The sequence below is a fragment of the Cavia porcellus genome, unplaced genomic scaffold (genome assembly GCF_034190915.1).
Source record: "Cavia porcellus strain 051 isolate PalLab524CR breed Dunkin Hartley unplaced genomic scaffold, mCavPor4.1 scaffold_25, whole genome shotgun sequence".
Taxonomy (NCBI): Eukaryota; Metazoa; Chordata; class Mammalia; order Rodentia; family Caviidae; genus Cavia; species Cavia porcellus.
The window spans coordinates 38,314,415-38,375,362 of record NW_026947508.1 but is presented as its reverse complement, the minus strand read 5'-3'; the positions used below and the strand labels follow the sequence as shown (position 1 = coordinate 38,375,362).

At 43.6% G+C, this 60,948-nt stretch overlaps 1 long non-coding RNA gene and 2 pseudogenes across 1 annotated transcript; 2 read left to right on the top strand and 1 right to left on the bottom strand.

The window, feature by feature from the left end:
• Positions 1-20,372: 20,372 nt before the first annotated feature.
• Positions 20,373-34,873, top strand: LOC134472839 (uncharacterized). The gene is made up of 4 exons (XR_010042815.1): positions 20,373-20,506; positions 31,391-31,501; positions 31,921-32,011; positions 33,586-34,873. It is a non-coding gene; the product is annotated as an uncharacterized LOC134472839 (long non-coding RNA).
• LOC134472852 (ADP-ribosylation factor-like protein 4A) lies at positions 24,416-26,626 on the top strand (annotated as a pseudogene).
• An 18,586-nt stretch (positions 34,874-53,459) lies between the features above and the next one.
• On the bottom strand, positions 53,460-59,504 carry LOC134472803 (small ubiquitin-related modifier 2-like; annotated as a pseudogene).
• Between the last annotated feature and the right edge of the window lie 1,444 nt (positions 59,505-60,948).

Below are 60,948 nucleotides of genomic sequence, written 5' to 3'. Positions count from 1 at the left end.
CAGGTGTGCACCACCACGCCCGGCTTATATGGATACTTTAAGACAGAATGTTATACTTAATAAACATATGCAGTTTTATCTGTCATTTAAAAATTTTTTTTAAAAAAATGTTCTTTTAAATACTGCATCACTTATTCTTTCTTTTCCTTTTTTCTCCTTTTGAAGCTCTGACTTTCTCACTGATAGTTTTCTATCTGAAGCATTTTTTTTACACATCCTGCAAAGCAGGTCCATCAGCAAAATTTTTCCAACTTTTGTAGTTCTGAGAGTCTGTTTCTTCTCTTTTGAAGGAAGATTTGCAGAATATAAATACTAGATTGGTGAATTTTTTCTCTTAATACTTTAACTATTTTGCTTTACTCTCTTCTTGCTTTCAAGAAGCTGAACAGGTCATCTTTGCTCCTGGATGGGAGTTTTTTTTTCTCCTCTGTTTTCGTTCAAGATTTTTTTTTTTTTTGCACCAAGGATCAAACTCATGACCTTGCGCTTGCCACGCAGGCGCTTATACCGCTGAGCTATATCCCCAGCCCTCAAGACTTTATTTTTCCTTCATGATTTTTTATTCTATACTCCTTTCCTCCAGCATCTACCTTCTTATCTTGATTTTATGCAGTTTGACTATGATATGCCTGTGGATATGGTTTTTTTCTTTTTGAAATTTATCTTGCGTAGTGTTCTTCAAGCCTCCTGATTCTGTGGCTTGGTATCTGACATTAATTTGGTGAAATTCTCTTGTATAGCTTCATATATTTCTTTCTTCTTTAGGTATTACCATTATGTATATGGTATACCTTTTGTATTTGGCCCACAATTCCTGGATATTCTTTCTCATCTTTTCAGACTTTTTTCTCCTTACATTTCTAAGTTTCTACCGACACGTCCTCAAGGTTAGAGGTTATTTCTCTAGCCATGTCCAGTCTACAATTCAGCTTAGCGAAGTCACTCTTTTTTTTTTGTACCGGGGATCGAACTCACGACCTTGTGCTTGCTAGGCAGGTGCTTATGAGCTAAATCCCTAGCCCTCTTCTTTTTATTCACAGCATTGTAACCTCGTTTCTTTCTTGGAATTTGCATCTCTCTGCTTACACTGCCCATTTGTTCTTGCATGGTGTCCATGTTCCCATTAGTGCCCTTCGTGTATTAGACACAGAGGTTTTAAATGTCCACTCTGCCATTTTCAATATTCTGTCACAGTTGACTCTGGTTCTGATGCTTGCTTTGTTTCTCCAAACTAATTTTTGCCTTTAGTATGCCTTGTAATTTTTTTCCTTGAAAGCTATGCATGATGCACTTCGCCAAAGGAATTCCAGTAAAATGGGATTTTATCAACGTAGTGAAGAGGTGCTGCAGAGGGGAGTGTTTCATAGTCCTGTTATTAGGTCTCAGACCTTTGGTGAACTGGAACCTCTGTCTTTACTAGTGCTTCTTAGTATTCTTCTCCTATTAGGTTGTGGCTAGACGATGGTGAAGGGGGCTGAGTTGGGATTTCTTTCCTTCTGATGGAAGTTGAGAGAAGGTAGGAATTGGATAGTTTCCTTTCCCCAGGTCAATTTGGTCCTGATCAAATAGTCTCCCTTAGGAGCTGGTTTTAAGAACAGAATACTCTTACATATTTAAAAATGATCAGCCTTCACATTCTCCTGCTGGAAGTACGAAGGGATAATTCTCTGTTATTCATTTTAAGAACCTTTTGGAGACCCTAAACATAAAACTCATAAACATGTGCCCCCCATCCCCTACCCCTCTGTATTGGATCTTCCTGGAGTTTTAAATTCTCAGATTTTCCAACACTGGGTCTCCAGCAGTTTTTAAATTACAGTTTCTTTACCATGGCACTAGTTCTTGTGAAACTTTCTGCTTGTGAGTTTCTACTCCAGTTGGTTATGATTCTCCATATGTACCTATCTCTGTAGATTTTAGGGTAGAAGTTTGCCTTGTGACATCATTTCTCTGATTACTGTAAGAAGAGATGTTGATTTTTTCCATTTGTTCAACTTTTTATTTGTTTTTTGGATAAAATGACAGCTTCCAAACCCTTGACATACTTGAGGGAAAATCAGAAATCCCACTACAATGATTTGTTCACTCATGTGGAAGTAAAACTTTTAAAATATCTCATTTACTCCTAATATCAACCTAGAGTAAAGCCATTACATCATTCTGTAGATGTGATTCTTGTGGTTCAGCAAGAATTAGGTGGTCACACAGATAGAAAGTAGGGATTTAAACTTGTGTCTGTCTGTTTACAAAGCCTGTGTGTTTCCCACTTAACATGCTGCCCTGCAGAGCTAAAGAGATTCAGGATAGGCTTTAGTCCCAGAGGCAGATAGGAACTAGAAAGAGTCAGGAGCCCAGACCAAAATGTAGGAAGAAACCCAGAGGCTAACAAGGTTTTTAGGACTCATTCTTGGCAGGCCATCAACTGTGGGGGACCACAAATTCACAATGGCTAATTTTATGTATTTCCCTATGGGATAAAAGGAAGAATTGGGATTATTGGTACCACCCATCTGAGATTTCCCATTGACTCTGCTAAGCATAAAATCATCTATGCCGGGGGCTGGGGATTTAGCTCAGCGGCATAAGCGCCTGCCTTGCAAGCAGGCAGTCGTGAGTTCGATCCCTGGTACCGATAAAAACGAAAAAGACAAAAAAAAAAAAAAAAAAATCATCTATGCCCCCCAAAAAATATCATCTATGCCTTCTTGAGTCATCTCAGGATTATACAGGCTCAAGATACTTCTAAGCATAAGGTTATCTACACCCTATTGAGTGAATTTTGGGATGAATTGTGATCCTTTAGTAGCCCCACCTATCATGGGATACAGGGAATAAAGAGTGGCTGCTTTGGGAGTAAGGAGGTCAGATTGAGAGACATTGACTTCCCAGTCATGGGATATTACACTTGTCTTTTTTTTTTTTTTTTTCTCGCTGCATTCTTGAGACTGACAATGGGGACTCTTGGCCGGGTTCCCAATAACCAACCTGATCTCCCCAGTTAAGTGCTGAGTCTTGATTCATGTGCTTTCCATCTTTGTCACCTTGGGAAAGCCACTTTACCTCTCCTAGCCTCAGATTCTAAGTAGGTAACTCAGGACCTGGTAAATGGTAACTGCTTAACAAATGGAAGTTGTTGCTAGGTAGTGGTTAATATTACCGGCTGGGAAGCTGTGAGTGCTGATTCCCCTCCAGCCCTAGTCAGGCGAAGTTAGTAACTGGAGAATAGATCAGAGCTATCAGAGGGTGGCATTCTCCCCAGCTGGCATGGCAGGAAAAGTGGAAGCCTCGGAACCTCAGTAAAGAAATATTTTATTGACAAAGATAGAATGAAATATGACAACTCTAGCTTCCCATGGGGCATGCTGTTAATCTCCTTTCTGAGCTACTCCTCTCCGAACTACTGACCTGGTTGGCACCCAGTGCCTGTGATCTTTTTTTTTTTTTTTAATTTTATTTTGAAGTATACAACAGAACAAGACAGAATAAAGCCAATTAAGATCGTACAGTGAAATTGGTACAGAACTTCACAGCAGGTTACCGGGATAACAGTAATAGGTTTCACAGTATATTTTGTTATCTTTATAATAGTTGTTCTTTCAATCATGTATATCAAATTGAGATGAAATATAGGACACTATAGAACTTATCAAAACAGAATATTGAATAGAGCAATACCATTAATCAGAAAAGAGCAAAACAGTAATAAAAATATTTGCTTTCAAAGAGATGGTAGAAGGAAGTCCCCCTTATTTGCCATGGTCAACCTCCCAGGAGATGCTCAGATTTCTGGTTCCCATTTGCTAATGGGCGGTGATGGTGGGGTAAGGGGGTAGGGGAATTGGGATATTTGAGTCTAGGCCTCAGTGTCTGTGATCTTACAAGCACAGTAGGACTGATCTTCCTGTTCCTTCCTTGGAGCCAGGTATACCAACTGGTGTAAAGGAGGCTTGCTCTTGTTCAGAGTTAACCCTGATACTTCCTGACCAATGCTGATGCCAAAGCTGATGGCAAGAATTGATGCTTCTGATCAGGATGGAGTAAGAGAGACTACATTTAATCTCCTATTGAAAAAAACTTAGAAAACAAAACAAAAGTGGCCCAATGTAGTGCCTGCTTGGCAAACACAAGATTGTGAGTTCGATCCCTAATACCAAAAAACAAAACAAAACGAAACGAAACAAAAAAAGTAAGGACTGACTCAAGACATTTGCAATTAAGCAATAAAGAATAAAACAATGATGAATGAGAGCAGGGAAGAAAAACAAGGTAAGCTGGGGATATAGCTCAGCAGCACAAACACCTGCCTGGCAACAGCAAGGTCCTGAGTTTGACACCTGGTGCAAACAAACAGACAAACAAACAAAGGTGAGGCCAATGACTATTAATAGGAAAACAAAAAAGCAGGAAAATATTACCTATAATGAAAATATTGGTAAGTCCATTGACACTGACTCAGAAATGACATGATAATAAAGTCAGTAACATCAACACAGTTATTATGAATATATTTAATATGTTAAACTAGAATAAAACATTGACTATACAGACCAGGCATTGATTTGTGTGTATATGTGTGTGTGTGTGTTTCTGGGGATATAACACAGAACACTGAGCTACACCCCTAGCCTTTTTAAATTTTGAGACAGGGTTTTTGCTAAGTCACTAGGTTGCCCAGGCTGGGCTCAAATGTGGGATTCTTATTCCTAGGCCTCCTAGAGTGCTGGAGTTATAAGCAAGGGTCACCACATCCAGCTTCTGGTCATATTTTTAAAACCCAAAGAAAACTTAGAGATGGAAGGTGCATGCCTATAATCCCAATACTCGGGAAGCTAAGGAAGAAGGGTCACCATGAGTTTGAGGTCAGTATGGGCTATATGGTAAGTTCAAGGCCATGCTGAACTACATAGCAAGACCTTGTTTCAAAAGAATAAAGAAGAAGAAGAAGAAGAAGAAGAAGAAGAGGAGGAGGAGGAGGAGGAAGAGGAAGAGGAGGAGGAGGAAGAAGAAGAAAAGGAGGCAGAGGAGGAGAAAACTTAGAGGTGGAAACTACAATGCTTGAGGTGAAAAATACAATGCATAGAAACAATGACAGATTAAACATTGTCAAACTATTTTTACTCACAAGTCACAGAATTGTCTACATGGAAAAAAATACATGGAATCTACCGAAAGAGCTACTACAATAAGTGAGTTTAGCAAGGATGTAGACTATGAGCTCAATATACAAAACTCATATCTCTATGCATTTGCAACAAACAGAAATTAAAATTTTTCAAAATTTCAATGTCATCAAAATTATGAGATATTTGGGTATAAATCTGGTAAAATTTGTGTCAGGAGCTGAATCCTGAAATAATAAATGATTGCTGTGGTAAATTAACACTGTCCACTAAAGAATAAGAGTAAAGCATACTGGGCACGCTTGCAAGGCAGGCACTTATGTCACTGAGCTAAATCCTCAGCCCCCAATGATTAATAAATTTAATTTTAACAAAATTTAAACTTGCTGCTTTCAGACATTATTCAGAAAATGAAAAGACAGGACACAAACTGGGAGGAAAAAAAGAACCACTAATCTGGCAAGGGATTTGATTTCAGAATACATAATGAATTCTTATAAATAAGCACTAAGAAAACAAACAACCCAATTAAAATATGGACAATGATTCAAATAGACACTTCACCAAGAATACAGGCAATGCTAACAAAGCCAAGAATATACTTAATATCATGGTCATTATCAGAATGCAAATAAAAATCATAATGCAATACCTCTATACATCTATTAAAATGTCCAAAGGAAAAAGGGTTGACCAAGTCAAATGTTGAGAAATGTGGGACAACTGGAATTCTCACATAGGCTTGCAGTATGAAATGTTTATCTATGAAATGACCCAATAATTCCACTCCTAATGATTTACCTAAGGAGAACCAAAGTACTAGAGAAACTTGTATATCAGCATTTGTAGCAATGATTTGCAATAGCTAAAATCTAGAAATAATCCAGATCCCAGGCCATGGAATAGGATAAGGGTTTGGCCCAGTGGTTACTTAGAAGAAAATTTTAAATAGGGTCCACCTGGAGATGTGGAGCCCTGAATGAGAGACTTCTTGGTGTAAATTATGACTCTACTACCCATGAAAATAGTGAGTTTAGTCAAATGATTTCTTTGATCTTCTGTATCCCCATCTGTAAAAGCACTGAAACCTAGTGGGTACTTATGTCATTGCTCAGGTTAGATTCGGGCTGTGTTACGTACTAGTGTGACCTAAAGCAAATGAGTTCACCTCTCTGGGCTTCAATGACCCTAGATATAAGATAGGGCTGATAATAAAAGGACCCAGTTCACAGAGGTGTTATGAGGATTAAGTGGTCTGACTTATGTACAAGCCCTAGACCTGGCTTTACCACCTGGTAAGTCTTTGCTATCATCATCTTCTTCCTCGTCATTGTCATCTTCAGTTTTGTCTATAACAAAGGATTCAAGGGATGTTTACACAAAGCAGCTTTTACAAACTGTTTGGCACAGGCATTATTAAATAATTACAGGGTAGAGTGACAGGTGCTATGGCATAGTATGCTGGGACACCCACAGAACAGAGAGAAGAATTCTACTTGGCTGGGTGGCATAAAGGTGAGGAATCTTTCCCAGAGGAAGTAGAGTTTTAGTTGCATGCTTCAGGAGGTGTAAAGCTTCTCCAAGAAAAGGAAGAGGAGAGGATGAACTTGTGGAAGACTTGTTAGTGAGAGACAGTGAATGTGTCACAGGAATGGGACAGGAGGCAGTTTCATGAGGCTGTGTGTTTAGGGTGAGGGATGGGGGTAAAGCTGCATGGAGACCCTGGACCAGACCTCAAAAAGCTGGGAGTACCTTGCTAGGCATTTAAACTTGATCTAGTAGGTAGAAGGTTCCTACTTGTCAGAATCAGAGTCACCTGGGACACCCTGGAATATTCTGAGCCAGTGTTTCTGATTTGGGCTTGTAGGAAATCAACGCACTCCCAGCACCAACAATAGCTTTAGCTGGTTTCACCCACTTCCTTTAGCCCGACCTTTGTCTACAGCCATGTGTCCACGGATAGCCCTGAACCCCATCAGAGCCAAAGAAAAGTAGGAGACTTTTTTTGGCATTCATAAGAAAAAGAAATTACCCCCCTTTCCCTTCCACCCCGTGGCTACAAGTGAGACACCCTTTTAGGGAATGGCACAGAGAACAATAGAGAGTCTATTAGCAGAAGGTGGTGAGATCAGAATGGAAGCCTGAGCAGGACATGGCAGAGCTCAGAGCAGATCCGGGAGAGACTCTGTCCCCATTCCTGGTGATATTGTTTGAGCCACTTAAAGTCAAAGAACAGATTTCTTTTGTTTAAACTAATTTTCATTCATTCATTTGTTTCTGTAGTTTATACTGACCATTTACTATGTGTGCATAGAGACAGTTCTAGAAATAATTTGAGCTAGATTTTCCATGACTATAATCCAAATTTAACCTTAACCTAACCCTTAGTCATACACTAGAACTCTGATGTTTTTCCAGAGAAGAGCTTTTATTGGTCAGAAACAAAGGGCGGACTACTCATGCTGCTTGAGTCAAATGGGCATTAATATAAGAATATGTGTGAAAAGTTGAATATAGTGGCACACTCCAGTAATTCTAGTACTCTGGGAGACTGAGGCAGGAGAAAGGCCCAGCTTGGGCAACTTAGTATTAGTGAGACTCTATCTCAAATTAAAAATAAATAATTTTTTAAAGGGCTGGGTTCAATCTCCGGTACCACTAAAAAACCACACCAAACCAAAACAACAACAATAAGCAAATCAGAATAAGTCATGTACAAAACTGAAATTGCAAGGTATTATATATAAAGAACTTATTAACGATGGGCCTCAAGGAATGCAAGTCCTCATCCATTAACAGATGCCTAATGGATCTGTGACCTATGTCACTCATTCTAGATCTCAAAAATCTCAACTGAAAGATCTTTAAATGATTCATTCTCTGAACAATTTCTGTGACCAGTTTTACAGATATTTAGTAAATAATCTCCATTGGACAAACACTGTAACCCATATGTATATGTTTTAAATATTTTATTGAATAAGTATAGTAAATGCTTTCTTTAGAATTTTGAAAAACATGCCAGTTTAAAGTGACAACTATAACTTCTACTTTCTGGCCAAATTTCTCAGGGTCCATCTTTTTCATTTTTGGTCATTCCAGTGCATGCATAATAGTTTTGCATTGTGGTTTACGTTTGTATTTATCTAATAACTAGTGATGTTAAGAATCTGTATTTATCCATTGGCCATTTATATATCTTCTTTAGGTAAAGCATCTGTTCAAGTCATCTGTCTATTTGGAAAAAATTGGTTGTTTTCTTATTATGGAGCTGTATATGTTCTTTATAGTTCTTTTTTAAGGTTTTTTTTTTTTTTTGAGGGGGTAGTGGAAATCGAACGCAAGACTTTTACGCTTGCCAGCAGATGCTATGCTGCTGAGCTATATCCCCAGCCTCTTTATACTTTCTTAATAAAGTCCTTGTCTGGGATGCGTTTTACAAATGTTTTCACCCCTCTGTGACTTGCCTTTTTTAAAGTGTGCCTTTTAAAAATCAGAAGTTTTTCATTTTGATAAAGTCTAATTGATTTTGTATTTTAATGTAATACAAGTAGATATAATATCACATTTCTTTCTTTTTTTTTTTTTTTTTTTTTTTTTTTTTTTTTTGTGGTACCAGGGTTTGAACTCATGTCCTCATGCTTTTCAGGCAACAAGTAGATATAATAAAGAAAATAGAAAAAAGCACTTGTCTTCTGTAAAAAAATAAAAACAAAATTTCATGATTAAATAATTAGAGAGTGACAATAGTCAATACACTGTGTACCGTAATATTAAAAGAATGGCCAAAATGTCACTCAATGTACAAGTCGTAGACAAAACACTCTTGGAATCATCTTTTTTTTACATGGTTTCTGCCTTTTTATCTCTTTTAAAACTAGGCCTTTGCTTGGGCCAGCCGGACTGTGATGTTGCCGTACATCACTCTTTTATTGTGGGAGGTTATTTTGTGTTACAGTCATCCTTCAGCATCATGGGGATAGATTCCAGGTCCCCTGGGCCACCCAAATACACAGATGTTCAAGTCGCTTATATATAACAGCATAGTACCACATTTGTGTGTGACCGGTACACATCTTCCCACTTACTTTAAACCAGCTCTAGACTATTTGTAATACCTAAGACATCCTAAATGCTTTGGAAATGGTTATTGTACTGTTTATTTATTTATTTTTGTCTTTTTGAGACAAGGTTTCACTATGTAATTCATTCAGGCTGGTTTTAAACTCACTTTGTAGCCCAGGATGGCCTTGAATTCAAAGGGATCCTCCTACCTCAGCCTCCAAAGAACTGGGATTACAGGTGTGTCACCCAGCAGTTGTTATACTGGATTGTTTAGGAAATAATGACAAGAAAAGATCTGTATATGTTTAGTTAAGATGGAATTTTTTTCCTGAATATTTTTGATCCATGGATAGTTGAATCCATAGATGTAGATCATGTAGCCATAGAGATCTGACCTAATTTAGGATATATAGCAATATTCCAGCTTTTTTTTTTTTTACATATTCAGAAATGGTCACTTTATTTCAATTCAGACAGCTCAGCACAGTACAAATGACAGAAATATCCATTCATTCAGATTTGCCTTGCTTTTTTTTTGTTTTAATATTGTGTCATTCTTGATGACACAAATAATGGTTCCTTTCTGAAAGGACAGCTCGTTTTCCTTGTCTTTTGTACAATCATAAATTGCCACAACCTTTTCCAAGTAGCCGTAAGTGCCTATTGTGGGTGCTCTTCAGCACAGGGGTTACCAGACTCAACCACAGCCACTTCCTCCTCTTCATAATCTTTGGGGAGGGGGAACCCATCAAAGACTTATTCTATTGGTGGCTGTATCTGAACTGGATTCTGGCTATAAAGAGGCCCACCATTTGTCTGATTTTTAAGGCTGGCTTATGAAGTTACAGAAGGGGGGTGTCAGTGTCAGCAGGCCAGGGGCTCCCCGTGGTGGGGAGGGAGCAGCATATGGTGAGAGGCAGGCCTCTATAGAACAGTACAGGGTGGCTTGGGTGGAGACGGAGTAGGAAGAGAGGGAGGATCTGACCCTATGGAGGAGCTTCCCTGTGATGATGGACCTAGGGTTGCCATGGTTGACAACATTTGGATTGCAACCTCTTGAGAGACCTTGAACTAGGTCTAAGGAAACTGAGGTTTAAAAAAAAAAATGCTTCTTTTAAAGCACAAGTTTCACTCAGGAGGTTGAGGCAGAGAATCGCTGCAAGTTTGAGGCTAGTCTGGGCTACTTAGTGCGTTCAAAACTAGCCTGAACTACAAAACAGAATCCTGTCTAAGAAAAAAACAAAAGAAAGAAAAAAGAAAAGAAAAAGTCACTAAGTTTGGGGTAGTTTATTATTCTTTATTTATTTATATTTGGTACCGAGGATTGAACTCATGACCTTGTGCTTGCCGGGCAGGCACTTACAGTGCCAAGCTAAATCCCTGGCCTTGGGGTAATTTATTAGACAGCATTAGATAACAAATACACACACGCATTGTTAAAAGTTTTTGAGAATCAAGCATTTGATATTTTTAAATGCAATTTAAAAAAATATTTTAAAAGTTTAGTTTCCAGGTTGGGCTTGTTGGCACATACCTAAATCCTATTACTCTGGAAGGCTGAGGCAAGAGGATTGCAGATTCAAGGCTAGCTGGGCTACATACTAAATTCAAGGCTGGCCTAGATTATATAGGGAGAACCTGTTTCCAAAACAAAAAGAATCAGTTCCCAATGCTTATTGCTAGTATATGGAATGTAACTGAATTTTAAAATACATATTGTGTGACCTTACTAAACCCACTTATTTCTCACTTGGTAATTGTAGTAGAAGTCTGTAATTTTTTTTTTGAAGCCTGTAATTTTGACATGCTAAGAAATTAGTGTGAAGCTCCCTGGTACCTAGCTAGTGAGTATTCTCCACCTTCTTTCCCAGAACGCATGTTTTGTTGTTGTTGTCCTGGAATGCATTTTTAGAAACAACGCTTTTACAAATTCTGTCTGTGAGAGAAACACTGGGGTCACTAGCAGTAGCAGGGCACTGACCAACATGAACACGACTTCCTGACTACTTCTGAGTTTGCTTTACCTTACTCTGTTGGTTGCTAACTCACTCCCTTTAATCTCTCAGCTCAGGAACTAGAATCAACAGGCTTTGATCTCTGGACTTCGCTGTGATGACTTTTTTGCTTCTATTTTCCTATTGTGTTTTCCCAATTCAAGTTCCTAAGGGTGAGAATCTGGTTTGGCCCATCTCCCCTTTTCCCTCTGCATTGTTGCTTGTCAGGCAGACTTTGGGTCAGATCCTCCCTTTGTACAACAGTTCTGTCCACAGAGGATGTCTTATTTTGCTCAGGCTGCTCAACTAGATGGCTCATAAACAAAAAATTATTATTGTTCATAGTTCTGGAAGCCAGGAAGTCCAAGATCAAAGCAATGGCAGATGTAGTGCCTGGTGTAGCTGTGCTTCCTGGGTCATGGATGGCATTTTCTTGCTGTATCCTCTCATGGCAAAAGGAATATTCTGGAATCTCTTTTTTTTTTTGGTCTTTTTCCTTTTTATCGATACCGGGGATCGAACTCACGACTGCCTACTTGCAAGGCAGGCGCTTATGCCGCTGAGCTAAATCCCCAGCCCCTGGAATTTCTTTTATAAGGGCATGCATCCCAATTGCACCCTCATGCCTTCACAACCTAATCACCTTCAAGAGGCTCCATCATTTAATATTATCACTTGGGAATTAAGGTTTCAACGTATGAAGTTTTGACCGAAACATTCACATTATAGTAGAGGACAAAGATTCACAGTCCATATGTACTCTTTTTTTTTTTTTTTTTTTTGTCTTTTTGAGACAAGGTCTTGCTATGCAGTTCAGGCAGGCCTTGAGCTCACTTTGTAGCCCAGGGCTGGTCTCGAACTCGCAATGATCCTCCTGCTTCAGCCTCCCGAGTGCTGGGATTACAGGCATGAGCCACCACGCCCAGCTCATATGTACTACTTGAATGTGGGGGCTGTGGACAGAGGCATTTTCCTTGAAAGGAGAAAGATGGGCAGATCCTGCAAGAACACCTCTCACATAGACCTCCAGCCTAAGCATTTCCCAATCCTAGAGGTTGGCTTGGTTACCTATCACCTCTCCTCACTCAGCCTGTGAGAGAAACCCAAACCCATTATCCAAGTGAGTATTTTTACCCGTTGGCATCATTTCCTTCACCCTCCTAAACCTTTCCAATCCTTCCTCTGATAACTCACTGCCAGAACTGAGACCCCAGATGAACCATCCACTCCAATCCAGGCCTTTGACAGGTGAGAGAGCTTTGATCCAGAGAGACTGAGTGACTTGCCTAAGTTAATACAGTCAGTTAATGCAGAGGAAAATATTAGGAAAAAAAATTTTTTTAATGGTACACCTCCTTTCTGAATTATTAGGAAATGTCAAGCCTTCTAGTTTTCCTGTGTCCCCTGCCTAGTACTTGGCCCATGTAGGCGTAGCCCTCTCCAGCTCCCACAGGGGTCTCTGGGAGCAGAGTAAAATGGACACCGTAGTCCAGCAGAGGTGGGCAAAGCCCAGGAGTAGTGGTAACTGACCCAGACTAACCTGCGGGGAGCACGTGTGGGGGTTCAGAAAAGGATGTCCCAAGGACCAGCACTCGGACATGCCCCGGGGCTATGAGTTGAAGCTCCTCTAACTTTCCTGTGTCTCTCTCTCCCGGCACGGGGAGAGGCTTTCTTCAAAGTTCCAGTATCTACCTGGCCAGATCCATTTCCTCAACAGAGGAACAAAATTGCTCTCAGTCTTCTTCCTGAGGAGACTGAAAGAGTTTTGGTCCAGACAGGACACTGTAGGGTAAAGCCTCAGGCGGAACCAAGGAACTCCATCTCCTCCACCCCTAGGAATTTACCTCTGCACCAAAAGAATACCAATGGGCTACCTGTGCATCCCTAATGCCTCTTAGGTTCCACCCCAAACCTAGGCTACTTATATGCCTCCACTCCACGTGTTCCACGGAGAGAAGACAACCTGGAGGAGATGCTGTGCCCCAGGGGATCGGGGGTGCCTCTCCCCACATTCTCAAAATAAAGGTCATTTATATTTCATACTTTTTATCTTTTCAGCCGCCGCCGCCGGTCCCCCACAGTTCTATCAGAGACTAAATTCACAACCAGGAAGAGAGGAGTCTGCTAACATGATAGGGCAGAGCTGTCACACATCAGTGTCTTCTATTCCAGTCCATGGAGAATCATTTACAAGTAAGTGATTGTCTATTCTTAAGGCCCAGAAGACTTTGTCCCAGGCCATTGTACGTTCTCTCAGCCCATCAAATTCCTCTAAGAAGCATTTTTATTCCTTTATAATTGTCAATATTCCCAGTTCCCCTATAGGAAAATGTTAGTTTTTATATAAATATTTGAATCACATTGGACTAATGGGTATTCACACCCCTGTGATTGTCCTCTGGGCTGGGATTATTTTCCCCCTTTCAATTGTTAATAAATGTGTATGCCTTTTCTTCTGTTGAATCTGTCCATGTCAGTAAATCTTCAGAGGATGCAGGAGAAATTTCCCTTTGCCTCTATACAGGCATCACATTCCACTATGACCAGGCTTCCGGACTTTGTGGGTGTGTGTCTGGGGCTCAGGTCCGGGAATGAGAGGTACACAGGCAGGGATCTGACTGATCTGGAGCCAGAACCAACAGACCTATGTCCTGTGGGCACTGTAACAAATTACCACAAGCTGGGTAGCTTGATGCACCAGAAATGTATTTGCACATAGTTCTGGAGTACAAAAATCTGAAAGCAAGTGTTGGTAAGATTTCATTTCCTTCTAAAACTCGGGGGAAATCTGTTCATTGCCTCTTCCAGCTTCTAGTGGCTGTAGGTGTTCCCTGGCCTCTGGCCACATCATTCTGATCTCTGCGTGTCTTTACAACTTCTCGTCTATGTATGTTTGTCTTCTCTTTCTTTCTTCGCTAAGTAGCATTTAGCCAACTTGGACAATTCAAGACAAGCTCCTCTCCTTAAAATCCTTAATCATGGCTTTTGGATTAAGGTAATCAGAGATTAGATGTGGATATCTCTAGAGATACCACTTTTGGCTAGCCACAGACCTTACCACCCCAATCACTGCCCTCAGTGCAATGGCCTTTGGACTGTAGAGGAAGGCAGCAGGCCAAGATTCTTTCTTAGTCATCTTGGGAGAACAGGGGAAAGTTGAGGTGGAGGAGAGATGTGAAGAGAGATAGAAAAGAAGTGAGAGGGAGAGAGACGGAGAGAGAAAGAACCTGAAGCACCTAACAATACAGTTCTACTCTCAGGCTCTCTCAGTGGAATAACACCTGCCTGGCAAGCATGGGATCATGAGTTCGATTTCTAGTTACAAAAACATACGAAAACAGAGAATTACCCAGCTCACTGAGTCACCTCAACTGGACGTCAGGAAGTAGGACTGAGTGTCATGGGGAGCGGGGTCTGAGGAGGTTTCCAAGAGAGAAGATGGGGATCTTAACTCATCCCATCTGCAAGGTAGACTGCAAATTCACTAACTTTGAGCACAGAAAAAGAATTTGCAAGAGGCACCAGTGAGAAAAGCATAAAGACCTTTATTAGAAAGAATTTTTAAAATACACACTCAAAGTAGGGCGTGGGTTCTCAAGACAGGTGTGTTATGGTATGGAGCTGGGTATATTTATATAATCTTGGGGTGACTTCAAGACAGGTGATCTAGGATGTGTATTCCTACATTCGGTCAGGCTGCCCACTTTATGTTAGAATACAAACTATTTACCTGTGTTTGAAGTGTATGCTTCTCACTAATACTGCTGCTCTGGGGACAGGGGTCTGTGGGACGAAGGACAATTTTATAGGTGAAAAGTGTAAACCCATAACCCAGTGTATAGGCAAATTAGAAGCCAGAACCAATAGACCTATGTCTTGCCGTTACTGTCATAGATTAGTTTTTAAGTTTTCTTGGGGGCAGGGGTGGGGCTTGAGTTTTTTTCTAAATGCACAATTTTAAAACTTAAGATTGTTCTTTCTATCCATCTTTAGTTCTTCTGTCCTGTCTCATTTGTAGTCCTACAAGTGAGGAAACTAACGCTCACAGATGAAGTCCTTGCCCAAATACTCACCCTGCTAAATAAGTAAAGACTGAAAGCTGAGTTGGCCTGGCTCTGGAGTCCACACTGATTCCATTGCCCTACTCTGCTGGCAAATCCGTGCTGAAGATTCCCGTGTGTGCTGTCACTGCCTCTGCCTTCCGCAGTACATGCACATACAGAGTGCGCCCTGAGTAGAGTTTCACAGGAGCAGTCTGTTTTGGGCCCTCAAGGATACCTCCCTCTAGCCACCCACACCCGGGCTCCCAGGACTCATGACCAAGTTTCTTGGGGAAGGCAGTCACTGGGGAGAGGAAGACAGGGACCTTACTGCTGGGCTTCCTTGGTCTGCACTGGGGGACCCATGGTGGGGAAGGGATTCTCTGATAGGAAGGCCTCTCTCCCCTGGGAATTAGGAGACTTCACGAGGGGTCTAAGTGAGACAGCCTCTATGAGTGATCTCTGATCAGATGTTTCATGTTCTAGGCCTCATTTTCCTAATCTGTCAAGTAGGAGGATTCAGGGACTCAGTAAAATGTTCATGTTCTGAGCATCAGTGATTTAAAATATTCTCAAAGTGATGAAAGGCCTCATATTTGCAGGGCTCTTTCTGGTTAACAAAATGTTTTCACTTATCCCTAATTCAATGGATACTGACTTTCATGAACATGTGCCTGACCTTATATCGGACAACGCTGGGCAATGGTGGGCACAGAGACAGAGGAGATCAGCTTTTGCTCTGGGGAGCTGTTAGCGCAGGTATCCCAGTAGACATAAAGGGAGGGATGGGGAAGGCTAGATACCGAGGCAGTGCTACACAAGACCTAAACCTATAAAGCAGAGATGGCCAAGCCTATCTTCAATCTAGGTCTTTTAGCTTTCTTTTTTTTTTGTCTTTTTATCGGTACCGGGGATCGAACTCACGACTGCCTGCTTCCAAGGCAGGTGCTTATGCCACTGAGCTAAATCCCCAGCCCCTGGTCTTTTAGCTTTCAACACATGTGTAGCTATAGTTCTGCAGGCCACAGGTGTTTGGTATAGGGGCTGTTGGCGTAGAGGTCCTGGGAAGAATGAGTTCTCAACATGGTGGGGAGCAGGACACATCAGAACACTCACTCTGGATGTTGTGAGGCTGTCAGGCTAGCCAGAGGGCTTTCTAGCTCCTGGGAGACTGTACCTGACCAAACCAGGGTCACAGCAGTGACCCCCTGCAACAAATCCCAGCCTGAACATGCAGAGGGATTTCTATCCTAATGAATTCATGGCCTTAGACTTTCATTCATTCACTCATCCACTTTTTCATCTATTCATTTGTTTTCTCTCAGCCTAGGGCCTGCATCTATATATATGTGACCTTCTCAGTGGCCTGGACAGCCCGAGGCAAGAAGTGTGGTTTTGTTACAGGCAGCTGAGTTAATTAGAAATATTATAGGTCGTCAGACAGGCTGGGCCCTGGAAGGAGCCAGTGCAGAAGACCAGAAACCTCACAGTATTGGGGGAGAAGACACCTAGGCTGTGGGCCAGACCTCAAGACAAAAGGCAAAGCAAATGCAACCACTAGGTGGATAAGTATAAACATCAGGGATTGATATTCTAAGCAGGTATGGATCACCTTAAGCAAGCCCGTGGTCACTATCCCAACTCCCTAGAGAAAGAGTCACTGCTCTTTAAGCATTTCCACTTGCTACATGACTCGCTTCCCCACTTGTCGCTGATTTGGTCAATTTTACCCAAACAATTAATCTTACTGGTTGATTATAGTTCTGTCCCACCTCATGTCTGTCTGCCATTCCAGTTCCCATGTTTTCCCCATCTTGGACCCTTTTCACCTCATAGTTTTGCTCTATAAAATCCCCGGAGAAGACAGTCTTTGGCAATCCACTCAGGATCCCTTCTGTCTGTCAAGCAGCAGCTTTCTTTCTCTCAATAAATATATTCTGCTCTGAACTTCTGTTGTTCCTGTAATTCATTCTTTGATTTTAGAGAACACGAACTCGTATCGGACATCTAGTAAGTCGGCTATTTCATTCCCCTGTATCAGTTTCACTTTTTTCTAGTTGACCCAGAGGACACTGCGCTAAGCTACCTGTGCCCCAGAGCTTTTCTCTGCTCCTCTTCCAGAAATGGGGCTCTGGGCTGGGTGGTATGGGCAGGGGAGAGAGTGTGGGCATTCGCCCCCTCTCCTCAGGTCTGCTAGTAAAGCTCTATAGAAGTCCAGAAAGGAAGAACTGGAGGGGCCTGGGGTCCCGGCCATCAGCCCGGTGGGTCTCCTCACTGTACTGATGAGGAAATGGAGGCGGTCGCCATCCTCTTACCCCAGCCCTCTCCTGCTGGAAGAAGTTTTTCAGCTCCCACTTCTCCCATGAAACGCAAAGCTTACCCTGGGTGGCCCTCTGGCCTGCATTTGGCAGCTCTGATGGGGGCGGGGAGGCCTAAATAATGGGCTAGGCCTTGGGGCCATGAGAGGGCTGCCACTCCCAGGCAGAGGTTATTCCCTCCCAAAGTGCTTTTGTTCTTCTCCTCCACTGCCCCTGGATTGCCCTCAGCAGAGGAAAAAGGGCCCAGGACCAAACAAGTGGGCTGAGGGAGGGAAGAGGATGATGGATCCGGAGGTGTTTCTTCTCCAGCTCTCCCTGACAGCTTAGCGCCCTTGAGGGCTGGTGGTGAGCTATCCACCCGCACATGCGGGAGGTCAGGCGTGGAACCATCCGCACGTCTATACAGCGCACGAGTGGTTATCGTGTCTTTGGGGGCACTACGAGCACCTAATATGGCATTCCGTGGGCATGAGGACACAAAGTAGTGTCACCAAGCAGGGCTTTGGCCGCCCCCTGACCTTCTTGGCGCCACTCCTGCCCCTTCCTGGAGAGGGTCAAGACTGTTTCTAAATTCTGGGTTAAGAGTGACTTGGAAACCAGCCCACCCAGGTGGCCTCCTAGATGAGGCTTCCCGGAGGGCTGAGCAATCACCTGGACGTTTAAGTAGCCCGAACTCCGCCCGAGCCTAGGAGCACGGTCCGGGGATGGGAGGGGGCGAGGACAAGCACAGCCCTCCCTCGGCCCCGCGCTCCACGACCCGGGTCCTTTGGGGCTCGGCCACTCGGTCTGTAAACGGGGGCCGCGCCGCCTCCGCAGAGCCCTGGCACGCGTGTGCCACCGCCTCGCGAGACCCCCTGCCCCTTCTCGGCGCCCACCCTCGCTCCGCAGGTGGCTGGCAGGACCCGCCCCGGGCGCCCGCCGAGCACACTGGCTGCTTTGTTACCTGCCCGGGCGCAGGGCCTACGAGCGAGACGTGCAGCGGGCCGGTGGGCGGGCAGGGCGGGGGGCGCCGGGCCTCAGCTCCCTTCCCCGCCCCTCCTCGCGCTTCCCGGCCGGGGGCGCTGCCTCCTCCAGCCGGTCTTTGTGGCACTCGGCTGTGGCGTGCCTTGCCCAGCTTTGGTTTTTTGGGATTCCGGCCCTGGCGCCCCTCGCCCGGTTCATCCTGTCCTTCACCTGAGTGCCACCCTCGTGGACTGCTGGGCCACCCTCAAAGGAGCTTGACTTCTCTTTTCAGTCTGGATTCACGCCACCCTCCGCGTGCCAAGTCCCTTTCCCCCACTCCCTGTCACCTGAGGCAAAGCTCGAAGAGGAAACATCCTCTACCTCAGTTTTAGTCACTGTCCTAAGCCTGTCTTAATCACTGAGCCTCTGTTCTGATCACTGTGATCCAGCTTTTCTCCCCACGGTGGGATCCGCAGCACACTGGCACAGACCGGACAATCACACCAGTGTCTGCAAGGGCGACTGAGTGGGTGAAGCTGGACACAGGTGGGTACTAAACCCAGTGCAGCCTGGAGTCCTGCCTTTGGCCCCAGCTGGTGTTTGAGCTTCCCTTTCATTCCCAACCACTGCCCTAGGCACCCCTATGTGCCCTAAGACCCTTCATTTCCCTGAACAGACTCTGCTGTACCCTTAGGACCTCCGGCCCCTCAAGCTATTCCTTCTGCCTGTCGTACACCCGCTGCCGCCCCAAGGGGAGTGCACCTGACTGACTGACCAAGGCCCAGCTCTCTGGGAGAAGCCAGGCTTGGTCCAGGGCCTTTGTGGGGATCTGTGAGCCTATTTGTGCCAGAAAGCTTCGTGTACAGTACTCCGGTGCCTCTCACTGCAGCCCTGCAAGGTGGTGAGATGACAGACTGTGAGTCTCACCTGGATTCTAAAAAGATATCAGTCATCACAAGACATCAGAGACGGGTCCTTTTTCCATACACACTGTTCCCTGTCTCTTCCAGACATTTTTCTGAGGCCAACTGTTTCTCCAAACCTCTTTGCATCTCTCTGCTTCTCAGGCCTGAGCAGGGTGGGGTGGGATTCCTAACCTAGGGTTAGATTAAAGTGGGTCCCTTGTGGCTTTGGGCCTCCATGAAGAATTTCGAGGGAGGATGTGCAGGGTGTGGGGAGAGGTGGGGAGAGGCGCAAGAATGTGGGGCTCTGGGAGGGAAAGTATCAAAAGGTGGAGAGGGCAGTGAGAGAGGACTTTCCCAGGGCCCTAGGAAGCAGCGGCCAGTTTGAATGACAAAGGTTCCCTGGAGAGCAAAGGAAAGCCCTGGGGGATGGTGAGGGGTAGAAGGAGGGTCAGAAGGGCGGGGAGGAAGCTGCTCTGGGCTCCCATCTGCAGTAGCCTTTCAAGTCCCCTTAAACCCCTAACAATGAGAGGAACTGACCAGTGGACCAAATGGGCAAAGGATGATTAACGTAGTTCACTGAAGAAACACAAAAAACCTTATGAAAACATTAGAAGTCTCAAAGTACAAATGAAAAGGAGATTTTGGGTTTTCCTCTCTGTAGAATTGGTCAAAACAATAATAGAGAAAACACCAGATGCTGGTAAGGTTGGGGAAGTAAGTGGCTGTGTCACTGCTGGGGAGGTAAATTGCGGGGCCGCCCAGCAGGACCATCTCACAGTCCATACAAAAGGCTTTACAGGAGATACGCTTTGATGTAACAATGCTGTTTCTGAGGTGTATTTTAAATTCAGGAGGATTTATCTCAGCCTTATTTATAACCAGGAAAAATTGGCAATTATATAAATGTCCAAGGAAAAAGAATTGGGTAACCAGATTTTGCAATGTTTGTAGATGAAAGGTTATGCAGAAAATAAATGCCGTGCTGCTGAAGAATTTTAAATGTGGGGAAATAATCAAGCTAGTAGGTGAAGAGAGGAAGTTATAAAACAGCATGACTCTCATTTTATACATTGTCTCTATAAATATGCATAATATCTGCTGTGCAGCGTGCTGAACTGTGAGGTAAGTTTACTTCATTCAGGCTCTTTCAAGCTTCACAGCAGCCCGGAGATTCTAGCAGCTCCATGGGAAGGGGAGACGGGAGCAAACAAAAAAATACAAGAAAATTCACCAAAATGATAAAGGGGAATGAAACTCTCAACCTACTATGTTCGGTAGGAGTTGGTGTTCTCTAAAATCGAAGAATGAATTTTAGAAATAATGGAGATGAAGAGTAGAATATATTTATTAAGAGAAAGAAATCTTCTGTCTGAAGAGAGACAGAAGGAGTCCCACGCAGGTTGCCAAGGACTCTGTCTTTTCTAGGGACTTTTATAGAGCAAAATCATGGGGTGAGACGTGCTCAAGGTGGGGAAAACTAGGAACTCATAAGGCAGATGGGCATAAGGTGGGACATATCTAAAGTTAGCCAATAAGATTAGTAGTTTAGGTAAAATTGATTACCTTGGGGACAGATGGGGAAGCCAGTCACGTAGAAAGCAGGCATTTTTAAGGAGCAGTGACTCTTCTTCCCTAGGGGGTTGGAATGGGACTCCTGGCTTCCTCAGGGTGATAGGGAACTATTTAGAATATTAATCCTCAGGATATGGGTGCATTTATTTGGTCTTTTGTCTTGAGGCCTGGCCCACAGCAAGAGGTGTATGTCTGCCCCGCAGCTGCCAGGTATCTGGGCTTATGCCCTGGCTCCTTTGAGGACCTAGCCCTGTCTCACTGCCTAGAATATTTCTAACTAACTCAGCTTCCTGCAACAAAAATGCCAACAGTAATGTGAATGGATATGTGTTTTTAATCTTTTTCTTTACACTTGTCTAATCTTTTCCCAATTTTCTTCAGTACAACATTTAAAAATTTGAAAGCATGAAAATCATTTGTTTGAGAGCATCATCAGGAGCCCATGTTGGGTGTTATTTTTCTCCTGATGTTAATTTACTGGGGCTGTCCAGCAGTGTCCCATAGATGGGTGACTTAAACAACAGAAATTCATCAGCCCACAGTTCCAGAGAGTGGGAGTCTGCAATCAAGGTGTTGCCAGGGTTGCTTCTCCTGAGGGCTGTGGGGAAGGATCTGTCCAGATGCCTCTTATTGCTTCTGGCAGTATTGGGGTTCCTTGCTTTTTTTCTTGTCTTATTAGATCTTTTTTCCTCTATGCATGTTGCTTTTGTGTCCAAATTTCCTTTCTTTTATAAAGACACCAGTCATATTGGGCTAGGGCCTACTCCTAATGACTATTTTTACTTGATTGCCTCTACAAAGACCCTATCTCCAAATTAAGTCACGGTCCGAGCCAGGTATCAGGGTTAGCGCTGCTGATCCAGAGGGCTCCTGCTGAGATGCGTGTGCAGGGCCTGGGGGAAGTGGACACTTTAGAGGGGTGGGATTCTGTGTCTGGATGAACTTGCCTCAGTAGATGACCGAGGAGCTGGTTGCACTCCCTTGGCTATACTTTCCTCCTTTGTATGCTGGTGCTGATATTATTTACCTTCCAGATTATAGCGAGTGAGGTAGTAAGTGAAAAATTCCCTACTATGTGGGAACATAGTCATTCTTAGAAAGTGGCTTCTTTTCTCCCTTGTTCCTTTTGAGCAGGCATGGCAGGAGGAGCCTTGGCCTATGGGCAGTCACATAGAGCTGGATGCAAGTGCTAGTCTTGTTTCTAGCTGCATGGTTCATGTGGATTTCAGAGTCCTCATCTGACAGAAGGGAAAAATTATTCCCATTGAGGTAGTGTGGATACCCGGGACTCAGGAGTGAACAGCAGGGGCTGAACAAAGACTAGGAGACAGATAAGACCGGAAAAGCCTCTGTAGATAAGGATGTTACAGAAGACAGAAGACCACTGAGAACGTTAGCTATGTGGGCTTGAATTAGGCCATAATGTCATGAGAAGGAAGAAGGGTCAAAAGATACTAATGCATTAGAAGAGAGAAAATGAATCTGGTTTTGGGTCTGTTGGGTTTGAAGTCTGTGGCACTGGACTTTGTATTTAGCTGTGTTGCCGTATGCAGCAGGCACTGGATCTCTGAATCTGGAGTCAGCACCACTGGGCCTAGTAGGTTGGAAATCATAGACTGGAGTTCAAGAATTAGACCTGAAGACTGCCCTCACTCATTTTGGAAGAGTTTAGATGGAAGTGCTTGGACAACACCTATTGTGAAGGGATAAAGGAGTAACAGGCACTCTCAAAAGTTCTTGAGAAAAATCTGACAAGTGGCATGCCAGGAAAGAACCATCTTGTAGATGCACAGGGAGGAGAGTTAAATGAGAAACAAGTATTTTAAAAAAGTGCCTATTTCTGGATGGTGGCCGCAATGAATGTCCCTATTTGCTGCTGGACAAAGGACTTCGTTGAGTTCCCTGCTCCTCAACTGAGGACGCTGAGGAACACTCCAACTAACTTGTGTGTCCATCAGTAACTCCAGTACCTCTCTGGGTCTCCATTTCGTCCTCCATCCAAGGGATATTATAGCTCTGCTGCCTTGCAGCAGTATTCGGTGCTTCAGATGACAAACTAATGAGTGCTTTGTAAGCTGCCCAGTGAATGATCTCTGAGTCAGCCCTTTTAAGTCTCAAGCTCCTCCAGCAAAGGCTTGGTTGGTTATGTTTTCTCTTGCCGTTGGTGGTTCCTTGGTTCACCTTTCTTTCCTCCGGCTATTCCTCTGTTCCGACTTGTTGCATGGCCTACTCTTGGTCTGTGGCTGGCCCGTTCTGGGGTTTATTGAATTATCCAATGAACCCCAGTTTTTTTTTTTTTTTTTAATGGTGAGTCTGTTCTGGGGCCAGATCCTCACTCCATTTCTTATAAATCTGTAAGATCTTTGAAGTCCTTCCTGTGTCTCCACCTATTTTTCTCCCAAGAGGCTCAAAAGTTTATTACATTTTATACAGGAATAAAAATCCCTATGGGCCAGAGGTTTAGCTCAGTGGTGTAAGTTCCTGCCAGGTAAGAAATAAAAATCCCTTTTTTGGTCCAAGCATCCTTCCATCTGTATTCCTTCTTAACTTTTATCTCTTAATCCTCAGCAATCTGGTTTCCATTCTCACCTTTTCATTGAAACTCTTTATAACAGAGAAAAATTATAGAGGGTTGAGAATAGTGTCCCCAAAATGATATGTTCCAATCCTTATCAGTGGAACCTGTGAATGTGACCTAAGCTGGGGAAAAAGAGTCTTTGTGGACGTAATTAAGTTAAGGATCTTTAGAAGAGATTATCCTGGATTTAGAGTGGGTCCTAAATACAATGACAGGTATACTTATAACAGCAAGTCAGAGGGGAACTGGAGACTGAGACACAGAGGAGGGGGTCATGTGTATACAGTTGTAGAAACAAGTTACACAGCTACAGACCAAGGGGCAGCTGCTAGAAGTTAGGAAAAAAGCAGAGAACAGATTCTTCCTCAGAGCTTCAAAAGGAGCCACGCCTGCACAGATCTTGATTTCGGACATCTGGCATTCAAAACTGTGGGAAAACACATTTTTGATGCTGTAAGCCACCCGGTTTGTAGTAATTTGTTACAGCTGCCCTAGGAAACAAGTGATCACAATAGCCACTAGTATTTCTAGAGCATCTACCCTGTGACAGGCTTAATTCTAAATGCCTTATTAGAGGAATTAATTCTGGCACATGGTAATACAAAAATATCAATATAACTGGTCATTAAGGGGTTGCTGTGTCTTTGGTGTTTAAAAACTGAACCTCAATAAGCAGTATGCTTTATTATTTTTCTCTTTATAGAAACTTGCAGGCAAATAACCTACATAGCTGCCCGGGGTCGTATAGTAAATAGTGATGGAGTCAGTACTACACAAGTAACTTCTGTGAATTCTCTTTAACTGCTTTGCAGTATTTCTGAGACCACTGGGAAAGACAGTAAGGAGATTGATGCAGGGCTGGGTTCTGTGCAGTTGGAGAGATGGAAGGGGTCAAGAGACTGGTGAGTTTAGGCGCAAATTCCAGTATGGAGTGGTAGGTTAGGCCTGGGCTGGAGGGGTTGAAAGATAAGGAGGAGCTGATTAGAGAAGTTGATAATCTCATAGAGCAGATGCTCCTGGAGTCAAAGAGACAGAAAAGTGTGAACCTGGGACTGAGGCAGTTCTAGGAAATGTTAAGTTTGTAGCAAGTAACCAATAGAACAAAGTTGGCCATGGCAGTTTTGTCAATAGATTTGACTAGGCCAAAGGACCTGGAGAACAAAGGTTATATCAAAAAGAAGGGATAACTGTTCTTTTCAAAGTTCAAAGAGTTGAGCAACCACTCCTTGTGCTTTTCTTATAAAAAAAGACCTGAGTGAATTCTTGAAAAATAGTTAGGTGATGACGGACGAGAAGTAGGAAGCCATTATAGGTAAAGGGCACAGAAATGCTGGCCACAGTTAAGGGGGATAAGATGGTGTGATAGGAATGCAGCTTTGAAACGGTCTTGATTTGGGTACTCTGCAAAGTAGAGGCTGAATCAGGGATTTAGGCGCAAGCACTTCATTTGAGAAGATATTCCCAGGAAGCACAATGAAGGAGCTGCTGCTAGTATGACAGTCCCACTGAGGGTGCTCTAAAAGACTGTGCAGAATACCTTTCAGCATTGTTCCACAGAGGGGCAAGGGAATTGGATGACCTGCCTACTGACACCTATAGGTACACAGTGATTGAGGATTGCTTCCAGGAGTATTAACAAAATGGCTGTGCAATGCTGTCCAGGTGGATAAGCTAGCTCCTGCAGCTAGAGAATGCACTCCTGCAGACAGATGGGACTACACAAAGTAACAAGACACCAGTATGTACAGGAACCCTCCACTAAATCTGGAGGAGGCTTTCAAGAAGGGCTAAGGTGTTGTGGGTGGGGTACTGATTGTACTTGTTAGAGAAAGGAAAGCTAAGAAAGGTTTCCAGATGCTCACCAGTCCCTACTTGAGATTTGTCACTTATTTCTGTGCAGTAGAAAGTTCCGGAATGTGCTGCAGGGAAGAAGTGCTGAGAAGCCCATCGGAGATGTAGAGCTGAGGCTGGGCAGCAGGGAAGGGAGAGGACAGACAGGAAGGTGGCCTGGAAAACCCGCTACAGAGCATAAGCAGACAGGATTTGGCAATTGACGTGATCCGTGGGGGGTAATGGGAGGGGAAAGTGGGGGAAGATACCAAGAGGACAGTGCGTCTTTGACAGCACAGTGAACATCTCCAGGACACAGCTTGTTTAAGAAGCATCAAAATGGTGAAGCCAGTGAGGAGTGCTGTATGCTGAGCAGACCAGGAATCTTTTCTGTGTTATCAGGATTTTCCCTACAATTGACCTCCTTAAAAATAATAGACTTCACAGCCAACTCAAGTATGAACCTGTTTTTCAAAAACTTGAAAAATAAAAGACTTGTTTTATATTTAAAAAAATAATAGAGCTATGTGGAATTGTGGGCTGAATGATCCTGGAGTGTTTTCCTCCTGCATGGAAAAGCCTGTCAATGCTTTCTCATTTGGGTCAGGACTCTGATTTGGGATCTGATTTGTAGCTGGATCACTTTGAAAGAGAATTGCTAAAGCAGTAAGAAGCATATCAATTTGGGACACTCATCTGCACCTGGAAGTGGGGAATGAACTCTCAGACCAGACATCTGTTCTGTCCAGGACCCCTTCATTTCACTCCTTCCCCTTTGATCTTTCGCGTTTGGACTGTGTTGGAAGGATCACTGTCTCATACAGCCTGCTGTTCAATGAATTCACCTACCAAGGGATTTAACACTGAGGAAATGAAAGTCCCATTAGGAAACTTTAAAACAGCGCTTTCACTTCTGGGATGCAGCTGGTCAGGAGAATGTAAGGCCACTGTGGAAGTCACATATCAGATGCATGGACAGCTGCACAATGAACTCTGCTGGTGTTGAAAGGATGGAAGAAGACAAAACTGACCTTCATAAAATGACCAGGATAGCCAAAAGTTAAGGAGTCTCTGTACTTATGGTTGTTAACGAGAGTTAAGAACTCACTGTCTCTTACAGAGATTGAGAAATTATTAGCAGTAGACGAACTGAGTCATCGACTCCTTGGCATCAGCAGGCTATTCATGCAAGCAGAAGAGACAGACTAACAGAAGAACTTGCAGAACTATACGATACGTTAATTAATGAAATAGAAATGTGATGACAGAAAAAGAAAATTACTGAATATCAGTACTTTCTTATGAGTGTGTGAGGTAGGTTTTCTCTGGTCTCACTCAAGCAAGCAAGAACAGTAAACTGATCAGAAACAGTTGTAGAACTTTGACATGAACTTTGAGAAATAAAACTTTTTTGAGGGGAGTGTTGGGAATTGAACCAGGCCCGTGGGCATTCTAAGGCAAACCTTCCACCACTGGGTTACACTTCCATCTCTTAGGAAAAGAAAGCTTTGAAGAGTGTCTGCCTAGTGTTTTTGTTTATATCCTTGGCGGGAGGGAAACCTTTGCAAAGAAATTGCATATAAGACTTTTTATGGTAAGGTAAAATGCCAGTGAATGGAGATGTTAAGGTAGATTAATACACAAAAAGTTATTATATTGATAACACTGGGACAAGAAAGAAGTGTTTATTTTTTTATGTTTTGGCCCCCAATTTTTTAACATTTTCTGGAATCAAATGATTTAATGCTATCTCTTAATTCTAGACAATGTTTAATTAGGTTGGTCTGATTTTAATAAAGATAAAATATTTTGGGTATATGTAAGTGCAAAAACAAAGCCCATTTAAAAAATACTACCATACATTGTATGCTCTACATTATCACAGTGCTATTATTATCTCCACTTTATAAGTCAGGAAATAAGGACTCAGAGAAACTGACCTGTGGGCAAAACGTCATGCAGTCAGTAATGGAGATCAGATCTTTTTGACAAAGCCCTTTCTCTATGCTTTATCTACTTGTACACGCCACATGGCCTTGGGAAAATTGATAAAATTTTAGTCACAGGCCTGGGTAAATGACCAGCACTTTAGGCTTCCAAATTATGTTTTTTACTCATGACTCTACAGAGTCATTGAAAGAACTTGGAGGGTCAGGGACAGACAATATATAACTCATACCTCAGCCTCTTCGGTTAGTTTCTGCAACTGATCCTTAAACTGCCTTTTCCAACCTGACCCATTCTGAACGCATGTGTCAATGGGCAGCCAAAGAAGGGGAGGAGAGCTGATAGCATCCAAGGAGGGAGCACGGCTAGGAAAAAGAGGTACAAATGGCAGAAGCTCCAGCTATGTCCCTAGTGGGCATGGTCTCTCTCTCTCTCTCTCTCTCTCTCTCTCTCTCTCTCTCTCTCTCACTCTTCGAGTCCTTCATTCATCCTCTTCTGCCCTGATGATTTTTCCCTGAGTCTCTTTGCTTGATACCCCTTTATAGACTGGGAAGTTCTTGAAGACAGAGATTTTATCTGATTTATTTCTATATCCCCATGTCACAGAATAGATACTCAATGGGTTCTTGATGTTAAAGATAATCACAATAGCGGCCTTTCATTGGGTGTTTGTGTCAAACATGGTGGGAGGCCTTTTTCATATATGACCTCACAGAATCATAAATATATTAAAATATTTTGGTTGCAGGTGACAAAATTAAACTGAGATTGGCTTAAGAAAAAAAAAATATGCATAGCGCCCAGCAGAAAGCTTCCTGCTTAATCCAGCTCCAGACTCCATCATGATCTAGGTGACTGATACATTGTTTCTCCTCAAGGTTTAGCTTGGTTTCCTCTGTCTTGCCACTTTTTAACACCTTGTGCTAAGCAATTCTACTATGCTAGAGCATCTCTTCACAGTACACCTGGTAAGGAACCCAAAGCAAACCTCCTGTGGATCAGTGGCTGCCCACTTCCAGACCAGTCATAGGACCGGGATGATTGAACCTGCTAACTGGCCATACTTAGGTAAAGTATCCAGCCCTGAGGTCAGGGAAGAGGGTCAGCCCTCTCAATGTTAAAGAAACTTCAAGGCTATCATTGTCCAGAAAAAGAAACTGAAGCTCAGCAAACAGAAGTGACTTACCAAGGCTTTCGCAGCCAGTTAGTGGGATGGCAGAATTTGAAACCAGCTGTATTTCTCTAAAGTCTGTGTTCCTCCAGGGCAGCAGATGGGTTTCCCTACTTATCCTCCATAACAAGTCCTTTATTCCAGTGCTACTCAAAGTGTGACCAACAGGTCATGATGACCTGCAAATCCTTACTTGTCCTTAATGAGTTAAATACCCAAATTCAGAACAATTTTTAGAAGTATATTATAGTTATTTGACATTGGCATAACATCCAAGGGTCGTGACAGAAAAAGTTGGGTTTGAAGTGAGCTGTAAATAATTTGAGAAGCACTACTGTATTTGGTAATTCCTACAATAAAGGTGTGAACTGTGGGCTTGCAAAGAAAAATATGGTTCTTCAAGTGGAGCCTTCTTCCCAGGGAGGCAGAGTGCCCGTACTGCCAGTCAGAGGTTCTGTCACTCAGCCAGTCAGGAAGACTCCAGGCACTCCACCCCTAGCACAGGTTGCTGCAGCTAGAAAGGCAGGCAGGAGGGCTCAGGCCCAAGCAGCTCCTTTGCCCGAGGCTCTTGATTCTAGTCCAGTTGGATTCTGGATGATTATCTACCTGGAGCACATGGGCACCTGGCACTCTCAACCAGAGGTCCACCCCCTCATGCTTCCACACTGTATGCTGGAGGGAAGATGATGGCTGATGCAGGCCATCCTTAAAAAGCCATCCTAAAACCAGACAGTTTCGTTTCAAGCTGAGGTGAAAGGTCAGCTCCTGGGTCAGGTTGCCAGCTCCTGTCTTAACACTTGAGTTGACTCCGGGGACACGGTACATCTCCTACCTTGCTTCCCCTTTGGTTGGACACTCCTTGATGCTGGTTATAGGTCATCAGAGCAGTTCCAGGCACGAGCATTTCTCAAAGCCAAGATGACTCAGGGTAGCAAGTGTGAACCAGAAGAGAAGCCCTGAAGCCAGTTCAGACCTTTCTGGGGGTGGGAGGCTAGTGATCTCATAGCATGCAGGTGATACTTTCACTTGCCTGTTCTGTTGTGCCAGTTGCCAAAAAAAGGTCCTGATCCCCAGGTAAGCCCAGTTCTGACATTTTGCTGAATAACTCCAGACTGTTCACAAGGCCTTTTGTATCTTAGTTACTACATTTGGAGATGCAAGCAAGTCCGCTTCACTGCTGATTCTCAAGTGCTGTAACCTCATGTGTGCAGGCCCCCAGAGCATGGGACTGCAGACCGCAATGCTTCCTCCCTCTTTCCAGGCAGTGGTGCTGGCTGGTGAAAAGCTTGGCTTGGTTCTTGCTACAGTTCATTTACTTTCAGCTGTGCGACCAGGGGTAGGTTTCTAGGATTTTTTGAGCCTAGGTGACTTCATCTATGAGAAATGAAATACCCACCTGGTGAAACTGGTGATGCAGGAATAGACACAATCAAATATACAGAAGAGCATGGCCTCCTACAGATGTGCCTGGTATACTCATTAATTTCACACATATTCATGACTAGGGACTAGGTCTACTAGGTCAGGCCCTGAGGAGATCAGGAAGCAGACAGCCCTGGTGCCATCCATAGGAGTTCAGTAAGAGAAATGAATTATAAGGCAAACGGGCAAACAGGTAATCACAGAACATAGTGGCACATACTACAAAATGAGGTGCAAAGTACCAAGCAAAAATACTCAAGAGCTGGGTATGGTGATGCACGCCTGTAATCCCAGCTCTCAGGAGACGGGCAGAAGAAAGATCATTGCAAATTCAAAGCCAGCCTAGGATACATAGGTGAGTTCAAGGCCAGTTTGGACTACATGGAGAAGCTATGTCTGAAAACAAACTAACAAACAAACCAAAACCAAAACCAAGATAATTGATTTAGGGAAGTCAAGCAAGGCTTCTCTGAGGCAATGAGAAACGACCCAGTACTTGAAGCATGGGAAGAGTACTTCAGATAAGGAACAGAGTGTTCCTTAAGGTCCTGTGACAGGAGGAACCTCAGGGAAACTGAGTACAATGAAGCCAGTGTGCTAAGAGCGCAGGGTCCAGGGGCAGTGGGTAAGGGGAAACTGGAAAGAAGAGGAGAGGCTAGACTTTGCCAACCTTCTAGATCGTGCTGTGGATTTTAGATTTTGCCACTGATATTTTTCAATGTTGGGGTTTGGACCTAGATCCTTGTGAATGTTAGGCAAGTGCTTCACACTGAGCTACCCTCCCACTGACTGTCATATTTTAAGCAAGGATGGAGTTTCCATGGTCACGTATGCTTTCAGAAAAGATCGGAGGGGGTGCAGCTTGGAGACGTTTGTGCAGCAACACGATACAGGAGGTTGTTAGGAGAGCGCTGCTTGTATGAGGGTGGGTGATGGAGAGTTCAGGAGTTGGTGTTAAGGTGGTGATGGTGCGGATGGAGGTGGGAAAGGGAACTGGGTAACTGAGAAGGTTTGCAGCGTTGGCCCCTGGCTTGCACTAGCATTAGCAGGTGGTGAGGGAGGCGTGGGTTTGGTCCACCACTCTGGTTCTGGACAGATTGGTTTTAAAGTAGTTCTGAGACATGTATGAGGCAAAATTACCTTTCCCATTGGATTCATTCATTGGTACTTTAGTGTTAACACATGACAGAGTGAGAAGCTAGTAAGGGGCATAGGACACTTGGAGGTACCTCTCAATTGTGGCCACGCTTTCCCATACGGTGGAACTTGTCTGACTGTACATTCTATAGAGGTGCAGTTTATGGCACATTACTTCTACCTCCTGGAAGTGCCAGAAAAGGTGAGCAGGAGTGTGGACACCCGGCTGAGCAGAGAGCCCCTGGGAGAGCATGGCAGTGGAAGGGAGAGCAGAGTGGTACGAAGCAGGGAAGGTTGAGGCAGTTGGCTTTTGTTTCTGGGTAACAAAGTGATTTGCTTACCTACCTAGGCTAACAGAAGGATCTGATTAAGAAGGAGAAGTGGAAAATCCCCAAGAAGAGGGGATGATAAGAAGTACAAGATTTCGAAAATTGAGAGAAGGGAGGATGCTAAAATCCAGGTGGGTGTTTGCCTTAGTTGAAAACAATAGCTCCAGGGGTGGGGGATTTAGCTCAATGGCATAAGCACCTGCCTGGCAAGTGTGAGGTCAGGAGTTTGTTAGATCCCTGGTAAAACAAACAAACAAAACAAAACAAAAAAACTGCATGGTGAAACAGAAGGTAAGGGTGCATGTGGGAGTGTGTACATGCATGTCAGTGTACATGCAGGTAGTACATGTGCATGAGTACATATATACACATGAGTGTATGAATGGGAGCAGGTAAAGAATGTGTCTTGCCACTGAAACTGAGGGCAAAAGAGTTCAGGAAGGAGGAGCAGCCCAGAAGAGAGCCCTCACCAGGAACTGAACTAGCTAGTACCTTGATCTTGAGTTGCTCAGTCTCCAGAACAATGAAAAATAAATTTTTGTCATTTCAGTCACTCAAGCACTTCCTCCTCCAGGAAATCACTCATGAAAATATCCACACAACAATCCCCAAGTCTGTCTTCTGCACTCATGTAGATCAAGGTATGGTGGATTAACTAATGAGCAATTTGTAACACCCACCTGAACCAGTCAGCATGGTTCTGGGTGTGGATGGTCCGCCTAAGATTTGTTGGCGACAGTATAAAAACAGAACTAGAGGGGAAGATGGTGCGCTGTTGATTCTCTTGGAGAAGCTTGTCAGCTGGTTTCCCTGTCATGAACTCAGCTGATACGAACTCAGCTGTTCCTCATCACTGGAAGAACTCATGTCCTTGCTATTGCTGACGACGGCGGCTGCTCTCTCTGGGGCAGCTCTGGTCCTTACCTTGAGTGTCACTTCTGGCTCCAGTGCCAATCTCTCAGCCTGCCGGCACAGATCCTCTATCCTGCTGGCACAAACTTTCTGGTTTTCACCAGTGACTTTTGGGCTTTCCCAGTGCAGATCCTTGATATAGACTTGCATGAAACATTGTTGTGAGTTCTAGGTCTTTAGCTGGACTTGTGCAGGACATTGCCATGAGATCCAGGCCCTCAACTGGATTTTTTGGGTCTGTAGTGTGTGGACAGATTTCCTGAACTCTTCTGCATTTGACTCTTTGGTTGAATATTATAAAATAATCCTATAAATTGTGTGTCCTGTATTAAACTTATTTCCTTGAAAATCCTAACACAAGGGTTTTCTCACTAGGTCTCCTCCAGAGACTTTCAGGTAGAGACTGTGAGCATCCACCTATGTTAGGTTTCACAAGGACCGCCCCAATGTCTAACTGGTGTATTTCAGTGTCCCTGGCACCTTGCATATTTTCCCCAGAAGAGAAATTTTATATATATTTGTTGGTTGAATAAATAAAATTACTTTTCTCCAGGTTAAACAGCTCCAGTTCCTATAACTGTACTTCAAAGAACATTGCTCCAAGCCAGCTTTTCTCTATTTTCTTTGCCTAGCATGCCCATTTTCAGTCATAGAATTTTGATTCCTGTGTAAAATGACATGTTGATGTCTATAGCTTGATAAGTTGTCAAACATGCCTCCCACACTTCCCTCTTCTTGTTTCTTCTGCTTTATTTGCCTTCCCACAATTATACCAACATCCTGCTAGAGGCCAAGAAATGTACAAAACCAGAAAAAGGAAAGAAAAGCTGAGACCCCAAAGACGCTGCATGTTGTTCAGGAGCGGCTGGTAGAAGGTGGGGCTGGTATGCAGTCAAACCTATGGAACCAGCAGGACAGGTTGCCAGTCTCCAGGGCTAGGCCATCTGGGGCAGGTGGTGCCTACTCCTCTCTGAGCCTCCTACCATACACCTGTACCTCACAGGTGAAGGGCAAACAAGACAGTGCCTGGGACTCTACCCTATGCGGCGTGCTGGGCCCAGAGTGCTCTGGAATGCTGATTGAGTGTGGAGAGGCAGGGCCCTCCCTTAGGTAGTGAAGGCATCTATCAAAGAAACCAGGCTCAAGTCCCAGCTTGTACCCCAGCCCACCCCAACCCTCAGCCCCCAAGCAGGTAATGATATGCACCTGATAAGGTGGTTGCAGGACTCGGCCAAGATGACACGAAAGACCTCAGAGTGGTGACAGATTGCTCCCAACAAATCTCTTCTCTGTCCCTTCACAGGTGGTGTGAGGTGTCTTGTCAGTGAGGGAAGGTGAGATTGATTGTGGTGAATCATTGTACAGCTCCATCATCATGGAAGGAAAAGGGCTGTGAAGGCCTGTGTGCTTAAAGGCAGGAGGTGCCACCAAGTGTGAGCTGATCCCTTGGTATGCATGCCTGCTTCCCTGCCTCCCCCTTTCTTCATAGTGATTTTTGCTTTACTTTTACTGTGCTCGGGCCTGAACCCAGAGTCTTAAGCATGTTAGGCAAGCACTGTACTCCTGAGTTATACTTTCAGCCTAGCAATGTTGTTTTGGACCTAATGAACTTGCTGCTGGACAGCACTTAGAGTGGTAGTACTTAGCCAATAGTAAAATATTAAATATTTACCGAGCGAATAAATGAACATTAGGCAATAAAACTCAATCTTTTTTCTTTTAATTGGTGGAGCCAAGTCACCTATCATTTTGCACTTGGGAATACTTTAAAATTATAAAATATGCTGGGTGTGTGGGCACATGCCTTTAAAGCATTCGGGAGGCTGTGGCAGGAGGATCGATGTAAATTCAATGCCAATTTGGACTACATAAGCAAGTTCAAAGTCAGCTTGCTGTACAGAGTGAGACTCTGTCTCAAAACAAAACAAATAAACAAAAAAATCCAAAGCAAATAAGTAAGATAAAGTCACAAAATAAGAAATAAGTACACATTAATTATAGACAAATACTTAGAAAATATGGTTGATGAAAAAGAAAAAAATAATACTTTGGTACCATCCTGCCGTCCAGCCATAACCAGTGATGTTGATAATTTGCTGTCTAGTTCCTTGTGGGGATTCTGCTGAGCAAACCCACTTAAATATCAGCAGAAGGGCTGGGGATATAGCTCAGCAGTACAAGCACCTGCCTGGCAAGAGCAAGGTCCTGAGTTCAATTTCCAGTATATCGGTAGAGGCAAATCATTTGGTAATTTGCTTAATTTTTCTTTTTACTTAATGATAGATAATTTTTCTACTTGTGTCACTGAAAAAAATTCTTCTAAACATTTTCCCATATATTTAAGCATATATATAGTGATTACTCTATATTGTTTTAAGTGTTTTATGTGTATTAACTAATTAGATTTCTATTAACGGCTTATGAATTAGGTACTATTGTATCTAAATTTTATAAATTGAGGCATTTAATCATGAAAAGAGTAGAGTAAGTGACTTGTGTAAAGTCACACAACTAAATGGCGGGACCTGATTACAACCCAGTGATACAACGCTTCACTTTTACACTGTGTATCTCTAAGTGCTCAAATAAACATTCTCCTACAAACTCTGAGCACATACGCTTAGTTATTTCTTTGTGGTAAGTACTTTGATGTGGAATATAACTAGGTAAAAGGATGTGAATCACTGACTGGTTTTATATAAACTGTTTCAAATCATTTGCGGCTCTTGAGCTCTCCAGTCTGATCCTCTGTCTTCCACACTGAGCAGCAATACTTACCCGATCAAAGGACTCATGTGTATGAGCAAACTAAGTATTCTGAAGGAGTGTTCTTCTGCATTCTGGACCTGTTGGTCCCCACCGCCAGAAGCCTTCCTGATCTCTAAAGCAGGGGCTCCATCCTTGGTGCTTGGATTTCTTCTATGAAGCTGGCCACATGTAAGGTGGCCATCTCTGTCCAGTGCTTTGAGCTTCCAGATTTGGGACCTGCTATCAAGGCATCTGTGTGCTCAGTCCATCAGTGGCATGGAAGTACCCTGGTGCTTCTGTTTAACATATGACTGTGTCCATAAACGGGGGTGCACGTGTGAGGACAAATGAGTCATAAGAGCTGACACTGGACTGGTTCTAGACACTGCTCTCTGCTGTATGCCCACACCCAACATAATGCTTAGCCTATAGCAGATGCTCAAGAATATTATTTGATGGAGTTCAATAATCATTTATTGAATGAGTATATATTTGGGAGTCTTTTATTCTTCAAGTATAAAAGCTCTGCCATGTTTCTTATTTTTAAAAAAAATACAAAAGCATAAAAAAGAAAATAAAAGGCTGGTGGTACAGCTCAGTAGCACAGTGTCTGCCTGCCAAGTGCAAGGTCCTGAGTTCAATTCCCAGTACAAAAAAAAAAAAAAAAGAAAGAAAAGAAAAGACCCAATGCAAACCCTGATAAGTAACCAATGTTAGATATGAATTCTTTTTGATTTTTCTCTATGCAAAAGTAAATGCACATTTTAAAAACAGACTTTCTGTCCTACTGCAAACTCACTCAACCTGCCTTTTCATGTTAATTAATACACATGCTTCTGCTACAGGATGGCCAGTGGTGACCGTCTTCTATCTTGTGGCAGTGTCCAGTTTATATGCAATTATTTTTATACCAAAGTGCTCACTGTCCAGCCAACTAAGGAAGTGTGACAGGGTGATTTGTTCTTTGCCAAATTTCCTGTAATTTTATTATTCCTTTTATAGTTTTTTAAAAGCAATCATTTAAAAATTCATTTCAACAATTGTGTCTACACTGGGTATTGTGGTGTATGCCTGTAATCCCAGCACTCAGGATATTGAAGCAAGAGGATCACCAGCAAGTTCGAGTCCAGCCTGGACTCCACAGGGAGATCCTGCCTCAAAAAGTTAAACAAACAAATATATGTGCAACTTTGTCTCCCAGAATTCAATTTGGCCAGAAGTTAAAATGATTAGAACGATATTTTAAATTCCAACTTATGGATAAGAAATCATATAATAGCTGCAGGGACTTGGCCATTGGCACAACTTTGAGAGAGGCTACACTCTGACCAGCTCCAACGGGAACTACAATTTATTAATTATCTGAAATACCACTAATCTTGTATTACATATATACACCCATTTCAGATATTTTGGGTGAGTCATCATCAGTGTCATTTGGGGTCTGGTAAGCTTGGCATACAGAATATATTAAATAACAATACTATGTGACTTACTGCTCTTGTTGGAAGGAGGGAAAATTGAGACCCAGAGGGGTGAAGAGACTTGCCTATGCTCACACAAGTAACAAATGGTACAGCTGGAATTGGAACTTTTATTGATTGATTGATTGATTGAGACTACCATATCGTTTAGGCTGAACCCAGGCTGCCTGACATCACAGCAATCCTCCTGCCTTAACCTCCTGAGTGCTAGGATCTCAAGTATGCAACACCACACATGTTTGAGATTGGAACTTTTGACCAAAGTGCCCACTTGCCTTTCAAAGTGTCAGAAAAGTTAAGAGGCCTGTTCAAAGTGTCACTTTTTACACTGTTCCTCCAAGCAGTCTTACGGAATTTTCCAGGACTCTGGGGCTGAAAATGACCTCTATGATCATCAGATGTCTGACGGAGATGACTAGGACAGCAACATCCTGAGTGTCAAAAAAAATCACCCTTAGTGCCCCTAAGGCCAAGTAGGTAAGACACAAGAATCCCAGGCTGGGATCAGAAATCTTTCTGCCGCACACCCATCACCAAGTCCCAAGCACTTCCCTCCCTACCCTTCCTGCTCCTTAAGCCCTAGGGGAAGGACTTGTTGCTATCTGCTTCAGGAAGCCACACACAGAGACAGTTCCACACCTTACCCTGGCCCTTCCTCTCCCCTCCCTTCCAAATAAAGAAAGTGAAGTAATAATAATTATCATGATGATATCTCCCGAGGGTTTATTATTATATGCTAAGAACTTTTCATCTGTTGCCCCGCCTCATTAATCTTCTGAGAAGCCTCTAAATTTGGCAAAATTGTTGCACCTGTTTGACAGAGGGGACTCTGAGGCTCAGAATGGGTTAGTATAGTATTTGCTTGAAGCCCTGCAGGGAAGGGGACCTGCACTGGACCCTGACCTGCCTGACTGAGCAGCCTCTGCTCTCAGTCACTCACCCATACTGAAAAGTCAGTGTTGGTCCTGGGGGTATCACGGGCAAAGAGACTCAGAACGACCCTGCTTCGGAGCTGGTGGGAGGAAGAAAGAGCATGGAAGCAGCGTCCGTGGTGTAATTCTGGGTTGTGGTTTGTCCTTGGTCTTCGGGATGATTTGGGGCAGATTACCTACTCTCTGAGCGCTGTAAGAGACTTCTTTGGAACCACTGGAGAGAGGCAAAGGTGCCCAGCCAGCTCTGGGCTGTGTGAGGCTGACAGGAGGAGGAAAGCAGGTGGTAGGGTGGTCGCCCAATGTCATGTGAGCCTCTGGGTGCACCTGGCTCCGCTGCCAGCTCTGTGGCCTCAGCTCTCTCTCCCTGCTAGGTGAATTTATTTCAAGTTGACCTCTATCCAAAATTAAGTTGCAGTGAGAACAACACTGGAACAAAAAGTAAGTATGCGCGAAGTATTTCTTTGAAAAAAGAAAGAGAGCTTTGACTTCTCTTGGAAAGTCTGGGGTATGAGTTCTCTAGCAGAGCCCAGCTGGAGTTGGGCTACGGCCCAGATCCATTTCTCCTCTGGTCTCAGTCTTGCAATCTGTAAACTGAGGGTATTTTTTTCACACAGCCCAACTGACACACTTGCGCTTTACACACTCTTCATGGTTACTAAAGTCATTGTTACTTCAATTCTTGTCCTGGTGCCCTCAAAAACCCACCTTGCTGTCAGGGTCTCCAGGTCCAGCTTGGGCAAGGACATAGGGATGGGGGGCCAGGTGGGCAGAGGATGGAAAGGGGCACAGAGCCACAAGGACAAACTGCTCCCGCCTTGGCCCTACATCCTCCTCCCAAGTGGGGTGGGGGCTTTGGCCTGAGATCAGAGATCCACCCGCGTCAGCCCCGGGTCCTGCCCGCGTCAAGAGGCGCCTTCTCAGCACAGAACAATGCAGGCCCTTTGAAGGGCCGGGCAGCAGGGGATGGGTGTTTCTCCAAACACAGGGCCTCCTTTGGAAAACAGGCTTTGATTCCCAGGCTGGGAGGCCCCAGGTGCCTGTTTGGGCAGCAGGCGGGGGCTGGGGGGTTTGTTTGACAGGAAGGGGGGCCTTGGAGACTCAGGAACAAAGCATGGGACGGAGCTGGATGGGGTTGCAGTTGGCCTGGGCAGGTGGTCACAGTGGAGATGCCAGTGGGGGTGGGGCTGTGTGTCTCTGGCCACCCCACCTCCATCCTGGTCTCCTTTCCCAGTGGCTCTGACCCTCTCATGTGTGTGGACGGCGCGTGCTGAGGGACTTCCAGGCGGTCCTCGTGGTTCATGGGCTCCAACATTTCCTGTTTGGGAATGAAGTGGGTAAACTTGACAGGCAAGGTGGAGAGAGTCTGAGCTCAGAGTCACAGGTCTGTGCTCCAGGACTCAGGGCACGGGAAAGGCTGGAGATGATGAGGGCTGTTCCCTTTGCCTGGACACTGTGCTGGGTATTTCGCACACATGTGTTTCTCATCCCACACTAGTTTTCTAACCTGTCCAGACAGACATCTCTGAAGACCTCTTTGCTGTTGTCCCCTTACTTACTCCCCTGAGCTGCCCATCTTCTTTAGTTTTCAGAGGCACTGGCCTGACCTCTCCAGCTGGCTGTGCCCTCTTCCCAGGGTGCCCTACATGGCTGCCCCTCGCCTCCTTTGTGTCAGGGCTCACCTCCCACTTCTTTCTGAGCTTCCTCCCACCTTCCCCAGCCCCTGAATTTCTTTGTTTTTTTTTGTTTACCGGTACCAGGGATCGAACTCAGGACTGTGCACTTGCAAGGCAGGCGCTTATGCCACTGAGCTAAATCCCCAGCCCTAGCCCCTGAATTTCATTTCACCTACTTTTTCTCACAGTGCTTCTCACCTCTTCACATGGAATTCAGTTACTTACTTAGGAGGCTATTTATTGATTTTCTCTCTTGACCACAGGCTAACTCCACTTTGCCTGGCACCTTGACCAATTTCACTTACTCATATGTAACCCCAAGCACCTAAACAGTGCCTGGCACTTGCAAGGCTGATTTTGTGTCCTCTGGGATGTGAAATGTTCAGTTAAACACCTGTCTAGAGTCTGTTATGAAATTAGTGATGGATGTGGCTTGCATTTATAATCAGTTGATTAAGAAAAGCAAATTAAGCTGGGCGTGGTGGCTCATGCCTATAATCCCAGCACTTGGGAGGCTAAGGCAGGAGGATTGTTGTGAGTTTGAGACCAGCCTGGGCTACAAAGTGAGTTCAAGGCCAGCCTGAACTGCATAGAGACTCTGTCTCAAAAAAAAAAAGAGAATTAGCCTCATACCATAGTGTGGAGGTGGGCTTCACCCAGCAGTTAAAGGTCTTGAGAAGAAAGATGGCGTGTCCTGAGAAGGCTGCAGTTCTGACCTCAGAATTCAGAACCTACCTCAGAGCCCTGTCTGAGTTTCCCACCTGCTGTCCTGCCACGCAGACTTCAGACTGAGGCTATAATGCTAATTCTTACCCAAATGTCCAGACTGGATGCCCTATGGATTCACATTTGTTGGTCTTAACAATCACAGGATCCAGTTTACATATGTGCTCACACAATCCTCTACCTCTCTGGAGAACCCTAATGATGCACTGAAAGACTACTAGACCTGAACTATGTCAAATTGCTGTTTGTGAGGAAAAATTGGTTGAATTTTTTGCAATTTCAAACAGTTCTGTCTAATAGCTATAAAATGAATAAATGAATGGGCCTTGAAGCAATCATGAAATAGGTGTTATCTTAGTGAAAAGGTCACTAAGACTCTCAGAGGTAAAGCTGCTTGCCAAAAAGAAGGCACAATAGACAATTGGTAGAGCTGAGAGTCAAATTTCAGACTGAGCTGGGTGTGGTGGCACAGCCCTGCAATCCCAGCACACAGGATTGCCAAGAGTTGGAAGTCAGCCTAGGCTACATTGTGAGTTCAAGACCAACCAGAACTGCACAGCAAGATCCTGTTTCTAAAACCACAAGACAAAACAAAATAAAATAAAACTTTAAACTGACTCCAAAGCCTATACACCTAACAAATATAGCAACTTCATCACCTAACCAACTATGAAGTCCCTGAGGACAGAGAACCACTTTGGAGGCTTCAGCTTGAGAAGCCAATAAAACAGTAGACAGAAATCTGGACAAATCTGAACACTTCACAGCTGCAAGATTGGAAGCTTCCAAGAAAGTAGTTGTCCTGACCTCAGTGATCTCCTCCTGCCAGAAGACTTGCTTGAGCCTGGGGTTTCTATGCAGCTGACTGGTGAGACCCCTATACCCCAGCCCTCGGGAGCCCTGAAGGAACTCACTGGAGATCAAGGGCCTAGGGAGAAGGGCAGAGCTCAGCTGGAGTCCAGGGCGAAGCGGGAGTTGAGCAATGCACCTGGATGTGTGATTCGGCTTTGCTGCTTGTCCAACCATTTCAGTTTGAGACTCAGGCTCTCGAATGTAAAATCAGATAATAATGCTTTACCCCTGGATTGTTTCTAAAGCAAAATCCACTAATACATGTAAAGGACTTTGATTTCTGAGTGCTCACTGAAGGGTAGTAGCTAGTAATGTTACTGCAGAGTTTTGTATTTGCTGGAAGTAAGAGGAGAAGCAACAATATTTATTGAAAGGCATTGATTACATTTCTTCATTCCCTGCAGGATTCTCTCAGCCTCCATAGAAGTACCCGGAAAAGAGATGTGACTGAAGTAATTTAATGTGGCTTTGCTGAGGTGAGGTTATACCACCCAGGTGTTACCCTAAGGAGACGGTCTTTGTTTAGATCTGAGCATTCATCCTGGCCCGAAAGGCTCTGTCTGCTGTTGAGAAAGCAAAAATAAAGCGTGCTACCATTTCTGTTCCTGGAAATGACATTCTAGCAGGTAATGATAATACTTTTTTTTTTCTCTTTTGCTAAACTGATGTTTCTGTTAAAACCATAAGGGAGATGTGATCCTGATAGATGTTCTAATTCAATTTTAAATGATAGAGCAAGATCTGGACAACTTGTCTACCTGAAGGCAGTGAGCAAGGGCAGGTTTTGTGTTTCCTAAGGACTCTACTCGCCCCAGTCCTGTGAAGATACCTCATTACGGGGCAATGTAGTTTCCAAAGTAAGTGTGCTAGACAATCCTCTGAGTTGAAGAAAAAATTTTTTCTTTATGTGCATTATTTATAACCAAAATTAATATTTTATTACTATTTAATAGAGAGAAATCTAAAATTTAGAAAGAAAAATATAACTCTATTAAGGCTGCAAGCTTTTATTTGTTTGTTTGTTTGTTGTTTTTGAGACAGAGTCTTGCTGTGTAGTTCAGGCTGACCTTGCATTCACTATGTAGCCCAGACTGGCCTCAAACTTGTGATGACCCTCCTGCCTCAGCCTCCCAAGTGCAGGAATTACAAGCATGTTTCACTGCGCCCAGCATTCAGATTATTTTTAACCAATAAGAGTGTAAGATCAAAGAGACCACAGCTCCAGGGAACCATCCTGAACTTCAGCTCTCAGGATGCCTTCCTTCCTGCACTGGGGCTCAGTTCCAGCTAGCTCCCTGCTGGGGACCAACATCATTATCTTTGAGACATGGGAGAGCTTCAGCCTTGTTAGAGTTGTCTACCTTCTGCAGCTCCCAGACTGTCTGGCTCACCCTGGTCTAGAAGGTTATCAGTACTGGACCCTCCAGCAGCCTTTCCTGTTATCAGAGTACAAGTGTCATGGAGGAGATTGAACCTCCTGCCCCTTCCCATCCTGCTGGGTTACAATGTATCCTTAGAGAGAGAGTAAACAGAGGAGGTGACAGTGTCAATAAATGTCTCCAGTGTGGCCTTGGCTAGCACATATGCCTTTCACTAAGAGACACAAGTAAATTTGTATTTGTGATCTTTCTCACAATATACACAAGAATAAGTATTAGGAAAACAGGAAACAGTAATAAAAATAAAGAACAAAAAAGAAAGGAATGTTCCTTTATGGACTTTGAAAGAGATCTTAAAATGCTAGTGCTAGGGAACGCAAAATCCTGCTTCTGAACCCTCGTCATAAGTAGAGCATTTGGGCCAGAGCCAAAGCCACTCAACAATATAAATTTTCCAGTCACGTATAAAAGAATGAGTCATTGAACTCATTAATTGATAAGGGAAACTATCAGATGTACAACTGGTTCAAAGTAGAATCAAAAGAATCATGCATAGTAGGCTATAAGAATGTTGATGAATTTCCAAATATTTATAAAACTGGTGTATCCATAGAGCAAGAGCCAGTTGCCTTCCACAATTTACTGCCATTTATATAGAAAAGAATTATTTGCATTATCATCAGTTTTGCACAATGTGGAGAGCTGTAAAGTATCTCAAGGACAGTAAAATATGAAAACAAATTGAAAGACAACCAGACACCCAACTCAAGGACACCCAGTAAACTCCTATGCCCTTATAAAGTCTTTCTTACAATTTTTCCTGACACTAGAAAAAAAGTTTGACAAATACAACCAATGATCTTCACTGAAGATTGCTTCTAGTTGAACCAGTACAAGAGATGAATCAGTGTAGAGCTACATCTTTTTCCTCAAATGAGGTATTCAAGAAAGGGCAGTATGTCATGGAGCCAGGAAGCCTAGTGTTTTGGGTTGAATCCACCACTCTGTAGTTGAGTAGTCTTGGGTCCTTCACTTCTCCATGAGCCAATGACCGTGACTTACAAAATGGCACCAATCACAATGAAATTATGTAGGAAAGGACCCATACCAGGGCGGATACAGAGTGAGAACTCCGGATGCAGTTCTTTCTTTTTTTAATGGTTCCTTTAACTTCCTAAGGCACTTCTGTCTTTCTGGCAGCAAAGCCTGCCTATTTTAGCTCCTTAGCACTTCTGTCACACTAGCACTTCAAGTGGATGAAGTTTTCTCTGTGTAGCATTCCAGAGATACTAAGGAAGCTTTACGGGAAAGGTGGCTAAAGCTTTGGAGAAAAATGGAACCTCTCCTTACAGTGTCACCGAGGAGTAGGTATCTGGACTTATAAGGAGGGGAAGAAGATCCCAGTGCAAAACTAAGAAGAATTTGACTGAAAGGAAGATTTGGAGTAAGCCTGGGATTCTTACATCTGGAGGGTTGGCCAGAGATGTCTTTGAAAATCTGATGAAAGCCCTCCACCCTCTCTCCAGAAAAGTGTATGTGTGGAGGTCCTGCAGAGCTGCACCTGAATCTTCCCTAAAGGTCCTGGGCTTCGAGTAGCACCTTTTGGAGCCTTCTCATTCAGTGAGTGTCTATAGCTTTGCAGGCTAGCGGCTACCTACAGAGAGAAAATGAGACGGGGTAGATGAAGTACCTTCTAGCTGCTTTCTTGTAACCTCCATGATGAAAACAAGTGGGATGCTGTGGTCTAGATGTGTCTCAGGCACCAAAGGAACCTTGCTGTCTTGCCCAGGAGAGCTGCCCTAAGTCTCTACTGCTCCAGTCTTCGAGTCTACACAACAGAAGACCATACTGGGAGAGGTGGTAGAGGTGAGGCTTTCAGAGGAAAACATGTAGACTTAACACTCTTCTCTAGTTCACAGGGAAAGTGAAAAATGTGAATTTTGGAGCAGGTGTGGGATTTTCATTAGTAAAGGAAGTGCACCATGTGTGTTCATTTGCTAGGGCTGCCATACACAATGACACAAACTGGATGGCATAATTTAACAGAAATTTACTGTCTCACTGTCAAGGCATTAGAAAGGCCATGTTCTCTTCGAAGATGCTAGAGAAAATCAGTTCCATGTCTCTCTTCTGGTTCACATCCTCAGGCTTGCCTGGGTTTATAAATGTGTTACTCTAATGCTCCATTTCAACATACTGTTCTTCCTGTGTTTCTGTCTTCATATGGCCTTCCTCCTCCTCCTCTTCTGCCTCCTCCTCCTCACCTCTTTCTTCTCTTTCTCTTCTTCTTCTCTCCCTCATGTGTAGCACTAGGGGTTGCTCACAGGGCCTTTGCACTAAACTACAAAGCCAGTGAATTTTAGTTTTTTTATTTGGAGATACTACTTGCTCAGTAGCAAATTTGTCTGGACTGGCCTAGCATTTTTAGTTCATCTGATTCAACCTCCCAGAGTGCAGCAATTATAGGCATGCACCGCTGTGCCCAACTTTTATGGCCATCTTCTTATGAGAGCAGCAGTCTTATTGCATATGACTTTATCATTACTAATTATATCTGTAATGACACCATGTCTAAATAAGGGCATTTTAACAGCTTCTGAGGCTTAGGAATTCAAGACATCTTTTTTTTTTTCTGGGCGGGGGAGACATAAGTCCATATGAAGTCACAAGAGTGCAATTAGGGTCCCTCTCAAGCCACAGCACTTTTGGGTGGCCACACTCTCCCAAGGGACCTCTCAGCCACTGGATTAACACAGCAAGGGTCTCAGGGCTTGGCCATTTATGCCCAATGTAGTCTTCCCTAACTGGTAATCTTTGTTGTGGAGCACCCCACTAGCTCTATAGAGGCTTTATCCAGTCTGTACCATGGATTGAAGGCTCTTTTGTTTTTAAATTTCATCCTGTTCCTTCCCTTCATCATTCACAGGTATTATCTCCTAATCAGTATTTTGCAGTCCTAACTCTGTCACTAGCTCTGCTTTCTGGAGTACCACAACAGGCCCAGAAGTTAAGATGGATTAATCTGTGGCACCCCTTGCTGTCTAGATGTCCATGAAGACTCCATCACCAGGGATATATGAGGCATGGTATGTGCCAGTCCTTGGTACAAAGCTGTAAATCTATTTCTAAAATTGATATTGGCAAGGACTTGGGGGAAATTTTACTGGCGGCAGCACCATGATCACATAGTGGTTCAGGTGTTTGAAATGTACCAGGGATAATGTACCCCAATGTACAAGGACAATGAAATTTGTCCTTGTACACTGATCCTGCAGGGAAGTAATGAAAGCTAAGGACAATTAAGAAACAAAACTTTCAAATACCAACGCTGTTCAAAAAAAAAAAAAGAAACAAAACTTAAGTGTGAAGGGGATTTTGGGTGGCTTATCCCTTGCAAAGGAAGAGCAGAAAAAGTTTAATAACAAAGTCAGGAATTAATAGTCTGGAGCTTCAAAGTCAATTGATTGCTTGGGAGAGGCCAAGATCAGGGGACTGGTTTGGAAAATTTAGAGGTTTGGGAATGTAGCTCAGTGGTGAGGTCTTGCTTAGCTTGTGTAAGACCCTGGGTTTGATCCGTAGCACTGAAGACAAACACAACAACCTGAGATGTGACAAATGAGATGGGGACACATGGGTGGGAACATCTGTGCACAGTATTTTGGTTCTCCAGGCTCCCCTGCACTATCGTAATATGCAGAGGTGCCCACTTCTCTGTAGAAGAGATAGTAACCACTCCTACCTCCAGGCAGGAGATACTGGAGAGCCTTCTACACCAGCAGGCACCAGGGGCCCCAACTGGGGCTCCCCTGAAGAGTCCGCCCCTGCTGAGCATGGTGGCATTTGCTTATAATCCCAGCACTCAGGAGCCTGAGGCAGGAAGATCACGAGTTTGAGGTCAGTCTGGGCTCCTTAGTGAGTTCAAGGCCAGTCTGAACTATAGAGTGAGAACCTGTCTCAAATTAAAGAAGAAAAGTCCACCCTTGCCTCCTTTCCTGGCTGCCAGAGTGATAACTAGAGTCAAATTGCACATTGATTCAATCAGTCATGTTTGGGAGGGAAGAGACTATATATCAACGATATTTTCAAAGTGCCAGAATGATGAGTTCAGAATGTAAGACTGGGTTAACCTTCTGTTAAGGGTCCAGGGAATAGTGTAAATGTGCTGCCCAGGATGCTTGTAGCAGCCTGGTGAAAGTAATGGCCATGCCAAGAAAAGCTGAAGTGACTGAATTGCTTTGGCAAATACTGAAGAAAGGGATTAAAGGTTTAAGGAAGCCGACATGCTGGAGTGCATATGTTATGTGAGGCGTAATATCAAAGGACTCTAGTCCATGAGAGATGTCTAGCCCAGGAGAGACGTCATTCACCAATTCATCATAAGTGTGTGAGAGGGGCATCAATGTCATTAAGTAGTTCAATGACAACTCTTTCTGCAAACCAGTGGTAGGAGTGGGAAGTCACGAGCTAGACTTGTTTGTAGCAGTCCCGCTCCTATAAAAACTAGGAGATCAAGATTATTTTATCAAACAGCAATGTTGGAAAAGCAGGCAAGACAGCTTGACTTGCAAAGAAGTGGTTAATAGAAAAAATCATCCTTATTGGTAAAGTAGATAAACCAAACAATGAGGATACCAAAGAAAGAAACCAAGGTATCTAAGGAGGAATCAAAAGTGGTTGACCCAAAAGAACATCATAACACCTTGATTCATTCCTGGCTTGATCCAATTTCTAGAACTTTGTGTTGGTGGAAGGGAGAACTGTTCACTGAAGAGGGGGTAATGTCTCCAGGAGAAAAGAATGTGATGGCCAGATATATATGCCCAATCTCTTCTAAAGGGACTCAGTGTCTGGAAAATGGCAATACTCAGACATTTCTACGACTTTTGACCCTAGTGCCTGAGTTTACATTTACACCAAGAGACCCAAACTGTCATTATGGCACTTTTGTTAAACTGGAAACATGTGAAGTCCAGGGAATAATAAATCGTGTCCTGTCCAGAATCTATTTTTTAGTGGACCCGCTGGGAATGTGAGAACAATTAGTAGCCATTGCTATGGTTTCTTAATGTATAATTGTGTTGAAATACTTGCTAGATGGAATAATTTCCATACTGGGTTCTTGACCTGTGTGGTAAGAACTATGATAATGGGGAAGACTAAGTACAAGCCTTTAAAATTGTTCCCTTCTCTTCCCTTCCCTTCCCTTTCCTTCCCTTCCTTTCAATTTTCTTGTCTTTCCTCTTCCTCCTTTCCCCTCCTTTTTCCTCCTCTCCCCTCCTTCCTCTTCTCCAATCCCCATTTCCTATCAAGACATTAAACCCAAAATAATCTTACAATCTGTAAAGGGAGGAGATAGGTATTAAAACTATTCTTATGGATCTCAGATTGCAGGAGTGGTAGTCCATCTGCTTTCTACAGGGGCCAAACTGATAAACCAAGTGGATCTAGAATGTGATTGTAGAAAAGCAAAAATTCTACCGAATAGTAGCCCCCAAACACAGCCTAGGCTGGTCTAGTATCCTCACTAGGTTAGATTAATATGCCTTCAGGTATATATGTAACATGCAGCGATTGATTTGGTAAATGTACAATATCAATCAGGTAAGTGTATTAAAAATAGTTATATTCATACAAAATGAACAACAACACACATTCAGAACTTTACCCTGGGGTGGTGTTAATTCTCTTTGTCCTTGTTACAACAGAGTTCAAAGAGTTGTGAACCACTTGGGTATCTCATAGGCCATCATAGTGATCCACTGTGTGGGTGGGAGCATTCTGACTAGGGAGGTAAACAAGAAGCCAGCATAAGGGAGGTATTGATAAGACATGAGAATTCCAGAGGCTGAAAGATAAGCCTTGAAAAGATTCATAAAATTTTCATGTCAGTAAAGACTTTAGAGGCTGATGAGTCAGGAAGGGTCTGAGCTATTTGATCCAAAGCAAAAGACAGTTTATTCTACAGCTATAAAGATAGATGCATTGTGTCACTTAGACCTTTTTGGTTTCTGGCAGCACACATTCCATACTTGAGAAACTGCCCCAGTTCATACAGTGGGAGATGTGGAAGACTCTCTGCTCTGAGTGAGATCTGGAGCACAATGGGATTGCCAACAGACCTGGCTGCAGTGCCAACAGCTTTGCCACTTGGTTCTTGCAATCCAGTAGACCTTGGTGTTGGTGATGTAAGTGTAGAACCAAAATAATGTAGAGTTTGTGGCAAGCCCCAGATGGAGAATCCCAATTCAGATCTGTGGCAAGGCATGCCACCTTTTGAAAAACAATTCCTGTGCACTGCTGGGACATGTTAGAGACAGAACTCTTGAGCACCATCTATCAAATGACAGTCTATCTGGAATCATCAAAATATGCTGGACTCTTTCAAAACCACCAAGTCGTAAGTTCAGGCAAGGAGTGTTGTGATCTACCCTTTACCCACAGTGGAACGTCAGGGCTCAAATAGACTGCATTGGCATGTGGTTCTGACCTCAATGTCACAGCTGCACCATGACCCTTTATGGCTCTATGGTGTCTTATATGAATACTTGAAAGAGGAAGGAGAAGCCTGATTTTGATTTGTGGGGAGACTCCATAAAGATGGAGATAATCCTCCAGATGTAGTACACATATGGCACCAGAAAGCTCCATATGGTTTTAGGGACTCAGAAAAATACAGAGTTCTGGGAACCAAAGGATAGAAACAGAGATGGCTTCCTTTATTGCATTCCCAGTGACTCCTGTGGGTCTTTGTATTTTCCAGGGCACTTCCGACCATGTATGGAGAATTTATTACACAAGGAAAGGTCCTCAAACTTGGCTCCTTGAACTTCAAGGAGGAAGTAGTTGTTCTTTCAAAACAGAAGGAGCATGAGTGGAACTAAGATAATCTGGTTGGGAACTCATGGTTCTTCCTTGTCCATTTGTGACTGTGAATGGACAATGACTGGGACCCCAAGAATGTATCAGGAACGAGAGTTTGGGTCACATCACCCAATGCATCAGGGTGTTAGCTGAGGGTGCGAGGAATTCAAGATGGAGACCATGTGCACCAGTTGCAGCACCAAGATCAGTGGCAGGGCTGGGGATGGTCACTTCCCCCACTCACCTCCCTTTCCATCTCTTCCCTTCAAGCAAAAAATATTCATAAAAAAACTGAAGAAAAGCATCGTGCAGTGCACGGGTGGATGGCAGAGCCATGGAGGCACACTACTGAGTCTTGCCTTCCATAAAGAACCCGCCACTTAGTGGCAAAGGGGAAGGGCATTGACCACTTGCAGGTTCAGTGCCTGCGGACAAGCTCACAAACCCCATCCATGGGCATATCCAAGCCTGTGAAAAAGATTTAGATACCTGGACCTGGTCATTTCTGTCCAGTGTGGGACTTCCCTAGTGGGAAGTCTTTGCCTGAGAGCTCTACATGGCTTTAGTTTGCACTTTGATGATTTCTCACCATGACCTGATGTCTTTTCCTTGGCATATCTTACCTCCCTGCTCTTTTCTTTCCTGTGTTGCTCACAATCAGCCTTTGACTCTTCCAGTTCTTTTTGTCTCCTACTTCTCAGAGGACTCAAAGACAGAGTTTAAAGTCTAGTTCTGCTACTTCCCTGTTGTGCGACCCTAGGCCAGTACCTTCACCTCTCTGAGCCCCATTTTTCACCATGAATGACAGGAGTAATGCTTTCTTTCAGACTCACTGAGAGGGCTAAATTAGTCGATGCATTATAAATGGTGACACTGGTGGATAATCCACAAATGGAGTTGACAGCCTAGTCTGGCTTGCCCATAGTGGCCAGGCCTGCTGGCTGATTGGATTCCTATATTTAGCAGAGGCTCCTTCTGCCAAGCAGGCATCCCTGGAGAAGACAGAGCTCCTTGACATCTGAGATCTCTCACAGCTAGAATTATAGGCACTTAGATTTGAATCTCATGTTAAAATTTACATTTATAGTGTCCTTGAATAAGTGACTTCAGGACCAGGGATAGAAATAGGGACTGGCAATTTATAGCTCAATGGCACAAGTGCCGTTCTGGCAAGCTCAAGATCCTGAGTTCAATTTCCAATACCAAAACTAACTAAGTAAATAAAGTGACTTCATCTTTCTGTGCCTCACGTTCTTCATGTAAAGTGAAATATTAGCAGGCCTGCTACTGCTCCTGTGATACTTCAGTGACGTGATGCATATGACACATACAGCGAGTGGCACCTAGGAAACATGCAATAAATGAGAGCTAGAGTTACTTGTTACATTTTCTGACCTTTGCTCTTTCTATGACCCTCTGCTGTGGACTGGTCATAAAGAGAAAAATAAAGCTCATTCATCAAGCTACAAAGTGGACAGTTCATACTTTACAGGGGAAAAACTCGAGACTCAGAGAGGAAAAGCAGTTTGCACAAGATCACAGAAACTCACGTGATGAAGCTGGGATTTAAACCTGATCCAGTTGCCTCTAGAACTTCATGCTGTATGAGGTAGCTTTTCGAAGCCACCAGTCCTCAGCAAGTGGTAGATGAGGATTAGGAGAATTCCTACAAAACTGCCACTCAGTGACTTTTCTCTAACCACATGGTTACACACAAATAGAAGACTGGTGGACAGCCTAGCAATAGTAGGAGCATCTTTTGGGGCCCAGTATTATACCAGCTATCCCTGGGTGTTCAGTATCCTGTTGGAAGGTCACTCCTTCTTCCTGAGTAGCCATCAGAAGTCAAAGGACTTCTATAAGGTAACATACACCTGTATCCAAATCTCAGCATCTTCCCTGACTGGTCATGGAGCTTTGACCTCTGAGCTTCCTGAAGACTTTTTCATCTCTCCATTCCTCTTTGCTTCCTCATCACATGTTCAGTAGAATCCCACAAGGGCAGGTTCCCTGCCAAGAAGTGCCGGGACAAGGCTTCATTTCTAAGACCACCCATCTTCCTCCTGGCCCTCCCTGCCCTGAAGATATGTCTTCTCATATTCTTAGAGGAGGCCTGACACTTGTGCACCTAAAGTGGGCTTAGCAAACTTTCTGGAGTTTTATTTTGTACCAGGTCCCAGGCCAAGTATTCCCATAATCTCTACAATAAGTCAATGAAGAAAAAAAAAAAAGTCAATGGGGCAGATTCTGATATTATACTTATTAGACAAATGAGCAAATTGAGATAGGGTGGATGTGAGGAGGCTGAGCTGGGACTGGACTTCTGCTCATGGTTATCTAATCCCAAAGTTCGTTTCCATGCAGGTACAACTGGGCACGCTTGCTGCCTTACCTGTGGGTTTGGAGATCAGAGATGCCTGATTCACATCTGGGTAGATGGGTAAGAGGAAGCATGGCGAGTGCAGCCTACCCCAACTGTTGGTGTCTGTCTGCTGGGTTAGGCAGCGTAGGTATGGGGTAGGAGTCAAGAAAGTCACAGTGGAGGTTCCCAGAGTGTCTGAGATTGCCACCATTCTCTGGATAACAGAAGTCAGTACAATGGCTCCAGCTGTTTGGTAAATTCTCCTAGGCACCAGTTCTCCTTTAATCCTTGCAGCATCTGTAAGAGTCAGGAATTTCCCAGAGTTTCTCACCCAGAGCTGTACCTGTCTTAATACAGATATATGCAACCCTGCCAATGGTGGGTGACTTCACATCAGGCCCTTGCCCCAGTGGACTGCACTTTGACCCAGCCTCCTGGTCCTGCTCACTGGTTCTACCCTGTTATGGCAAGAACTGTGGCACAGAATCCTCTTTCAAGCACCAGGTGGGTTTGGAGTGTTGGAATTATGAAGTCCTCCTTGGTGTTCCTGAGATGGGGATATGACAGAGGAAGAGAGACAGGGAAAGGGAGAGAGAGAGAGATGGACAGACAGAGAGAGGTACGCTTAATATTTACAGACAACAGAACATAACCCAAAGGACCCTGACTTGTTTCCTAAGGAGAAAGCATGATGGCCAGACTGGTTGTGGTGACACACACCTAAAGTTCCAGTACTGGGAGAACGAAGCAGGAAGATCACAAGTTTGAACCTAGCCTGGGAAACTTAGCAACTTAGTAAGACACTATCTCAAACAACAAAAAGAAGAAAATTAAAAGGGCTGGGATTATCAATCATTGTGAAGGTCCTGGGTTTAATCTCCAGTACCAGGGGGGGGGAAAAAAAGAGAAAGGACTTCAGACCAGTAGCATGATCTGCCTCACCAAAGGCGAGGTTGAACTGTGTCCTGCCTGTCCCAATTATTACCTTTGCTCCATTTTCAACCCTTCCAGGCAGAAACGGGAGGTGAAAGGTGCCAGAAGATAAAGCCAGAAAAATGCTGCCCCCATGTAAGCATGAGAAAAATATGGTACAGTGAGCTTATGACAATCCTAGGCAAAATTCCAGAAATTCCTTTCCTAAGCAGGGATTATTGGGAGCCAAGATGGGTTTACTTAGGTTAAAGCATGACTAACTGCCCAGATTTCTCTTGTAGGAAGGTAATTAGAGCATGTTGTGGGAAAAAGACCACAGACTCAGAACGCAAAAATAGGACTGGTCTATTGCAAGAACTGCGCTGGAGAGTGCTCATTAGCCAGGCATGGCCCGCCACACCCCACCTCCTTATGTATCAAATTATAGACTTCCTTCTTAGTTTTTCTAAATAAGAAGTTTATTTAAACAAGACACTTGACTTAAAAAAGAAAACTAGCAGTTTTTTAAAAGAAGAATTTACTCTTAAAGACAGATTGCCCTACATGTAAAAGCTATGTACAAAAATTATAAAATTGTGCCTTGTTTTACAATGATACATAAAAAACACTAAAATGCTCCAATCAAACAAGATATGCAAGGATTTTTATGCTGCTGTCTTTTCTGTTAAAACAGTGAGAGCAAAATAACTTGCAGGAATACAAAGGTAGGAGCTAAATGGGCACACAACTAATGAAAAAAGTGGTTTGTTTCACAGAACTAGTGATTCCCCGTCTCATCTCCATTTGATGTCGATCAAAATGTGCTGTTAGTCATTAGTAAAAAAAAATTCAATGTAATTGTGCATGCACACCAGATATTTTATGTACAATAAAGAAATGGGAGCCAGGCATGGTGGTGCATGTCTGTAATCCCAGTATACTTGGGAGGCTGAGGCAGGAGGATTGTTGCAAGTTTGAGGCCAGCCAGGGCTACATAGTGAGCTCAAGGCCAGCCTGAACTGCATAGCGAGACCCTGTCTCAAAAAGACAAAAGCAAACAAACAAAACAAAAAACAAACAAAAAAAGATCCCCCCCTAAATGGAATGGGAAAGGGACAAATGAAAGCATAGAGAAACTATACTGTAGTGGTCAAGATGTGGAGGAACCAAATGCAGTTACCTAATCGAGAATGTGTTCTTGGTAGGTAAGGACAGAGTTCTACAGTAAAGTTGTTGCAGTTTCTATTTTTAGTAGTAACCTCCTGTTTGCTGCTGGAACACATCAATTGCATCTTTGTCCTCCATTTCCAACTGTGTAGGTGTGTCTGTTTCACTGATTGGCTGTCCAACAAATTGACTCTGATTTCCTTCATTGACAAACCCTGCCCTTCACAATAGGCCTTTACTAGCTAAGAGGTGAATGGCTCTTAGTCTTAAACTGCACCACAGAACCATCGTGCACCACCACCTTCAAATTAATATAATCACTGTTTTGTTTTCCCTCTTTCCTTGGGTTTTTTTGTTGGTCATGGTAAGTACCTAAGTTTCCTCAGCTGCTTCTTTGCAAAAGAAGTATGACCTCCGAATCAAACAAACAAGAATGAAAGCCCATCAGCAGCGCCAGGAGTGGCAGAAAAAAAAGAAGCAGCGAAACTGAGGGAGAGCTAGGCTTCCTTCTACAGCACAGCGGACTCTGGAGTTACCAAAGCTGCCTTTTGGTCAGCAACGAAGGAGGATTCCGTGGCACATTCCTGTGAGGAAGATGAAGATTCTAAAACGATGAATACCGCTTAAATATACACGAGAGGGGATGTGGTATTAGTCTAACAATGAAGTGTTTGTGGTTTAGAGAAGGGCTCCATAGTTTGCTCAGGGAAGAGATCATCAAGAATCTCTCAGAATACTTGATGTAAAAGTCTGTAAGCTCAGAAGGCTCTGGTTTCCTTGCCAGGCACCACCAACACTGTGGCCAAGTTTGTTGTTGATTATGTTTTTGCACTGCTTCCCACAAATATATTTGAGAGTGCTTGAAGAAATGCAGGCCAAATCATAGGGTTGCTCAACCTCTGCATGACTGCTTGCATCCCTCTGCTCAGGGCAGAAGGAACTGATTGATTCTGCTGGGAGGGACTCTGCCTCCTTTATGACCCCGAACATTAAGCAGTGTGGTCAACTCAACCCTGAGTTGACAAAGATGGTCTAGTTCCCCTGTAACTGAAAACAATTTAACTTAAAGGATTATAATCTCTCCAAGAGGGGCATATTACTTATTCTCTAATCAAATGAAACAAAGGCAGCCCCAAATTCATGTTATTGTAATATACACAAAAGCAGAATCTGCAAAAACAGGCAGAAGGAATACCTGAAAGACACGGACAAGAAAGGAAAGAAAATGACTTGCACACAGAGTGCCTATCATGAACCAATGCTGAACGCCTACGGAAAACTCCAAATGGCTCTGGTCTCATCTCTCCAAGGTGCCATCAAGGCGCCAACGAGGAAGGGAGGATCATTCACTCTTGCAGAGTCTCCAAAGACTAAGCCTGTTTCTGAGGCGAAGGGTGGAGTCACACATGGTGCCTCTCACATGGCAGTATGAAGCCGATGTTTACAGCTGCAGTAGGCATATTATCTTAGCTTCCAGTTGCCAATTGTAGAGGGAAAAGTTCTAGAAACCAACTATCTTATTGACATGTTGGTACACAGTGATCCAGGTGGCTATCGCCTATCTACTTGGCTCACTTATAACTGTATCACAAGAGAAAGCGTGGAGTTAGTGCTATTAAAACGCAGGCATATCCATCGTAATGGAAATGCCAATTTATTTAGATTCACAAGAATCAACGTGGCAAAGTACGTATCACAACTTTCCCTTACCCCTCCCTGGCGTTTGCTCTGGGATGCCCTGTGTGGAGGTGCAGCGGGGAGGAATGTGTGTCTTACCTGAGAGAAGAAAACCCTGTTGGCTGCTCTTGTATTTACGGAATGTTCTGGCACTGCTCTGAACTACCTGCATGGCATGACCATTTCTAGCGAAGCCACGGAATGAAAAGTTTTGGGGTTCAGGTTCTGATGTGAAACTGCTCCTTGCTTCAGGCTCAGCTGTACCATTTGCTGGTTGGGTGCCCTGAGCTGGCTGGGGGATAGCCACCTGGAGTTAGTGTACCTCGTACTTTTTTCTTTGAAAACTGGGGATACTAATGTCTAATGCATAAGGTTACAGCACTGGCTTGTTTTCTAAAGACCTATAGTGAGAAACACATTTTACATCATGTTTTGGCACAGGGCTGGGGATGTAGCTCAGGGACAGAATGGGTGGAGGGAGGGAGGGGAAGGAGAAGGAGGAGCTGTACACACATTCCTACATATACACATAAAAGTATATTTATAATGGGAAATAGTTTTCTCAACAATCCCTAACCTTGGTGTTGGTTGATGAACTACAATGTTTATTCTATTTCATCCTTTCATTAAGCAACATGATGTTTGGGAGCTGTTAAACTGATTTTACTACACCTATAGATAATCACCTACAGTTTAAGAAACACTAACTTATGGTCCAGCTTGAATAACATTCTCAGCTCCAGTGTTACAATTTTCTCACACATATGCCATTTATTTTTATTATTATTATTTTTTTTATCCCCATTCTATTCCATGGGAACATATACCATTTAAAGAAAGCTTTAAGGTGTCCAGAAGAGAACGAGCTGGGTCTTCCTTTCAAATGTCTATTCTCTTCCTTCCTCCATCCCCACCTCCCACTCATTCATGAATTGTTTCTTCACTCACTTCTTCACTATTTATCCATTTATCGTAGAGTTTAATTTCCTGGAAAAGAAATTCCAAGGAGGAGTATGCTCTGCAGATTATGAGAAATAAGAACTAGACGTGTACAGAAAATGGGGCTTATGGGTGAGAGTAACAAGAAGGGGAAATAAGGATTTTTCCCACCCTGGGTGCCACTGCACATCAGGTCTGGCTGCCCCGTGATACCTCTCTTAAAATGTGTGACTGCAGGTAGAGGAAGGGAAACTATGCTGGGTTCCAGTACTGGGTAGAAGGTCAGTTGAGTTTGTTGCCCTGTGTTCCACTGAACCCAGGAGGCTGGTGCAGCCATCACCTGGGTTGTTCTGGGAGTTGAGAGGAGAACCTCCATGCACTTGGGGTTCTGTGTCCCCACCTTTGGCCAAAACAGCTCCATTTCTGTTTTATACAATGGAATTCCAACTGTGGTTTATTTTGGAGGGTAACCCCTCTATTCCTGTGTCTTCCAAGAAAAACCACCAAAAAACATTTTCCATTATTGCAAAAATAAATAAATAATCCTTTAAACTAGGAACTCACTAAACCCCTGGTTTCAGGAGCAATTATTTCTAGAATTCTGGGACTTATTTTTTCCCTATTAAAAAAAGCCCATTAAAATTACAGTATAAAACTTTGTTTTGCACTTTTAAATCCTGATATAATTGAGAGCAAGAATTAAAGAATGCCACGTGTGGCAAGACAACAGGTTGAGATGTTATTGTGTGCTAGTGATTTTGCTCTTCATTCCAAGCCTCAGGGGGGCCGCTGAAGCCCTTTGAGAGCAGAAGTTCCCTGTAGACAACTGGTTTTTCAGGCTTTTGTTGATTGAAAGCTTTAGTTTATTGAAGGGAAAGGAAAGAAGGAATGAGAGCTTTTGGGTGGGTAGGTCTTGGGAGGATCTGGAGGGATCCCAAGGTATTGTCTAAGTGGTTCCCTTCTGAGGTGCCCAGGCTTGTTTGATCTACTGAAGTCACTGTCAGCTTCCAGGACATTTGAGAGTTGAAGAAGACCATTATGATTTGAAGTCTACAGTGTTTCTTAAATATTAAACACTGACGTGTGTTAGGGAATCCTAATAACATGTGGAGTGAGATTCTGTAGGGTCAGGTGAATTCCTGAAAGTTATATTTTTAAAAAAGTGTCAGCTGGGGATTTAGCTCAGTGGCACATGTGCTTGCCTGGCAAGCGTGAGGTTGTGAGTTCAGGACCAAAAAAAAAAAAAAAAAAAAAAAAAAAAGTGTCAGGATCTCTGATATTTGAGTAGTAAAAAGCCAAAAAGGGTCAACCTCATGTTTTCTGGGCACAATGTGAGCTCTGCAGATTCATCCATTCTTAGAGCAGAAATGAGCTTGGAATTTCCCATCAACACAGTATAAAGGGATGCACCATCACTTTTAATTTTATTTGGAAGAATCAGCTCACTTGAGTTTGATATTTTATATTTGTAGCTCTGGCCCAGGCGAAAAGTTGTATCTTTATGGAAATCGAAGTGTTATCAATCCCCTTCCATTGAGGTTGGATTTATTAAGTGGAATCCATCTATTTTTCCTACCTAGAGTGAGATATCTCTCAGACACCTTGTCCATCCTTTTGGGTTTTGTAAGAAGCTCTGGTGCTAGGAATTAAATTTTGTTCTCCTGGTTAAATTCCTTTAGTTGCATATCTTGATTTCTTTGGCTGAAAATTTATCTGCTTCTTAGGTTGTCTTTTGCCGAGAGGCACAAAATACCCCTTTCTGTAGAGGTCCCCACCCCACCCCACCCCAGAACCAACCCAGGAGCAGAGATAAACAAGGAGTTGTGAGAAAACACACAGCCTGGCTCCCCTCTTACAGGGCCTCTCTCTTCTAGAAGCAGAGTTTTTGTCTCCTAGACTTGCTTATCTGTTCATCTCCACTTCTTTTGCTTAAACTTCTAGCTGGGAATATAAATTATTTTGTAGCACTGGGGATATAGCTCAGTGGCACAGTGCAAGGTCTTGAATTTGGTTTCCGGTACCAAAAGACAACATACATTATTTCGTAAAGAATAGAAAAAAAAGTAACCTTTACTAGCATTACTCTCCCAGGAGTTACAGCGAACTTCAGGAAACAACTTTTTCTTGTGCTGGAAATCAAACCTAAGGACTCATACTCATGTATTTCAACAAATGCTCTACCTCTGAACTAAATAATTCTTAAAAGAAAGAATTCTTAAATGGGATTTCACCTTTTACCACAAAACATCTAAAAACATTCCCACTACTGGATAAATGGATAAAGAAAATGTGATATTTACACAGAGTGGACTGTTATTCTGCCATGAAGATAAAGCTGAATCATCTGTAAGAACATGGATGCACCTTGAGACCACTGCGTTAAGTGAAGTAAATCAGACACACCAGCTTAAGTGTTATGTGGTTTCTCTTATGTGAGAAACCTAAAATATAAATAAAAAGCAAAACAAAAGATAATAGGAAGAAGGGAATTGAGAGATGGAAGGGAGAGGGTGGGGAGGGAGAGGGAAGGAAAAAGAATTAAGGTGTATTATGTACACGGACCAACTCCACACAAGGTGTGCACACATTACATGCTGCAAACATGTACTAATAAAAAGCTCCATATGTGTAAATGGAACAATCTGTAAATGCTCCTTGCCTACAAAGTAACAGCATCTTATATCTGCATGGCACTTGATACTTTTCAAAGAGACTTGGCATTAATTAAACATCTACTTGTACAGGGGCAGCATCTTTATTTATTTTTTTTAGACAGGGTCTTGTTAATTACTTTAGGTGGTCTTGAACCCACTGTGTAGCCCAGGCTGGCCTCAAACTGGAGGTGATCCTTCCGCCTTAAGTGCAGGGATTATAGGTGTGCCACTACTCCTGTGACATTCTAGTAAATCTTCCTAACAACCTCTGTGAGATGTTACTATCCCTTCTCTACTCAGTCACAAATATTTAAGCAAACGAACCTTCCTGATTTAAGCAAAATTTGTAAAAAAAAAAAAAAAAAAAAAAAGTAAATATGTTAACTACAAAAAAGAAAAGATAAAGTTTAAAGGAAAAAAAAAAAAAAAACCTGGACCTCTGGTTCACATGGCCCGTGAGGGAAACCCAGAAGATTATTTCACTCCTTTGGGTGTCCATGGGATGGCATAGGGTGACAGATAGTGGCCGAAAAGGGATGAGGTAGAGATGGCAAATTCTGATCTCTCCTGGGCCTTTGCAACGGGAGAAACTGCTTTTCTTGGGTCTTCCATGAGTCAGTTTTCTCTGGGTCTTCTGAGTCAGTTCTCTGGTAAGTGGGGAAAGAGGCTTTGGGCAAATTCTGGGATTCTGTCAGAGGGGAGAGCCTGAATGTGCTAGGTCTTGAATCTGCAGAGGTGAGAGATTTATATCAAGGCTGTGCCTAAACTTGGAAACTAGGTGATCAGTCTTGTCTAGGAGTATTGGTGCCAGGAGATTGATGTCATATCTAGCTCACCTCTTCCATTCATCAACCATGAGCCTCTGGTCAGAAGGTTCCAGTCTAGGACAAAGGATTGGCTCAGTGGGATGCGTACAAGGATTGAGACTAGTTCCATCTTCTGGGCTTGGAAAGGAAATGGCTTTCTTTCTTTAGAGACTGTGATGTGTTTTCTTTATGGAATGTGAGGTAGGGAAGACACCAACTCACACACTGGGACCCATTCTGTACCAAGTGCTGGAGATACAGCAGTGAGAGACAGACACAGTTCTTAGTCCTTGACCACATGGAGCTAACAGAATGTCAGGAAGTGCAGACCAATTAGACAGTTACTGCTTCACTGAGGTTAAAACTGAGACAGAAATGATGAGAGGGTGCCCACATGAGAAAGGCAGAAAAAGTTCCAGGATGTGCCTGGCCACAGGCAGAAGTGCTATGTCTGAGGGGCAGAGAAAGGCTGAGCAGCACCAGGTGAGAGGAGCTGGATACCCTGTGACATCTTCATATCCTGGCTTAGGTACAGTCTTGTTGGAAGGCAAAGACTAAACTAGGTGACCTTCTGTTTCTGTTCCCTGTTAGGAAGGGCGCATGCACACACACACACAGCAGCACTGTGAACCTTGGACCCTTGGACGCAGCCAAGTAGGGGCTGCTACTCTTCAGCTCACGTTTTGTGGAAGATCATTTAAGTCAGAAAGAACCTTGTTCTTTTCCCCCCACTCCCACCAGTGGAGGGACCTTGGGGTCTCGCCCAAGAAAGGAAGCACTGCTTCCTGGTTTATGTTGAGATGGGAAAGACTTGCCCAAGAACAATGGCATTTTTGCAAAACACCACTTTGTTCTGGTGAGACCAGGAGGGGATTTCCTTCGGGACCTAGCCTGGTCCCACTGCCCCTGACCTGCCAACTACAACAGCCACATGGCGTTCTCTCTCTGACCAACCTTTCATCTGAGACACTTGCTCATGCACAGCCCGGCTGGCTTAACCCTTTGAGTGCTGCCCTGCCTGAGCAGCAGCATGACATGCTCACCAAAGTCTCTTCCTGGAGCTCCCAGAAAGAACATGCTGATGGGGAATCAAGTCTCATGTGATGGGCAGCCAACCAGGGTTGACATCATCTCCTTTCCCATTCAAAGGGACCGTCTGGAAAAGGGTTCAGACTTGTCCTAGGAGTGTCTCAACTTTAAAAATCTTCAAAACACTAGAGTCAGAAGGTCATCCCTCTGCTACAGGTAGGGAAGCAAGTCGAGAAAAGAAAAAATTTCTCAAGGCCATGAAGAGCTTTACTGGTGGGACCAAGGTTAGGAGCTGGGGCTGGCTCTCAGACCAGTCAATTTCCACTTAACTGCTCTGCTCTAGAGGAGATTAAAGTCTGACTTTGAAAGGGAGAAAGCTACATTGGAGGGACAGATAAAGCTGCAGGGCCCCAGAAACTTGAAAGAAAATAGGATGAAAAAGAGAGTGTGTTGCTTTTAAATTTT